We start from the raw sequence: 72,089 nt of genomic DNA, 5'->3' as shown, positions 1-72,089 counted from the left end.
ATGAAGACATGGATCAAATGGCTGCCCTACTGGTTAAAAGCTTCAAGAATATGGTCTACAAGAACTTCAAAAAAAGGAGAAGATTTTCCAGAAAAGGTTCCAGTTCCTCAAACTCTGATAAGAGGAACAACAGAAAAAATACTGATGGGAAGGAGTCTAGATCTGGAAAACTTGACAAGTCAAAAGAGAGATGTTACAGTTGTGATGGAATTGGACACTTTGTAGCTGGCTGCAGAAAACCCAGAGCTGAGAAGAAACAAGCCTTGATCTCAAGGAAGAGAAACTAGGATGATTCATCAAATTCAGATGATGGAGTCAATTATGCTCTCATGGAAAAAGCTGACGCTGAAGCTGATAATGCTGAAATAAAGGTACCTCGGACTACTCTTGCTTTTGATATTGATGATATCTATGAGTTAAGATTATTTCTTAACTCTCTACATGTTAGTTTTAGGGATCAAACCTTAGAGAATAATAGAATCAAGAGTGAAAACTCTGTGCTAAAAAACGGAATGATCACCTAGAAATTAAGTTGCTTTCAATGCTAGAAATTCAAAAAGAAAGAGATAATGTTGTTTATGTTAAGGAAAAATTGTTAGAAAAACATGCTTATCTAGAAAAGGAGCTAGCTAAAGAAAAAAGTCATTAAACTTTGGACTAACACGGGAAAGTCAACTCAGGAGATTTTAGAGAATCGCTGTTAAGGATCAGAATTAGGATATTCAGTTAGATCTAATTTTGATAAGAAAAGTGGAAAAGAAACTGAGAGAACAGAACCAATAAAAACTGATAGCAAGGTCAAACTGAACAAGGTTCAGATAAAGACCATTAAGTTTAATACAAATGCTAATACTATTAAGTCAATCTATGAGGAAGGTACAACCTCAGCACCTAGATCAAACTTAATTACTGATAAGAGTGAGCAGGTTCACACAAAGTCAATAAATATTGGTTCAATGACTCATAAATAGCTTAACCAAAAGCTGAAGGATCTTCACATGAAAGACAAGAGGAAAAGGTCTAGAAAAAATTGGAATGACGAGGTAGGTGTTAATAAGAATGGAAATTATGTAACCCCGTCTAATGTACCTAAAAAGACCTGTTCAAACTGTAGTAGCACTAATCATCTTGCTAATTCATGCAAGAAGAATAAAAAGATAAATGTTGTTCCTTCCAAATCAGAGTGTAAGAATAGAACAGTTAGATATAAACCATAGAGTCCTTGTTTTCATTGTGGTAGTGTTTGGCATTCTATTTCTACATGTAAAGAGTATCACAGTTTGTATTATGATTATTATAAAATGAAACCCTCCTTAATTAAAACAAAATATGTTTCTTCATGTATAAGTACTGATATTAAGGATGTTAACATAAACTCTGATAAAAAGTCTTCTACTGTATACGTTAACAAACTCAAAAAAGCCAAAGGATCCAAGAAAGTATGGGTCCTTAAAAACACTAATTGATTCAAATTACTGATTACAGGGTGACAGGAGGAGTGCTCTAGTCTTTGACAGTGGATGCTCAGGATATATGACTGGTTATAAATCCTTTATATCATAATTTGAGGAGAAGGCTGGCCCAAGCGTTTCTTATGGAGATGGCAACTTAGAAAAAATCCTGGGATATGGAAAAATCAAAATTAGAAATGTCATTATTGAAAATGTAGCTTTAGTTGCAGGACTCAAGCATAATATGATCAGTGTGAGTCAAATCTGTGACAGAGGTTATAATGTCAACTTCTATGAGGAGCATTGTGAAATTGTCAGTCGGTATGATGGTAAGATTGTATTGACTGGTATAAAACATGGTAGTTTATATGAAGCCAGGGTCTCTACAAGAACTGATGTATCAGAAGTTTGTCTACTGAGTAGAGCATATGTGGAATACAACTGGAACTGGCATAAAAGACTTTCTCACCTCAATTTCAACAATATAAGTGAACTTGTTAGGAAAGATCTTATGAGAGGATTTCCCAATACAGTTTTTACTCCTGATGGCTTATGTAACTCATGCCAGAAATCCAAGCAAAGGAAAATTTCTTTCAAGAGTAAAAATGAATCCTCCATTCTTGAACCATATCATCTACTTCATATTGATCTCTTTGGTCCAGTAAATGTTATATCAATTTCCAAGAAGAGGTATGTACTCGTAATTGTTGATGAATATACAAGATACACATGGGTGTATTTTCTGCACACCAAGGATAAATCTCCATCCATTATTCTTGATCATGTGAGGGAGCTGGAAAAAGGGTCAACATACAAAGTGAAGATCATTAGATGATAATGGAACTGAATTCAAGAATAGCTCTATGGAAGGGTTCTACAAACTCAAGGTGATAAAACAAGAGTTTCCTGCTCCTGTAACTCCAACACAAAATAGAGTTGTTGAAAAAAATAATAGAACTCTAATAGAAGCTGCAAGAACCATGCTAGAGGAAGCAAGATTGTCGACCTACTTCTGGGCTGAGGCTGTGCAAATTGCTTGCTTTATACAAAATACAACATTGATCAACAATCATAAAAAAAACCATTTGAGATGGTGAAGGGAAAGAAGACAAATTTGAAGTTCTTTCATATTTTTGGTTGTAAGTGTTCTGTTCTCAAAACTCATCCGGAGTAGCTGACCAAGTTTGATCTGAAAGCTGATGAAAGAATTTTTGTGGGTTATCCGTTGAACACAAAAGCCTTCAGAGTTTACAATCTGAGAACAAGAACAGTCATGGAATCTATACATGTATCTTTTCATGACAAGAAGATAACAGGTGTAAAAGATGTAGATGACCATGATAAATAGAGATTTGAAAATGAAGTACCTTATGTTGAACTTTTAAATCCTGACTCTGATACAGTAAGTCCTGATATCACTCAAAGCTCTGAGGCTCTAAAATTTTGTGGAAATACTTATAACATTGAAGTATATGTTGAGGGGGAGCAACATGACTCAAATCCAGAGAATATTACATGTGATTCAACTCAAGGGACATCTATAGAAAGATCATCAGACTCATCTTCCTCAAACTTTGATGAGTCAAATACTGATAACAATAGGAAAACTGATTTAGGGGGAGCATCAGAAAACAATAGTGGTACTAATCAAAGAAATAAAAGAGAGTTCATGGATCAAGGTGGAGGTTCTTCTTCAAGGAGTCAACTTCCATCTGCAAGAAAATGGTCCAAGTCACACACACCTGACTTAATCATTGGAAACCCTGACAGTGGTGTAAGAACAAGAAAAGCCACTCAGAATGAATGTCTCTACCCTTCTTTTCAATATCAAACTAAACCTAAGAAGGTTGAAGAAGCTCTGCAAGATGCTGACTGGGTCACAATAATGCAAGAAGAGGTTAATGAATTTGAAAGGAACAAAGTCTGGAATCTTCTGCCAAGACCAAACAACAAATATGTAGTTGGCACAAAGTGGGTGTTCAGAAACAAAACTGATAGTGAGGGCATTGGTACAAGGAATAAAGCAAGATTGGTTGCAAAGGGTTACTCACAACAAGAAGGAATTGATTATGATGAGACATTTTCTCCAGTTGCAAGGCTTGAGGCAATTAGAATCTTTCTTGCCTATGCTGCTCATAAGAAGTTTAAGGTGTTCCAAATGGATGTGAAGAGTGCATTCTTAAATAGAGAACTTAAAGAGGAAGTTTATGTTGAACATCCTCCAGGGTTCACTGATCCAAAGTATCCAGATCATGTCTATTTACTGGATAAAGCACTCTATCGACTGAAGCAAGATCCAAGGGTTATAAAACACTTGCTCTATTTCTTCCATAGAGTGGTTTCACAAGAGGTACAATTGATAAAACTCTCTTGTATAAATACCATGGTAAGAACTTGTTATTAGTACATATATATGTTGATGATATCATTTTGGATCTACTAATAATAAACTCTGTGAGAGATTTTCCAAGCTAATGCAATCCAGATATCAAATGAGTATGATGGGAGAACTGGGTTACTTTCTGGGGTTACAAGTTAAACAGACTGATAAATGAATCTTCATAAATGAATCCAAATATACTACGAATCTACTGAAAAGATTTGGAATGCAAGACTGCTCAACTACATCAACTCACATGGCCACTGCAACAAAGTTAGATATAAATACTGGTTCTTCAGTATATATAACTAACTATAGAGGTATAATTGGCTTACTCCTATATCTGACTGCTAGTAGACCTGATATCATGTATGCTATCTGTCTCTGTGCAAGGTTCCAAGCTGATCCTAAAGAACCTCATATGTTAGCTGTGAAAAGAATTTTTAAGTATCTCAAAGGCACTATGAATCTCGGATTATGGTATCTTAGAGATTCAGACTTTAAGCTAATTGGATATTCATATGCTGATTTTGTAGGAAGCAAAATAGACAGGAAAAAGCATCTCTGAAAGCTGCCAATTTCTTGGTGGCAGATTGGTTTCTAGGTATAGTAAGAAACAAAAGTCAATTTCCACATCAACTGCAGGAGCATAATACATTGCTGCAGAAAGCTGTTGTGCTCAGATTCTATGGATGAAAAATCAGCTGATGGATTATGGGTTAGACTATTCTTCTATTCCTATATATTATGATAATCAAAGTGCTATTGCAATGACAGGAAATCCAGTGCAGCATTCAATGACTAAGCACATGAGTATCAGATACCATTTCATAAGGGAACATGTGGAAGCTGGTATAGTGGAATTGGTCTTTGTTCCAAAAGATCAGCAAGTGGCATATATATTCACCAAGCCTCTCTTTGAAGCCACTTTCATAAGATTGGTGAATAAATTGGGAATGATATCAGGACAATTCTCAAACTCTGATAATTAAGACTGCTGATATTTTTGAATCATGGTATCTTATTATGTGTCAGTACTTGTTAGATACCAATTTTTGTGTTAAATGTTGATGCCATGATAACATGCAAATTGTGCTAAATGATCTTATATGAAAATTTCATGCTGAACTACTGATTATGCGTAGATGCTCTGTTATTAGTTAAACTTGCTTTGACTAATAGGTTCTATCCGTAGTTGATAAATTCTGATATTGGTCAACCCAGTTTTGACTGATAAATCCTGATAGTCGTAATTAAAATACTGATAATAGTCAAACCATGATTGACTATTATGCTTCATTGATTATTTTGAATTTATTCAAAATAAATTGTTACGCGGTATTTTTAATTAATCTATAAGTTAGTGGAATATCTTTTAACTGCTTAAATGGGTTAGCTACTGATGCAAGTATGTAGTAATACTTGAGTATTTATATTAGAAATAGGAATCTGAAGAGAGAGATTACTTTTTGTTTGCCTAGTACACGTAATTGTGTATTTGTATTATGGTTAATTATTACATGGTTAATCAAAGAGTCCCTTCAGCTTCTAAACCTCTCTGCTATAATTATAACCCCCCACTCTCAAAATTACTCACTGTCTTTCTCATACTTAACTCATCATTTTCTCAATATTTCATTCACAACTTCACTCAACAAAAAAGGTTCAAACCCATTTTTTAACACGAAGGGTGAATGCTATCTACCGACCTTTAATCCTAGTGATGAAAAGATGTACGTTGATCCATACCGACTAAAGGTTCGTATTGGTGGTGAAGTCTACCACCTAACTAAAGTTCCAAATTCAGTCTATGATCATCTCTCTTGGGATGATCAGTTGGAACTACATTTATTCACCGGAGAAGTTCTTCTTAAAGAAGAACTCTGTGCTGAATTAGCGGAACATGCTCGTCAGGCAGCTTTTGAGCTGCAAGAGAATATTATCTTCAGATACAATGAGTAGGATTTATCATCACAGGACGATGAAGAAATTGGAAGCAGCAAAAAGGCAGAAGAAGTCCGAGTAGTTAGATTGTATTAGGATTTTATGTTTAAAATTCTATGAAATCTTGTACTTTACTTCTTCATGATTAATGAAAATATTTAAGCTTCTTTGATTCTTTAAGTGAATGATTATTTGTTTACTTTCTTATGTGTCCTTGAATGATTTTAACAGTTAATATCTAAATCAGTACTGCATGCTTCACTTCAGATGTTTTTAATAGTGCATATGAATAAACTAATCTATGTTTAAGTTCATGTGATCACTTCAGTACAAGTTGAGTATACTATAGGAGTGATAGGGAGTAAAATCAATCTTGATTGCGTAATTAATATCACATTAATTATACCCGAATTAGGCTGACAATAAAGCCCATTATAAAGGGCCCAAAACCCTGAATATTAATTAATTTCATAATTAATTAATACGGGATAAATCAGCTGATAATTAAAGTCCAACTAAGGACACAATTCCTTGGAGATTGGCCTCCAAGAAATCTCATAGTATAAGGAATCAATTTCCTGTATTATAGGACTCCAGTGTCCACTCTAATTCTGAGACTTTTCCACCAAGTATCCTAACCCTAAAATAATTCAAAGGCATCCCATGCCTATATAAGGGGTCTCACCCCACAAATCAGAACTACATTTTTTGACTTGATCTTTGGCAAACAGCACGGTACGTAGGCATCTTATTAAGGCAGATTGAGTCATGAAACATAAGAGCATTTGAATCGAGCCCCGAAGCTCATGAACCCTAGCATTAAATACACCCTAAGTTTTTATCCATAACATTTGGCACTGTCTGTGGGAAAGTATAACAACAACCATGGTGAGAACACGGAGCGGAAACAGCGCCCCCTGAATGAACACCGGCTGGGACAAACCAACCAATTTCGTCAGTGCTAGAGATACCCCCGCATTCAACCTATGCCTCCACCCAAGGAGGAACTATGGTGGGAGCAACGGAGGCACAACCTCAAGGGACAAATACTCCTACTCTTCAAGGGACGAATTCCAAATTTCAGCAGCTACAAGCACCTGTGAATCCTCAACCCATTAGGTATGAGTATTCAACAACTGTGACCACTAACCCCCCTTACGGGATGCCATTATACCCAGAGATTGGAGGGAGTGGGCACTCCAATCGGAGTGAAGCACAAGGATAGATGCCCTATTACATACGTGGTTTGGCTCCTATTCCGGAGGATCAAGAATTCTCTGGGCCTTATACTGAGAGAGACTCAAAATCTTCGGATGATGATGTGGCTCCAAGAAGGAGGCGTGCTGGTAAAGAACCAATGTCTGATGTTAATCAGCGTCCGAGGAGCACCCGGGAGACGAATCCCCAAGAAGTACAGGAGAGGATCAGGGCTCACGAAGCTGAGATCCAAAGGCTGAAGCGGGATTTGGAGGCGCACCTGACCCTAAGACCCCCACTTCCTCCGAGGCAGAGAGATCCTCCTCCAATCATAGACCTGGATGGTCCAATACAAAGAAGGGTTGATCCAAGTGATCTTCTGCCCCTAGGAGATCCTGATGATCCAACTCCGCCATTCACTAAAGAGATAATGAATGCCCATATATCAAGGAAGTTTAATATGCCCACCATCAAAGCTTTTAATGGCACCGAAGATCTCGCTAATCTTGTCAGAATATTCTCCAATGCACTGTTGCTACAGCCTGTGAACGATGTTATTAAGTGTCGAGCCTTTCCTCAAACCCTGCCGGGAATGGCTCAAAGGTGGTACAACCGTTTGCCTCCAAATTTTATTGGGTCCTTCATTGATCTAAGTCAAGCTTTTATCAAGCAATTCATCAGTGGGAGGGTGCATGAGAAAAGTTTAGAATCCCTCATGAGCATTGTGCAGGGAGCAAACGAGTCCTTAAGAGACTATCTGTACCGTTTCACTACAGAAGCTTTGAGGGTCTCAGACCTTGACGACTAGGTAGCTATGATAGCACCGCAACAGGGAACTAGGGATGAATTCTTCAAGATGACATTAGCCAAGCACCCCATGAAAGCATGTTACAGCTCCAAGATAGGGTTGGGAAGTATATCAAGGTGGAGGAAAGCATATGGAAGACGGTGGTGACTAACGAGCCCACTGGTGGCAAGAAGCGAAAGACTAATCTAGAATATAATGCCAAGGAAAAGTATCCTAGAACTGAGAAAAATGCTGATTTAACCCCAAAGAAGGGATGACCCGGACAAAAGTTCACCGAATATGCTAAACTGAATGCTCCTAGAAGTCAAATCTTAATGGAAATCGAAAAAGATAGGGATGTTCATTGGCCTAAGCCCCTGAAGACTGATCCTACTAAACTAGATAAGAGCAAATATTGTCGATTTCATAAGGATGCTGGGCATGACACCGATGAGTATAGATAACTGTAGGATGAAATTGAGTTCCTCATTCGAAAAGGAAGGCTGAGCAAGTATACTGGAGATGAAGGAGATAGGAATAATAATGGAAGAACGAACTTCGATGATCGTAAAAGGGTCAGGATGATCAGGGGCGAAATCCCCAACCCAGGGGACCGGTGATAAACACAATCTTTGGGGGACCTCAGCCCCAAGGGCCAGTGATAAATACGATCTTTGGAGGACCGACTGCTACTTGTTCATCTAAAAACTCAAGGAAAGCATATACTAGAGAAGTTATGCATATTATCGGAGAAGCCCTGAAGAAGGCCAGGACGGGAGTAATAATGAAATTCGATGATTTTGATTTAGAGGGTGTCAAATTTCCTCATGACGATCCTCTGGTCATGACACTGATAATAGGGAACAACCCGGTAAAGAGAGTTCTCGTAGATAATGGAGCTTCGGTAGACATCTTACTCCATGATACATTTATAAGGATGGGTTATAATGATTCTCAATTAACCCTTACTGATATACCAGTATATGGTTTTGCTGGAGTCAAGTGCCCCGTGGAGGGAATAATTAAGTTGCCTCTGACTATAGGTCAGGAACCAAGATAAACAACACATATGTTGGACTTTGTAGTGGTAAAGGCTGGATCAACTTACAATGCAATCATGGGAAGAACATGAATACATGCTTTCAAGGAAGTTCCCTCTTCTTACCATTCGGTGATGAAGTTTCCCACCCAGAATGGGATTGGAGAAGAGAAAGGAGATCAAAAGATGGTAAGGAGTTGCTATGTAGCCTCCCTTAGGGATGATGGAGTTGGGGGCAGGTTTTGCCTATTGAAGACCTAGATCTCCACGAGAATGATGAGGAAAGAGGGAGGCCAGCAGAAGGCTTGATTCCGATCCCTTTGGCTCCCGAGGATCCTGAGAAAGTAGCTTTCATTAGAGCGTCACTAGAATAGCCCCTTAGAGGGAAGTTGGCGATGTTTTTACAAGAAAATAGTGATGTATTTGCATGGTCAGCAGCTAATATGCCTGATATAGACCCGGAACTAATCACTCACAAATTGAATGTGGATCCGAATCAAAAGATCGTGAAGCAAAAGAAAAGGAGTTTTGCCCCTGAGAGGTAGGATGCAATCAAGCAAGAAGTAGAAAAGCTCCTGGACGCTGGTTTCATTGAAGAGATACAATTTCTGGAATGGTTAGCAAACCCTGTAATGGTAAATAAGGCTAATGGAAAATGGAGAATGTGTTTGGATTTTACTGATCTGAACGATGCATGCCCAAAGGATTGTTTCCCGCTGCCAAGGAGAGATACATTGATAGATGTGACCGCTGATCATGAGATGCTGAATTTTATGGATAGATTCAGTGGATATAATCAGATCAAGATGCATAAGGATGACATCCCAAAGGTATCATTCATCATTGACTTTGGTGTTTTTTGTTATCTTGTTATGATATTTAGTCTCAAGAATGCATGAGCTACCTATCAAAGGTTGGTGAATAAAATTTTTAAAGATCTTATTGGGAAAATAATTGAGGTATATGTAGATGATATGTTAGTCAAGAGTCTTGTGAAGACTGGCCATATAACCCATTTGAGGGAAGCCTTTGAGGTCTTGAGATACCACAAAATGATGTTAAATTCTGCAAAGTGTGCTTTCGAAGTAGGATCGGGAAAGTTCTTGAGATTGATGGTCTCCAAGAGAGGAATCGAGGCCAATCCTGATAAAATAAAAGTTATCCTGGATATGGAACCACCACTTTCCATAAAGGACGTTCAGAAACTCACTGGAAGAGTTGCGGCTCTAAGACGATTCATCTCTGAATCCGGAGACAAGTGCTTGCCATTCTTCAAATCCTTGAAGAAAGTAAAATATTTCATATGGACTGAGGAAAGTCAAGAGGCATTTGAAGGATTGAAGAAATATATGGTTTAAGCACCGTTGTTGGCTAAACTAGCTCTGAATGAAACTTTGTACTTGTATTTGGCCGTTTCAGAAAATGCCTTGAGCGCTGTATTGGTTAAGGAGGAACTTAAAGTCCAGAAACCCATATATTATGTCAGTAAGATTCTACACGAAGCTAAGTTAAATTATTCGACTATTGAAAAGTTTATTTTAGCCCTAGTGATGGCTTCAAGAAAGTTGCGTCCTTACTTTCAAGCTCATAATATTGAAGTGCTAACAAACCAACCTTTGAGAAACATCATTCACAGTCCTAAAGCTAGTGGGAGACTGATTAAATGGACAATAGAATTGGGAGAATTCGACATCAAGTACAAGCTGTGAACAGCAATAAAAGCCCAGGCATTGGCTGACTTCATGGTGGAGTGTACCATACCCAACCAAGAAGTCGGGGGGAAGGAAGATACTGTACCCCAACACACGGAAGGTAGTAAAGGAGATAAAGAAGAGGTGCTAAAGAGAAGGAATACTAGGTTCTCTATTTTGATGGAGTATAAAAAACAAATTCCGGTGGAGCAGGGCTTATTTTGTAAAGCCCGGATGGGTTATTAATTGAATATTCTATGAAGTTAGACTTCCCAACCACAAATAATGAAGTTAAGTATGAAGCTCTGATAGCTGGCCTCGTCCTAGCAGGAACATTGAGGGTCAGGAACTTGAACGTTTGTGGAGATTCAAAGCTTGTCATATCCCAGGTCAAGGGAGAGTTTGAGGAAAAAGATGAAACAATGGCCAAGTATGTCCGCCTAATGAGGGTCGTGATGACTCAGTTCAATGAATGTCATGTTGAGCACATTCCAAGAGAGGAAAATACTAAAGCAAATGCATTATCTAAGTTCGCCTCATCAGAAACAATGGCCAAGTATATCCACCTAATGAGGGCCATGATGACTCAGTTCTGCGTTTTGAAAACACAAAGCAATGATGTTAAGCTTATAGCCCCTATAGGGTTGGGGACATCATGTATAGATCCCATTAAGGCATATTCAAACTGGTTGGCTCCCGAATGATGTGATCGAAGCACGAAAATTGGTTGTGCAAGCACTGAGATATTTCTTGATCGATGGGATTTTATATAAAAGATCTTATGTGGTTCTTTACTAAAGATGTCTTATACCTGATGAGGCGCATTTGGCTCTTGAAGAAGTACACGAAGGTATTTGTGGGCAACACTTGGGGGGTAGAGCACTGGCACATAAGATACCCCGTTTAGGCTTTTATTGGCCAAAAATGATGGTCGATGCCAAAGACTATGTGACGAAGTGTGATCGTTGTTAGAAACATGCACCAGTTATTCGATAACCTCCTGAGATGCTGACTTCCATCAATTCTCCCATTCCTTTTGCTATGTGGGGAATGGATATACTTGGGCCTTTTCTTATGGCCACTACACAAAGGAATTTCCTGATTGTAGCAATAGATTATTTTACTAAGTGGATTGAAGCTAAACCTTTGTCCAAGATCACAGCCAAGTAGGTTGCATAATTCATGTGGGAAAATATCATGTGCAGATATGGAATCCCCCATATCCTGGTCAGCGATAATGGAACACGGTTAAAAAATGAAGAGCTCGGGAAGTATTACGAGGAGAATGAGATCGAGTTGTGATTTACCTCCGTAGCTCATCCACAAGCCAACGGGCAAAAGGATGTGGCAAATCGTATAATTCTAGATGGGCTAAAGAAGAGGATTGAAAAATCTAGGAATAATTGGGTGGATGAAATACTCCCAATACTTTGGGCTTATCGGACTACTTGTAGACTCACTACCGGAGCAACACCCTTTATGTTGGCATATGGAACGGAGGTAGTAGTTCCTGTGGAAATATTGCACTCATCTCCCAGAATTCAAGCTTACATTGCTGAAGAAAATGAGGAAGGGAAAAGGCTAGCCCTAGACCTAATTGATGAAATACGAGATGAGGCACACGTTAAAATAGTGGAATATCAGAAAAAGGCTTCTTTCTACTACAACCTAATGGTGAAAGAAAGGTTCTTCAAGCAAGGTGACTTGGTTCTAAGGAAGCTGAAAGCTTCTGGTGTTGGGCAGAAGGGAAAACTCGCCCTAAATTGGGAAGGGCCATACAAGATCAAAAGTGTTCAAGGAAGAGGATCCTACAAGTTGGAGACTATGGATGGTTTTGAAGTCCTAAGAATTTGGCACACTCAAAACTTGAAAGTCTATTATGTATAAGTCTGATCCGAAAGATGTTCATTTGTCAAAATGGCAAATAGGTTAAAAAGCACCTAGAAGCTTCGCTTGCTTAGGATTTTATGTTTTATAAGACTATTATTTTCAAGTTTTAGTTTTACCAAGACTTGTGTAAGGGATGAATCCCAAGAGTTTATGAAATTTATAAAATTTCCAAAATATGGTATTAAGTTCCTACAACACACAATGTTATAATAAATAAACTAAGTGCATAAATTTGAATAAAAATGCATAAAGTTTGATAAATAAAAGAGGTTGATATAAGTTCTGAACATAAATAACAAAGCCATGCAGGGCTAATGAAAACTCTAAGGAGCAGAAGTTCCATCGACATTCATGTCGTCATCCCCTCTGCTCTCACTCGACGTCTCAGCAGTGCCGGTCTCCGAAGAAGAAGAGCTAAGATCCGCTGCAGCAGGACTGGAAGACAACTCTGGAGGAGGGAGAAGCTGATCCTGATGAATATCGTCCGAGATGATAACACGGGTACAAAACCTCTGTAATATGGTCTCATCATCGGGGCACACGTAGTCCACCAGGTTAATGTATAGAAAAGCCTCATTCACGGTCCCAAGGGTCGTGTCCCAACCAGTCCTGAAAAACCCAGGAAAAACTGAATCATCCCTAACCCTCATAGACTGAGAAAACTCTTCCGTATCTAAGTAAGCATCAATGACTATGTCCTTCTCATTTCTTAGAGTAACTAACTCAGCGTTAGCTTCCCCTAGCTCCTCCTCCTTGTGCTTCATCTTCTTCTCCAGTGCATCATACTTCCTCTGTTGCCTCCTGAGGGCGTTATTTACGTTATCCGATGCTTTCTTCCACGACCCGGCTTGCCTCACAGCCGCTTGAAAATAAGTATTAGACTGAAAAGAAGAAGAAGAATAAAAGGACGTAAGGCAAGAGAATAATGTAGTCGTAGGAACAAAAGAATGTTATAAATATATAAAAGAAAAAGGGGAAGACCCTTACCGAGGCTAGAGATTGGGCACCCATAAGCTTTATCCTCTCTAAGTCTTGACCAACCACAATATCAGTGAAGTTCTTAGGGGTCACAGAATGATAGGACCAATCTCATTCGTGCTTCGTGGAACCAACCATGGTGTCCCCTCGACGGAACCCCCAGAGAGGCTAGAAAGCACCAATAGCAACAGAAACAATAGTAGCTGAAGTTTCAGTCCCCCCAGAAGAATCCTCCACCGTAGCCTCCTTATACTTCTTCAGAAATCTAGGCTCCAGTGCCTTACCATGGGGATCCAACCCCGCAAGCTGGGCCTTTTTCATTCTTGATGTTTCCTAAATAATAGGCAAGTTCTCACTGTTGATTTCCTTAGCAGCTGCAAAAACAAAGGAAAAACCAAGATAAGTGGTGTCAATAGCGCATGAAAAAGAAGAAAATATGGGAAGGGAAGAAAAGAAGTACCCTGCGGAGAGACTAAGGAAAGTCCCACTTGAATCAAAGAAAATTCCTCTAATAAAGTCCAGATGGGAGTTTGGCCATTATCCTTTATAAGCTCATTATATATGATAGTTTCCTCGAGAGATAGGTGGATGGTTTTAGGGCTGCCATCAGTGACCTTCCCGAAGGAGGATCTGAAGAGTGTGCCCCAGTCACCATTCTCCCATTTGAGCCCAATAAAACTATCCCTCCAGTGATGGTTATTATTAGGGATTGAAGCACTGTTGAAGATTTGTGGAGACTTGGGTCTTTGTCTAATATAAACTCAACTGGGTTTGGCACTATTATAGCATTGAAATTTTTTCCTAAACACGGCTACATAAAGAGGAATACCACTCCTAAGCCATAAAACCATGAAACAAAGGATATTTCTCCAGGCATTTGGGGGAAGTTGGCAAGGATTGATTTGTAAATCAGCTAATAATCTAGGAATAAACTCATGGAAAGGAAACCTTAGCCCCGCGGTAAGGGCGTCAACATAAACAAATAAAGTGCCAGGCTTTCAGTGGCATGTACGATCACCACCTTCAGCAAAAACTATCCTAAGGGGAGGGAAAATGTTATAAGTCGTGTTAAGTTTGTTAATAACATCTGCCTTAGACCATTTGTTACAATAATCGAAAGAATCTAACTGAGCATTAGACGGGTATTTGTCTCCCCTAGTATTAATCATATCTATCAACGACATATAAGAAGAGCGAATTTTGATGTCGTTACCTCTCTTAGATGTTGAAGCAATCTTCGCTGCCCTTTCTGAACCTTCTTAAGCCATTAATGGAGGTTGGAGTAAAGCTTGAGGCGGAGGAAGGAGGAAGAAGGTGGCCGGAAAAGGCTGTTTTCTACCAGAAAACTCTTGGAGGTTGGGAGAGAGGATGAGTTTTTTGAAGTGAGAAATGAGAAAGTGAGTTGTAAAATCTCACTTAACCCTCCTCTCTTATATAACCCCCCCTAGCCGGTTAATGGGCGGTAAAAAAGGAATTTTAACCATTTATAGCAGGTTAAAAGCCCAGCCCAAAAGCTTGGGCCCAAAATCAGGAAAGTTCCAGAAGTTTCCTAGATAAAACAAAAATAAAATAAAAATGATATAAAGAGAATTCCGGAACAATCCAGAATTGGGTAAATAAGGAGCCCAAGAAATTTTTTGGGCCAAAACGAAAAACCCAGATAAAATATGGGCCAAAAAAAGCCCAGGTAAAGAGTGGGCTAAAAGAATGCCAAAATTAAATCAAAAAAACTGACCTAAATTAGATCAGGATTTCTGATCAAATGATCCTAGTCAAAATTACCTTCGATCGGGAATTATGGACCCTTAATTCGGTCAGAAAACCCTAAAGTCAACATTAAATCTTGACCGAATTCGGTCAGAATTCCTGGTCGAATGTTCCTGATCAAAAATTCTACTAGCAGAAAATAAGGGGCCTTAATTCGGTCAAAATCTGACTTTACAATAGATCCTGACCGAAATTCGATCAGGATTCTGCTCGAATCATCCTAGTCGAAACTATGTGCGATAAAAAAAACATGTGAGCTTAATTCGATCAAGATTATGATCGAATCATCCTAACCGAAAGGAGCTGCAACTAGGAGTTCTGGGACCATAATTCGACCAGGATCCTGGTCCAATGGATTCCTGGTCGAAATTATATTTAAAAAAAAGAGAGGGAAAGAGAAGAAAAAAGAAGAAATTTCAGGGAAATACAGAAAAATAATAAATTATGAAATAATTTCCTGAAAAATTAAGGAAAATTCCTTATAATTAAGGAAAATTCTAGAAATTAAGGGAAAATTCTAGAAAATGAAGGAAAAATTCCTTAGAATTAAGGAAAATTCCATAAATTAAGGAAAAATTCCATAAATTAAGGAAAATTTCCTTAGAATTAAGGAAAATTCCAGAAATTAAGAGAAAATTCCTGGAAATTAAGGAAAAATATCAAGAAATTCCTAAAAAATGGGAATAAAGTAAGGAAAGTAGTAGGGAGGTTCCAAAAACTCCTGAATCCATGTGCAATACAAATCATTGTAATTATGTAGGTCGCTCCACACATTATTCACACAAACCTTTCGATGACTTATCGGCTGCCTTGCTTGAGGAACGGGTTCTGAGAAGAGCTGGTCACCTTCCTTAAACTTTACGCAAAAAACGATACCATGTAAGGGATTAAATGAACTTAACTTCCTCAAAATCTTTTACGATTTCCCGGAAGTTTGGGGGAAAATGATAGGGAGTAAAATAAATCATGATTGCGTAATTAATATCGCATTAATTATACCCGAATTGGACTGATAATAAAGCCCATTATAAAGGGCCCAAAATCCTGAATATTAATTAATTTCATAATTAATTAATATGGGATAAATCAGCTGATAATTAAAGTCCAAATAAGGAAAAAATTCCTTGGAGATTGGCCTCCAAGAAATCTCATAGGATAAGGAATCAATTTCCTGCATTATAGGACTCCAAAGTCCACTCTAATTCTGAGACTTGTCCACAAAGTCTCCCAACCCTAACATAATTCAAAGGCATCCCATGCCTATATAAGGGGTCTCACCCCACAAATCAGAACTACAGTTTTTTGACTTGATCATTGGCAAACAACAAGGTACGTAGGCTTCTTGTTAAGGCGGATTGAGTCACGAAACACAAGAGCAAGTCAAATCAAGCCTCGAAGCTCACTAACATAATTCAAAGGCATCTCATGCCTATATAAGGGGTCTCACCCCACAAATCAGAACTACGTTTTTTAACTTGATCATTGGCAAACAACAAGGTACGTAGGCTTCTTGTTAAGGCGGATTGAGTCACGAAATACAAGAGTAGTCAAATCAAGCCTCGAAGCTCACAAACCCTAGCATTAAATACACCCTAAGTTTCTATCTATAATAAGGAGGTAACTATTGTGAAAGAAGAAATTTATGAAAGATTTAATTCTTAGTCAATAAGAATTATTATCTTTGAGTGTTACATTCTATCCAAATTCTTTGAAGCTTTCTTTTTCTCATGAACAAATTGTTCACGCTCATTTCTTAACATTACACATCTTATATCTTAAATTTCTTCTCACAATTGAAACAGTTGAATTCTTTTCTCAAATGTTGCCAAAAATCAAGTGACATAATTCTCGAATTGTGCTCACCACTCACAAACAACATTTAGTTGGTTAAAGACTACTTGATGAGGTAAATCTTAATGATACTAACAGAGACACAGAGGTTTCATCAGTTTTTACTGAAGACTCTGTGATAGCTTTCAATAAACACATTCATGTGTTAGTTCTTTGGAAGAAGAATAAGGTTTGAGATCATGGTACATGACAGTAACCTGATCAAGTCCTCTCCAATTTAAATGGAGTTTCTCTTTATTGATGAACAACAACTATCATAACCACAGTATCAATTGTGAGCTTAATTATGTATTCAAAAGGTATAAATACTGTTATTAATTTATCATCATTTATTCTAAAAACTGATTCAGTCCTTTTAGCATTTATTTTTCATGATATAAATCATGTTGGTATTATTACATCTAGACCTTATTTAAGGAATACCTCTAGTTGTATGATCACAGATCACCTTTCTTTAGCCACCTCTTATTTCTGTAGGACAATCTTTCTGAGCCTTTTTTTTGTGAGATATATGAAAAGATTGAGAGAAAAACAAGAATTTAAGAGAGACATGATCCTTCCTGGAAAAACGAGAGGTACATGAGAGATAGGATTTAGTAATCCTTGTGAGGAAGCTCTGACTATTAAAAGTCATGAGATGTGTGGTGTGAGGAGTAGTAAGACTACTTTAAAAGAATAGAGAGATTAATTTTTAACTCCTATATGTTTGCAGGTGCTCAGAGTACTAAAGAAACAGATGCTAAACAATAATCTGTTGAATCTCAAGAAAACTATGATGTACCAAGGGCTATTAATCTCCCTGCAAGTCTAAGTACTGATACTTTCTGGAAGTCCATACCTTTTACTATTTCACCACATGAGACAATCCATGTTTTTGTTGAAAAACAGTCCATTTACTCTACTTCACCATCACCTGAGAAAATCCCTGTTGTTGCTGAAGATATAGTAGCACAACAGTCCATTCATAAAGTTTCATCCATTTCAGAATCACCACAGTATGTTACAGGAGCTGAGGTTTTGGAAGTTAATCTCAAAGCTCCAATTCATTTATCTATAATACTTGAAGATGTGGACTTAACTATTGAAGGTGTGGAAGCTTCTGAAGCTACTGGATCATATATTGCCCCAATTTTTAATTCTATTCTACATGTTGAAGCTGGTGATGAAGTTCAGCAAATAGTGTAAAATCCAGTTGTTGAAGAATCTAAAGATGGTGAAGAATCTAATGTTTCTGATACTATTATAGATCCTGAGGATGATCTTTTCTTCCATGAAGATATACATGTGCATGTGAAAGATCTTTTCTTTCTCTACTGCTTGGTGATGATGCCAAAAAGGGGGAGAAAATTTTTAAATCTAAATGCAAACAGCTGACATTGACGGATACTGATGATGAAAATCTTAATGGAGGTAATAAGGAGGGACCAAAGGAACGTGAAAGGAGAAGATGTGAAGAGCTAGTTGGAGTTAGTGGTTCATCAAAAGCAATCACTAGATTTCAATATAGACAAGGTGGAGAAAGTAAGAGGAATAAAATAAGAGTAGAAGATTTGACTGTGACTACAAAAATGCAAAAATCTTCACAAGTCACAACTGCTGCTGATGAAGACCAAGGTATTATGGAGATAGAAGTCGGTGCTGAAGCAAATCAACATCTTCAAACTCTGAAAGTTAAAGGAAGAAATACAACTCTGTTCTACAAGGATCCAAAGATTCAATTATTTGACTCTGAGGTGAGTAGAAGAATATTTGCAAAAGAAAATCCTGGAGTTGATCTTGAACAACTAAGAAATATGGAGGAAGACTTCAAGAATTCCATGAAGACAAATGCTGATATTGCTGTTATTTCTCAAGTACTTTATGAAGATGATCCTTCTAACAGACCAACCAGATGTATAGTTATAAGGGAAATCAGTCAGGCAGAAGATCTCGGATCACAAGTTACTGTAACTGTTGACAAGAAGCTTAAAGGAAAAGAGAAGATAGGAGAGAAGTCAAAGTTATCAAAGCCTAAAGCCAAAGCTGTTGTAAAAAAGAAAACAATATCTAAAGAAACAAAATCTCAAATGCTGATAGATCCAATATATACAGTAGTTCGGGCTTATGATACTGAAGAAAAATGTGAAGAAGAAGAAATCAGCCAAGCTTACCAAAGTAGGAAGATTTATAGAGCTTTCTAAGCTGAGGAACTGGAATTAACCTCTGACATTGCTCAAGTTAAAGAAGCATTTCAGGAAGAAGAGTAAAGTATGATATTCACTGAAACAAGATTTAATATGCATACTTGATTCCTACATTTAGATAGTTTTGACATCATCAATTGGAACTTGTCCATATTTTCATAATGAACAAGTTGGGGGAGATTATTAGGAGCAATTGATGATATCAAGCAGAAACTATCAAAAGTTCAAATCAGAACTTATATCAACGGATGATGATAACATCAATAAATGATGATACCGACGGATTATGATATCGACAGATGATGATATTGATGGATAACTGATGATGCAATCATTATTTGTCATATCAGTTGATATTCGGGAAGGAAAAGGAAACATGAATTCAAGGCGGTGAAGGACTTTATCTTAGAAGTATTGTATAGGTATCCTTGTTGTTAATAGAATATGATTCCTTATACATTATGTAGTTGTGCTCTATATAAAGCACAAATTAGGTTCATAATATATGCATTGCGACATTGTTATATCTTTTGCATAACATAGCAGCTCTCAAGGATATTTGTTCATCCTTTCGAGAGAATACGTTTGTAATCAGTTTTTATCTGTTAATATAATAACTATTAATTCTGTTGAAGCTTTGTCGAATTTATTGTATTAACTGTATTCACCCCACTCTACAGTTGATTAATGGCCTAACATATGTGGACCCATGAATATCCAAGCAAGAGGTGGTTATGAGTATTTCGTCACATTCATTGATGATTATTCTAGATATGGGTACGTTTATTTATTGCGCCATAAGTCTGAGTGCCTTGAGAAGTTCAACAGTGTAAAAAGCTAAAACGGACAAGCGACTTAATAAAAGTTTCAAGTCACTATTATCAGATCGTGATGGCGAATACTTGCTTGGAGAATTTAGGTAATATTTATCATAAAATAGGATAGAATCCCAGTTAACTGCACCAGGCATACCCCAGCAAAATGGTGTAGCAGAGAGAAAGAACCGGACTATTTTAGAAAGTGTTAGATCGATGATGAGTTATTTGGATTTACCCAAGTCATTTTGAGGACATGCCTTAGAAACAACAAGTTATCTTCTGAACCTAGTACCTTCTAAATCGGTTCCTAAAACCCCCTTAGAATTGTGGACCAGTGACAAATCAAGTCTAAGACACATTCGGATATGGGGTTGTCCAGCATATGTGCTGAACAAGAACACGACTAAGTTAGAATCTCCTAAAGAAGTAAGGTTGTTTGTAGGCTACCCCATGGGAATGAAAGGTTATTTATTTTATAGTCCGAAGAATCGGGATGTCATTGTTAGCACCAATGCTAGATTCTTAGAGGAAGACTATATAATGAATCACAAACCTATGAATAATGTCATTTTAGAGGAACTAGTGGGAGGGACAGATAATACCCAGAAACCTATAGTACAAGAACAACCATAACAAAATGCACAACCTGTCACTAATACCACACCAGTGCCTCGTCATAGTGGGAGGTTGTTCAACAACCTGATAGGTTCATGTTTTTGGGAGAGTCTTCGGACTTGGTCTCTGGTGAACATGATGATGATCCTAGGACATACGAAGATGCACTGCCAGACAAAGACGCAGATTTTTGGCAAAAGGCAATGGAATCCGAGTTGGAATCAATGTATTCTAATTAGGTCTAGAAGCTCGTGGAACCACCCAAAGGTATAAAACCTATTGATGTAAGTGGATCTATAAGAAAAAGTGGGGATCAAATAAAAAGATGAAAGCCTGGAAAGCAAGATTTGTTACGAAAGGGTATACTCAGAAAGAAGGTATCGATTATGAGGAAACCTTTTCGCCACTGGTCATGCTTAAGTCAATCCGTATTCTTTTGTCTAAAGCAGCTCATCTCGATTATGAGATTTTTCAAATGGATGTCAAGACAGCTTTCCTTAATGGAAGTCTTGAAGAAACCATCTATATGTAGCAACTAGATGGATTCATTAAGGAAGGCCAATAGCATCTTGCATGTAAGCTTAAAAGGTCTATTTATGGACTTAAACAAGCTTCTAGGTATTGGAACATTCATTTTGATCAGGAAGTCTAGTCGTATGGATTTGATCAAAGTCCAAAAGAAGCATTCGTGTATAAGAGATATGAGGGAAATGTAGTGGTTTTTCTAGTGCTATATGTTGATGACATTTAACTCATTGGAAACAATTTTAAGATGTTGTCTTCAATAAAGGCATGGTTGTTCAAACAATTTGAAATGAAGGACTTAGGTGAAGCAGCATACATCCTTGGTATCAAAGTTATAAGGGATCGCAAGAAAAGGATGTTGGCTTGTATTAGCTCGTTTAAACATGCAAGACTCCAAGAAGGGTAACTTATCTTTCAGACATGGAGTTTCTCTATCAAAGAGTCAGTGCCCTTCGACACCTAAGAAGATAGAGAATATGATGGTAGTCCTTATGCTTCGGCATGTGGAAGCCTAATGTATGATATGTTATGTACGAGGCCTGATATCTGTTTTTCCGTAGGCATGATTAGCCGATACCAGCAAAACCCTGGACAAGAACATTGGAGTGCAGTAAAAACAATTTTCAAGTACATGCGTAGGACTAAGAGTATATGTTAGTTTACAAGTCCTCAGATTTGTTGCCTCTGGGATATATAGATTCAGATTTCTAGACAGATAAGGATAAGAGAAAGTCCACCTCGGGATGTGATTTTACTTTGGGAAGTGGAGCCGTAATAAGGAGGAGTGTGAAACAGGAATTGCATTGCAGACTCAACCATGGAAGCTGAGTATGTGGAAGCCTCTGAGGCAGCCAAAGAGGCTATATAGTTCCGAAACTTCTTGCTCGATTTGGATGTAGTTCCTAATTTGCCACGGCAAATCACAATTTATTTTGATAATACTGGTGGTATGGCGAATACCAAGGAGCCACGGGCCTGTAAGGCAGCAAAACATATAGATCGTAAGTATCACCCAATACGGCAGTTCGTTAAGCGATGAGATATTATCGTGGCTGATATAGCATCAAAGGATAACCGGGAAGATCCTTTCAGGAAGAGCTTACCAGTTAAAGATTTTCAGGAGCACGTGGAAGAGATAGGAGTCAAATACTTGGTCACATAGTTATATAGTTGGTAGTGGATTGCTTGTAATAAACACTAATACTCAAAGAATAACTTGAGTATAAGTGGGAGATTTTAGGGTTTATACTGAACTATTCGTTTAAAGTATATACTATTATAATAATCATTTGAGAATCTTGAATGCATGTTTTCACATTGTTTGTATATTATATATTATAGACAATCTAATATCAAATTGGATAGCAGAAGATTAGATTGTTAAACTCCTTATATAATATAATAAAGGTTCACAGTCTAAGTGGTGGTAGACAAACCACTAGAACGATTGTAGTATTATTTATATTAGTTTGTATTGACTATTAAATAATACTAATATAGTCTGTGTATATTGAGCATGACCAAATTTAGAATTATTCACTTATATTGATTAACAAAGTGAATTAAGATTCTATGTTATTATTATTACTTAGGTTCTTAATCCGGATATAGTGATTGACATGTGTCTCATGTTTACATGCTTTGATTTATATATGAGATAATTCTTTTGAATTAAATCATTGTATTGTGGGTAATGGAATAATATACATGGTGAATATTGATTGTTGAATGAATCCATGTCCTGATATTATTCGGGTTAATGATGTCCCCTTGAAAGCTAAAAAAGATTTAATTATGTGAAATCATGTAGGTGGATTTATTTCAACATAATTAAATAAAGGTTGAGTGAATGATCAAGGATAAAAGAAATTAATTAAATAAATTATCAGTGATTCATTTAATTAATGGACATGCGCTATTTTAAACATGGGGAATTTAATAAGCAAATAATAAAGGAGCCAGATTAATTAAATAAAATAAATTACCAGAATTAGGTGGGTAATGCAATATTAATTATTTAGTGGAATTGATTAATATTAATGATATTGGGCTTGACCATGATATCATTAGAAGGCCCAACCTAATTTTCTCCTTGATCCCTATTGTAGCCTATAAATACTCATTATGCCTCCATGGAGAAGGATTCTGAAAATTCTAGGGTTCATGGAGGCTCAACCTTGAAGGATCGAAGGTCACACTTCGTTCAAGGGAGTATAGGAATACAATTGAAGATTTCACTGTAACGATTAAGGTTAATTCACTTTTCAAACTCGAATATTTTCATATCATATAACGCCCAGCATGATTCGATTGTCGCAACATGCAGAACAACCTTTGTATAAGGGTAGTGAATGTACGAAGTTAGAGTTAATATTAAAGCTACATAATTGGAAAGCTAGGTTTGGTATTAGAGATAGCGCCTTCACTGATCTTCTCACTTCTATTGGATCTTTTGTCGTTATGTGTTCCCTTATAAATGTAGGGTACACAAAAATGTGAGCTGGTTGTGGAAAATATCGAGAACAAGGTTGTATTTGCATGGTTTTAGAAGACTCGGATATGAACAAATCAATACATAGAGTGCCTATGTGTAATAACTCAAATTTTTGAGACTTTGTAAAATGCTTGATGAATAGTAACCTTGAAAATCGAGGAAAATAGGAAACCTAGGAAGATATGGCAAGATTTGACAATCCTAGGAGATATATACAAGATTAAATAGCATTACTTTCATAAGAAGCATCCAAGCGACCAACAAAAACTCTGTGTTCTCCCTTTGAAAAGCTCCATTCGGCAATTTGTAAAAAAAAAAGAGAAATCAAATTCTAAACATCAACTTCTAGCCATAGAAAAATTCTACAATTAAATCCTTAGCTTCCTACATCCTAAACTAAGGTAAGATAAATTTTTAAGAGCATTTCATTAAGGTGTGATTGGTGAAATAAATTCATGAAAGTGATGATGAATAGTGAGGAATAGTAACTTTTCTTGATTTCTTGATTTTCATGGATTGATTTAGGGTTCTTAAGCACAACCAAGCATCCCCAAGATTCCACCATCAAGAAGAAAAAATACCAAGCTTTCAAAAAATGTATAAATCATTTACCAAACTTTGTTTAAGGTTTAAGTTTTAAGAAACTTTAAGATCTTAGTTATAAACCTAGTTTTGGTAGTTGTTTTATGATTTTCTTGATGTTTAGTTAGTTAGCTATTAAGGTTGTTATTGTTGCATCAAGAACATGATGTTCTTGAGAGGAGTTAGTGTTGATATTATGTATGGTGATTGTTGATGGTTGGTTGGTGATTTAGAGCATAAGCGAAACTCGAATCATAATTATAACGCCGTTAAAATGAACGACACATAACTATAAGTTTTCTGCAGAGCTATAGAAATTATAAAGTGTAGTTTCTTAAAACTAATAATTTATTATGATAGACAATGTTATGAGGATCGTTTAGGTGCTTGAATCGCTTAATTTCAATTTACGGATCAAAAGTTACGACCGTTTTAGTAAAAACAATTTACGCGATAAAAACTACTACAAATTACGAACTTTAGAAATAGAAATGATCAACTTAAGAATATTCAAAATCGTGAAATTTTTACAAAGAGTAAAAAATAGAGTTTATTAACTGACATAAAAGTTTCAAGTTAAAATATGTATTTTCAATTTTATAAAAATGTCGGAGCCGAGACCGCGTGAATAAAAACCCTTAAGAATCGCGAGCGGAGCGAGAGTCAAAACGAAAAAGACATTAACGGACATAAAGGATTTAGAAAAGAAAGCGAATATGATGAGTACTTGTACTTAGTGTAATAATAAGAGTAAAGTGAGTTGCGTGAATGATTAGTAAGTATCGCGTATGTACAAATAACGATAAATATGAACGATATCTAAAAAAATGATAATTGTTTATAATTATAGATTTCCGGGCAGACCCTAGAGCACCCTCCACTTCAAAATACTCAGGAAAGTTTATGAACCCGACTCCATATACTGTTGTGTTGTGAAAAGTTGATTTACTGCATTTCCTACAAATGCCATGTTTGCCATGATAATAACATTATGAGTTGTTACGCATCAATAACGATTGAGATACGATGTATATATTATAAATTATTTTAACGCTACCCTAAAATGTGATGTATAAATCATAAGAACGAGAGTCCATATTTATTTTATTCCAAGGGACTCGATGTCCACTTGCGAAGTACTAAATACCTCGAATTTATTTAAAATGATTTCCAAAGATCGTATTCCCTCAACTATATTTAATCACTCGAAATATGGATATTATTTCGGATATTCATTTTAAATGGGAGAAGTATACTCCAATAATTATTTATTTCAAACTCGATTACTTATATCTATTAAAGATTACTTTAATTATTTAAACATAAATTATTTGAGGAATATTAATTCAAATATTCTTTTAAAATATAATTCTTCAAGGTTTATTTTTAATAATTATTATTACTTAATTATTAAATATTTATTGAATGATTTAATATGATTACAAATTCATAAAACCTATTTTAAAATATTTTCTAAAGATTCACAAAATCATTCTAATTATTTCGGATCGTCGAAAATATTATTTCGATGTATTTTAAATATTTTGAATATAATTTCAAAAGAAACCCCCCCCCCCTTATTTATTTATCTGTTGACAACAGTCAACTCACATTATCTTAATACTTCCTCCGAAAATTCTCGGAAGTATATATATAGACATATATGAGATGAGCTGTGCCTATCAACAAGCAAAACGCTTGGGGAACTTCGATATAGTTCGATGTTCCAAGTCTATGATAGGATTCTTAAAAGGACAAGGGAGGCGGTAGAGATCCAGTACTTCATGAACTGGGGACCCTGCTATTTTAATTTCTGTATGGGAAGGTACCATGTGTACTAAAGGACATACGAAGTATGCAAAACATACCTGGGAGAAAGGGGAAGCATATAAAGCCCGAATGCGGCAAGGGTGACAACCAGGATTAAGGAAGTCATCCTTCTACAAGTAGAGAATAATAAATATTTACCATTACATGACTGATCATCGTATCTCGGGGGCTCCGATAAATGTCCTATTCTTTCAATTGGAATTGAGATGCAATACTGTAACCCAATCCTAGGTGCTGGGTTTACCATTAAGGTATTTGCAGACTAATAAGTCAATAAATTTCTCATACAGTCTTTTCATACTATACATTATTACGCTGAGCATTATAGCTCACACTTGTTTTCTTAAATTGACACAACACAATAGTGAATTAAGATGCCTATCAAAAAACTCAAAGCAAGGAAATGGGTAGGAAACAGCCAGCTGTTCCATAGGATGTTTAGTGCAGTACCCCAGTTAGATTGAAAAATATGGATTAGTTTTCAGTTATTTTTAGTTCGGCTGATTTATAATTATGACTTATGTAAGATAATAATGAAGAAACGTATATTTGGTCGTCGGTCTAACCTTAAATAAAGGTTACACCTATGGTAAGACTTAATAACTTTTGGGACTGTAATAATAATCACTTGTGGATTAATACATTCTAGTAATGATTTGTTTATTTTTAAGACAATAACCTGTAAGTGTGTGTGTGTTGATACTAGGGTCATAATGGTGTGGGTATTCATATATTGTTGTATGAGATAAGTGTTATACAGGATTCAAGATGGTGTGGCCTCCTATATCCCTGACCCCGGATTTTGTGGTGCCACACTATGCCAGCTGGATGTGTTCGTGTTTTAGTGGACGACAACATCCAAGAAGAAGCCTTGGTTCCCGTACCCGTACATGGTGAAATAGAGAAGGTCCGCTAAGCTATTGGCTCACATTTAGCATGACGATGGGACATGGTAATCTTCCCGACTGTGATAAAAAGGTATGTTGACGCCAATAATTTCTCACATTATGTTCATAAAAGGGGTTTATATGTAATAAATGATTGATTAATTAATTTCAAAAAAAGGTTAAGGAAACACCTTTGTTAAAATAAAAAAGTGAGTTGCTATCCCTGCAAGAATTTGACAGTGCAAAGCCACATTAGAACGTGTCGAGTTGCTTCAGTTTGTTATACAAACATGCGAAAACATTCATGAAAGCTACTGGGGCCTCGATACCGATTCCTTGCAATGCAGAGGTCTTTGGAGTAGAGAAAACAATATTTGTTTCGCATGAAAATATAATTTCCTTGTTAGAGTATAATATGATCGGACAATCTATAATAGCGGCATACATGGCGTAAGCATAGTTTTATTTTGATTCCTTTTATTCTACACAAATGTATACGCTGATGAGCCTATTTTCTAGATAATTGCATATTGTGGTCACTGAGAATGATGATTTAGATCTGTTTGCCTTCTGCGATCCCGGAGTTATATTTTCCCTCAACAAAGGTTTTGAATCTTACATTGTCAATCGGTTGAAAGAGGGGAATGTCGATCATGTATTCTTCCTGCCACGTAACGAGAGGTAATTTTTTACTTTGTTACAATTAATTTTTAGGTAATTTTTGCCGCACATTCTAACTTTATTATATTTGTTTTGAAAAAACATTAAACATTGGATTTTAGTCATAATATGGGAGGGTGACATCTATATTTGCAATCCTTTGTCTAAACCGCATCATTTTCCTAAGTTAGAAAAAGCACTGTCAAGGTAATCTGTACGTACATGTTTTAGTTTTGATATATATGCTTATAGATTATTTTTAGTTATTTTTTGACATTGTGTCATTCTATCATGTAGCACAATAAAATCTTTTAATGACGAAAATGGATGGGGAAACAAGCTTGCAAAAATAAAGAATCTTGTTGTAAGTTTTGCACTTTAGTCTGTTTCTCCAGATTGGTGAAGTCCCTTTTTTTCGCTTCTGACTTTGGTTTTTGTTGTTATTGGAAAAATGATCGCCCAAACAGCCTGGTGGTTATGAATGCGGCTATGTCGTCATGCGCTATATGAAAGAAATCATTTCAGATGGAGAAATGACATTTACTACCAAGGTATATCACATTCACGTGTTAACTATTAAAATAAATAGTTGTACATATATATTTGGCGGTTTTTCTAATTCCTTGTCACATTTATTAAAAATTAGTGGGCGACCAAGACTCGTTTATCTTATATGATGGACGCGCTTGACGATGTGTGAATGGAGGCTGCAGAATATATATCCAAGAGTTGATATGAAGTTTTTAAAGCCTTACTTTTTTTTGCAAACTAGTAAAAGGGAACAATATGCTTTTGCAAACTTTTGTGTTCGCTTATTTGGTATGTCTAAATATGTAGGAGGAAGTGCTACTTGTTTTGGTTCCGCTATATTAGTAAATTTTAGACTTAAGTTGTATAAATTTTAGTTTGGAATATGGAGATGCTTATGGATGGGTGGAGTTGGTATAGGGGTTGGATTTTGGTTTTATATATGTATGGAAGTTGGTATGTTTGGATATTGGATGTCGAAATGGTTGGATTTTGGTTGTACGTATACATGGATGTTGAATTAGTTTTTTTTTTGCTTTTGTCTGGGTTTATGCACAAATTAGCAGGTTTATTTTCTCTAAAAAAAGAACTCAAACATCGGTTCTTGTAATAAAACTGATGTCAAGCAACTAAAAACACATCACCTGGTTATACTAAAAATGATGTCCTAACTAAAAAACAAATAATATTTTATGAATAAAAACGTTGTCTAAAATGTTAAAATAGATCAACTTGTGCAAGTTTATATAAAATTAATTGAATTAAATAGTTGTATTTCAGTATAATGTACATCGGTTTTACTTAGTTTAGCGATATGAAAGTTCCTATTAACATCATTACTCTAAAGAAAACTGATATCTTTCAGAACAATGTACATCAGTTGTTTTGAAAGAAATGATGTTAAATAGAAACTTTCACATCGCATACATAATGAAACCGATGTGATATGCAATATTTAACATTGGTTCCGTGTATCAACCAATGTAGTATATAAAGTAAGACATCATTTTTCTTAGGAATCTGATTTCTATCAACTTAATGTTCTTCCTTGTTATATGTTTATAGTCCTCTTTAACCTCCTAATTACCAGTTTTTATGATTCAGTTTTAATATGTTATTGAAAATAAGGGTTAAATATACATCAGTTTATTAAGAAAACAAATGTCTTATTTTGTCTTTAACATCGGCTAAAAATCAATGTTAAAGACCCTGATCTTTCTCTACACATGTGAAGACATCGGTTTGAAGAAAAAAAAAGACATCAGTTTATAACCGATGTCTAAGGGCATATTTCTAGTAGTGAAAGTTAGAACAAGTCCCCATCCCGTCTACTGAAGCTGAACAGGTCATCCCTATTCAGCTAGGAGAATCATCTCTAACTCAATGGCAAATGAATGGGTACACTCATCTTCATTTTGGAGCAGTTTGAATGGCATTAACACTCCATGGAAGAAAATGCTTACCTGTAGTGGCAAGAATGGCACTTCTGGACACTCATTTTCAGCAGTATGCCTATACATGTATTGCAACTGTTTAAACAACACTCGATGATGGTAGCGTGTTCGTGACGCTATTTCCAAACTTTAACATGAGACTTGACGACCCTCTCATCTATAACAATCTCAAAGTTCAATTGCAGATTGTTGGAGCACCTCAAGTGGCAGGAACTTATATAGCCACTCTTCACTATCATATGGTCTATCGGGTCCAAAATCATTCATTCGATCTCGGTCTTCCTAGAGACACAAACGAGGGTTTATTTCTAAAAATAGATGCTCAGTCCAGCTCATCTTGTATTCACGTGCCAAATAAAAAATTTAAAGATGAACTTGGAAAACTTGTTCCTGAGTCATGGGTAACACATTATGAAAAAATCCAAAGAGACAATCAGCCCATTCATTCAATAAAATCATCATTCTTCAGGAAAAAAGATGATGCATTAGAGATCATTTTCAAAAAAGATGATTCTTCATCTTCAGCTGATACATCCATTTTCTCTTCGGAGATAAACATGATTGAAGAAACTCCTTTAAACGTTCTTATCCATTCTTTTGACTCTAATGGAAAACCCATATACGCCTTTAGCCAAGATGGTCATATCTTTTGGGGAATATGCAATTGCGAAGCATGCCTTAAAGAACAATGGGAAGATGAAGACGATTATCCACCCAGAAGGAGTAAAAGAAGTCTAAACAAAAGAGTCTACATGAACACTATGAAGAGGGACATCTAGAAGTTGGACTATTAGGGGAAGCATCCGGAAAATTTGATTACTACATTCTTTATTCCAAGGAACCAGAAGAATGCTATATGATGTAAGCAACCTCTTATGATGAAGAATTTCCTCCTCTAGAGTTTGATTATGACAAGGCTTCTCATGCATGGAAAATAAAAAGTCCAACAACCAAGAATCCATATGGGTAAAGCAAGCAAATCCCTCCCGCAGAGGCAACTTTAAGTTGGCAATCTGAGAATGTTGTGGATCAAAATAAGGTTTTGAAACAGATAATGATGACTCAACAAACGATAGCCAAGAAACTTGAACATGGCTTGTCATCAATCTCAAGCATCACTGGGAAAATATAAATCAAGATTGATGCCCTTCATTATGAGCTTATTCAGTTAGCCACAACTGTTTTTCTTTAACTCACCTATGCTAAATTAAAAGGAGGCAGAATTAAAAGATTTGAAAGCCCAACTTCATTCGATTTAAACTTAAAAGTCATACATTGGCTATTATGACACACCATCATTTTTATCATATTTACCACATTTGCCAAATTATTCACAACCTCTTTCTACCTTTTCACCCTATTATCACAATCTATTCAATAGTGCAGCTTTTATACCTATAAAGCAACATGAAGCACCACAGTCATCAAAGAGAAGATCACAAGAATCTCCTCCAAAAGAACAACCTCAATCATCTTCCCAGTTAATGGTGGAAAATCCAATTTCATCCTTTCTAATTAAGATGGCTACTCAATCCTAATCACGAGAAAACAAGCTTCTCTGTGGCAAATATGTGAAGAAGATTCAGATAGTGATAGCATGTTAGTAGAAATTCTCATGGCAGATTCACCAACAGGTGAGTATACGGTAGAAGATGAAGATACTTATACATAAGGACGCCATAATCCTAAACAGCCAAGTCCTTTTCAGAATGAACCAGCAAAAGGATTTTCATTTAACAACGTCTCACCTTCAAAGTGGAGAGATATAATTTATGAAATGCATGCTTGGTGTACATTCGAATTATTACATCCTGGAGCCACTACGCCATTAGTTGTTGATAAATTTGTGGCCAAATTTCATGGAAGGCATAGGTAATGGTGGACTGCTCTTGGAATTTACAGACGGCGGATAATCAAACAAAGTCCAAATGTAGATGCTTTGATTATGCATGTATATAATGAGTTTTTTGGAGCATGGTTATAGAAATCAGGCCCGTGAGGAATACTTAAGCATGATATGCTACTCTTATAAAAGAAAGGATCTGGAAACCCACTATAAAATGATGTCCAAGAGGTTCTATGCTAACATGGAATCGATGACGTTAATCTAAAATAGACATTCCTAAATTCCCTTCCCGGACCTTTAGAGAATGAAACATTCAGGCTCATACAGATTAAGAACCTTCTTATCCAATACTTCACTTGGAGAATTGTATTAGAATGATTTGTTAGCTCTGGGAAAGTTATGTAACCAGAAGAAATTTCTCAAACAAATTGAAGAATATGGTAAAAATGTTGGTTCAGCTTGTCATTGAAATGAACTCTAGATCAAATGTGGCAAAAGTAGATCATGTGGATGTCAAAAGAAAAGAAACAAGGTTTTGAAGTATAAGAAGAAGGAAGGAAAAAATTATTTTTCCAAAAAGAAGAAATGGAAATTTTTAAGGAAGAAAAAAGGAAACACAAAGTCATCCAGATGTTATGTATGCAGAAAGAAAGGACACTTTGCGAAGGAATGCCCAAACAAAGAGAAGAGCACCAAATTTATCAAAAAGATTTCTTAAGTGAAAAACATTGAAGATGATGATTTGGAATCCCTATTTTCTCTAGATGAAGAACCAGGACCAGATACCATTCTGGCTCTAGGAGCAGATCTTTCTGACTCAACGAAAGAATTTGATAATGATGTGGTCTTATTTGATGATATATACACTCTCACACCTGAAAAGGGTTTCTTATACCAACCATATCCATCATCCAGGATACATATCTTCCCAGGAGAATGGGATAAGTCAATTCCAGTTATAGTACTTTTCAAAACAGGGGCTACCTCCACCATTATGAAGCCAGACATTTTGCCAAAAGAATATTTGAATAAGTGCTACAGATCTTTTCGTGCAGCTTGGAGATAACTTTGCAATTACCCTGATAAGCAAACCTATTAGCATCCAACTTTTTCCAGGATATATCATAAAATGTCAAGTTTATGGTTCAGAATTACCTGGAAAAGATCTACTAATGAGTTCAACATCCTGCATAATTTGAAGAGGATATCATGGAGAAAAGAAGGCCTAAAACACAAGAATCATTTCTTTCCCAGGACAAAAACTCTACACCTATATCCTATAGGGATCTTAATTCATGTGCAGAAACTCATACAGAATTCCTCCAAAAATGTTCTCACCCACTTTGGAAAAATCCGGAATTCTTTGTTCATATGCCATTCAAAAAGAATGTAGACATCAATCCGAGTAAAGCAAGCCATAAAGGCATGAATCCGGATCACTATACTCTTGTAATAAAAGAGCAATTAGAGCAAAAAGGCTTGATCAAAAACACAAAGTTTCAATGGGCTTGCGAGGCTTTATATGTGAATAAAAGATCTAAACAAGCCAGAGAAAAATTAAGATTGGTAATTAATGATCAGCCTCTAAATCATTTTCTTGAAAATGACAAGTTCCCCTTACCAAAAATAGAGGTACTATTTTAGAAACTCCCATAGGCCAAAATAATTTCAAAATTTGATCTCAAGTCAGGATTTTGGCAACTCGAAATTCATTCAGATGAAAGGCCAAAAACTGGTTTCTGCATACCATAGATAACTATCACTGGACAGTGGTACCGTTTGGCTTAAAACCAGCTCCGTCACTATTTTATAATGCTATGTCAAAGATTTTCCAGCCGATCATTGATAGTACTCTAATTTATATTGATGATATTTTGTTACTTTCACCAGATATCAACTCTCATCATGCTTTATTAACAAAGTTTCACGATTTAGTTAAAAGGTATGGAATCATGCTGGCAGAAAAGAACATGCTTATCGGTGAAACAAACATTGAATTTTTGGGGATGCGTACATCTAAAGGATAATATTAACTCCAACCTCACATCGCAACTCAGCTAGATAACTTCGTTGATGATAATTTGACGTTCAAACAAGTTCAACAGATATGTGGATTGTCAATTACATGGATGAATTCATCCATGATTTGGTCAAGTTCGGAACTCCTCTCACCAATCAGCTAAAGAAAAATGCTCCATCATGAAATCAAGCATATACAGATGTAGTTGGAAAACTAAAGTCTTTAACAAAAAATCTTCATGCACTAAAGGTTCCTTCTACTGGAAAAAGAGTCATTCAGACTAATGCAAGTGATAAGTCCCGAGGAGTAGTCCTTCTCAAAGAATCTAACGAAAAGAGACAAATATCTAATTATAAAAGTGGAGCATTTAAAAGTATAGAGCTTCATTATCACTCCACTTACAAAGAGATTCTTGCGGTCAAAATGGAAATTGAAAAATTCCAATTTCACTTGATAGGGCAGTACTTTCTCATCGAAATGGATATGTCTGTATTTTCAAAAATATTGCAGTTTAAGCAAAACTTGTTGCCTCAAGCCCAACTTCTGAGATGGGAAAACTGGTTCTCACAGTGGAAGTTTGATGCCAATCACATAAAAGGAAAGAATAATTCTCCTCCAAATATTTGTCAAGAACTCAGAGAACAATAGCTCCGATATTCCCACTAATATATTCCATTCAGACAGAGAATCTTACGCTCAATATAAAAGACAATGTACTTTACTTTGTCATGAAGAAAACATCCCTAGAACAACTACTTTCTTATCAAAAAATATACATCAGGAGAAATGGCTTGTCTGAGGGGCCACTTACAAGTCTTCCTTTGCACCCCACTTTTTCTTTCTTAACAATCCTCATACTTAATGGAAAGTTTAAATTTTACTTTTTTAAAGAAGCATACATGTTTTTGTGGTACTTTTTGGAAATGTGTCCATTTGGCATAATATTCGATAAGACATCTATTCCAATATCTCTCAGTGGCGGCCATGAGACCCTGCAAGAAGAAGTACAAACGGTTTTACAAATGGTTGACTCTCTTTGGCAACACCATTTTTTGGCGTGAAAACTTGAGGCCATAAGGAAATAGCTCAAATGGAATAAGAGACCAACAGTATATTCTTATTGTGTTTAAGTGTCAGAGAAGCATCAATATTTAGGAAGACAGATTAGTAATTCAGAAAGAATATTCATGTACATTCTTCCATGATTCCGTATATGAAACTAATGGTCCAACAGAACAACTCAAGACACTAATATGCGCAGTTAAAAATGTTGAAGTAACAGCAGTCTCTCCTGGCCTACCACATACATATTGGAAGAAGCCAAATATTCTCCTTCAGCACTATGTGACAATAATTCAAGACTATCGGTTCAAGTTAAACCTGGAATAAGTAACTACAGAACTAGATGACCCTGACCATCCTGATTTCAGGCTCCACAAAAGAGAACGTCCCCGGTTTTATAAATATCTTCCTGGCCCTAAGTACTCGGTTCCTGTTTCGTCCGACGGAGAGAAGGAAGATGAGGAAGAGAACGTGGAGCATGACCTTTTTTCACCAGGGGAAGAAGATAATATAAACTAATTATTATGCTTATAAAATAAAGTGTGTGGTATGTATTAAATTAAAGTGTGTGGTGTGTATTAAATTAAAGTGTATGATCTATTTGTAAATAAAAGGTGTGGTGTGTATTAAGTGGAAAGAGATATTATTATCTTTTGAAGATAAAATATCCTTACACGTGTTTAAACCTGATTGGCTTGTAAGATTTCATCCTATCAAGTTGTCCCCTCAAGGACTACTATAAATAGGATCCCTTTGTATTGGTTTAAAACATCCAAGTCTTACACAAAGCAATAAACTTGAGTGTGTTCTTATATATCTTCTATCTTTCTGATAATCTTGTTATTTCTTATATTTCTTGTAACCTCCTTAGTAGTTGTACCTTTCTTAGTGAATTATAATCTATACAAACTGAGCATCTCTATGCTCATTATATTATCACATCATAACAATTTCAGGCCATGATACATAAAATGACGAGATAGGAAGAGGGACAAAAGAATGGTTGGGTACGAAGACGTTGGTCGTTGGTGGATAAAGCTTTATAAATTGTAAAACTTACATGTATATTTATGTTTGGGTTACGGGTATGCTTTATGGACTGGACTTGACGAACCCCGGGACGGGTTATTAAAGGTACCTCCCGGGACGGGGCCGTCACAATAGTTATGTTATACGCTCTTCATCTTTGTTGTGTGTTTCCTTTTCTTTCTCTCCAAGTTTAACTTAAGGTTTGACACTTGTCCATGGACCATCTCCATGTGAATATATTTTGTGAATTATGTTTATTCATTTCTGAAAATTGTATCTTCATTTGTCTTATTGTGAAATGGCTAAGTAAAGATATCATGAACTCTGTTTTCCTTGACTTCACGATATAGTTCATTTTAAATTTCATGATATAGTACAATTCTGGAATTCACGATATAGTGTAACTCTGGACTTTACGATATGGCATCTTTTTTGATTTCACGATATAGCACAGAGTTAGACTATACGATATAGTTCAGAATTGGACTTCACGATCTAGAACAAATTTGGACTTTACGATATAGACCAAATTTGAATTTCAAGATATGGCATTGAGCTAGACTTCACAATATGTCTTTAATGGACTTCACGACATAACTCTTCTAGACTTTACGATATTGGACTTGAAGAAATTTTTGTAACTTATTGACTTCAAAAGTCTTCTTTCTTGAATTTGCTACTTGAACAATCTTCATTGAATCTCTGCCAAATTGATTTATTATATGACTATTATATACAAACTTGTTGCATGTGAATCATTATAGTATTTTGAGCTGTCTAGAAAAGTGAACAAGACAAGCTATCACTAGTTCAAATGGTAGAATTTATTTGGTCATGTAAAATGACATTGTCACTTGAGTGGACTTATTATGATTGTATAAAAATTTCTTTAGTAACCGGATCATATAAAATCTCAACTTAATCGTCTGTTAGCATAACCTTAATACCATTATAGAAAAAGGCTCGAACGAATCTTTATACTATATTGAAACAAAGTCAAGAATGGTTATGCTCCTTAAAATTTCATAAATACATGTCCAATTTAATAACAAAAGAGACATTATTTCTATATATAACGTCAATTATAAAATATATTCCTCTAGTTGGGACTGTTTGCATGTGAATCATTATAGTATTTTGAGCTGTCTAGAAAAGTGAACAAGACAAGCTATCACTAGTTCAAATGGTAGAATTTATTTGGTCATGTAAAATGACATTGTCACTTGAGTGGACTTATTATGATTGTATAAAAATTTCTTTAGTAACCGGATCATATAAAATCTCAACTTAATCGTCCTGTTAGCATAACCTTAATACCATTATAGAAAAAGGCTCGAACGAATCTTTATACTATATTGAAACAAAGTCAAGAATGGTTATGCTCCTTAAAATTTCATAAATATATGTCCAATTTAATAACAAAAGAGACATTATTTCTATAATATAACATCAATTATAAAATATATTCCTCTAGTTGGGACTGTCAAACGGATAATTTTAATACAGATACTTATGTATTCGTATATGAGATTGTCGGGTTCAGATATAAATAATATTCATTTTATTTCGAATACAGGATAATATCCGCTTTTTTGAATACGAATATTTCGGGCGGATAACAAATTTTTTGAATTTTTTGACAGCCCTAGCATTTTGACGACTATTTTAAAACAATATATTTTCCGTATGGATGAATAAAACTGCGAATGCCATGTAAACTATATATATCTTTCAATCTAATTTTGTTATCTTTATAATATTAAACTCAAATAATATATATATATATATATTATTTGAGTTTAATATTATAAAGATAACAAAATTAGATTGAAAGACAAACATAGTTACCCAAATATTATAAGGCTAATAACAATAATTTTAAATTCAATATAATTTTATATATACACAATATTTAAATATTATATATATATGTATACTTATATTTAATTTTGAATTTCAAATATTCTGGATTCAGATATGGAGACGGATAATATCCGATTTATTTCCGATAAATTTCGGATTTTCGGACTTTTGTGACAGCCAGCCCTACATCCAATCCATCTTCAAATTATGGTTTTAAATTGAAAAAATACATACAATACAAGATTATCTATTTACGACCAATCAAATATAGGTGTTGTTATAATTGCCTCAAGCATATAAGCAACAAAATGAAGATAAATGATTAAATGAGATAAATGATTAAATGGGTAATAGTGACCATTATATATGTGCATTCAAAGGTGAGTTCGTTGAAATCCGGAAAAAAGCCCGAACAGCCCGGTTCGAAAATCCGAGGCCGGCCCGAAATCTGGAAAGTCCGGATAAAATTCCGGATCTAAAATTTTTTGGATAAAAGCCCTAATATAAAAAAGTCCGGATAAATTCCGGTTTGGTCCTGATAAAAATCCGGACTTTTTGAAAAATCCGATTAAAAACCAGAATTTTTTATATAAAATTTGCAAATATACAATATTTTTTTTATGATTTTTATAAAATTATATTATAATATTAGAAGCAATTAAGGTATATATGATTATTTATATATTATATTAAAAAAATAATTAATTATTTCGGTCTCTAAACGTTTGAGATATTATTTTCTACGGTATTTAAACTGCTCATAGTTCAATTCAAAAAATATTAAAATATTTTTTAATATATAAATAAAAAGAATGGATAAAGTCCGATGCGGCCCGAACCGGCCGTCCCGCGCGCCTAAATTGGGCATTAAATTTCTCAGGAAGCCCGACCCGATTTTTAAAAAGGTCCGGTCCGATCCGTTTTAAAAAAAACCGGGTTTTTTAAAATCCGAATAAAATCCGGTCCAATGAATTTCTTGTGCATCTCTAAGTGAAACGTTGCTCAAATTGAAAGTATTTTATATCATTTTAAAATCAAATAGAGAACAATAAATTATATCCCAATTTACTTTCCAGTTTTAACATTAATATTGGACATGCTCTGAACCTGCATCAGTTGCTTCTCATCAATTAAACAGGAAGCCAAGTCAGCTGAAGAAATAAGCCCTCCAAAAGTGAACATTGTGATTCGATCTTATGATCATTTGATCACCCATTTTCTAAAAATCCTTTTCGGGTACTTCCAGCTTACCCACGGAAGATTGGAGCATGTGTTATCACTTGCGATCACCGCATATTGATTTACAGTCTTTAGTGAAGTCTAATGAGCTCGTATTAGCCGCTTATATTGTTAAATACACTTCCAATATTTGTACCCTGTCTAGAAAAATATTTGGAAAGCCCATTTTAATTTAGAAAATGCTAGAGCTTCAGAATTTATTTCAAATTTTAATTAAATACTTAATTCTCATGTACTAATTGGTACAATATGAAACCCCAAATAGACATAAAAATGCATCCACAAATTAAATTTTAAGTCTTTATTTTAAGCTCGATAATCCAAATAGTGTTCATAATAGAATCTAAACTTTTGATTGTAGTTTCCAAAATCTCGTTTTGCACTCTAACATTTCAAACGTTAATAATTTCATTATTGTACTACAAAAAATCTTATTTTTAGAAGTTCGTTTTATTTTAAACTAATTATAACATTCTAAGACAAACAATTTATTCAGTACCGAACTAGTTGGGCTTTAATAGAATGGTAAAATTGTACAAATTGACTAAAATTTTTAAAATGCTGCACAATCGAGCCGAGCCGAGACGAGACTGAACACTCTCAGGCTTGGCTCAAATTCGATTAAAAATAATTCGGCTCAATTACAAGTAGGTCAAAAACAATTTGATTTATTTACACCTCACAGGACCACTCTCGATAAGCAAAGACCGTTCTCTTACCGAGCAAAGAGCAGAAAAAGATAAATGCTCCGCACAGAAAAAACAGGATGAGGTATTATAATACAATCCATAACCGTTTAAACACCACCACACACTCAGATTCTGAACAAAAATATCCACATAAAATATGCCCCCATTTCATTATGATTTTAAATATCTTTATTTTATAAACATTCCTAAAAGACCAATAAAGAAGTTGATTCTAACTCAATCTCAGCTCCATAACATTTTTGGTTAATAAATAAATTGGTATGATGGTTGCTCTTAGTTTAGCCAGTCCACACTCAACTTATACCTTTTCCCAAATCCATACTAAATCTCAGGCAGCACCTCTGCAGTTGTATCCAAGCCCTGCTAATGAAACTATTACCTGCAAACCAGTTAAATCTTTTAGCCGCAGATTTGTGACACACTCCATTCCTTCCGGACTTGGTATCCGCAGTGCAGCAACAAAACCTGCAAAATCACCAGGTACTCATCATCTTTCTGCTCTTACCTTAAACTACTAATTTCGATGATTGTGTTCTTTGTGCATCCAAGAAAGACTAGTAGTAACTTCATTTTACTACAAGTTTTGATTATTTTGCTTTCCCTTGCGGAGAATATAGTTGAAGAAGAATGGAAGACAAAGAGAGAGTTACTTCTCGAGAAAAGGGTAAAGTTCCCTCCCTCTCTCTCTCTCTCTCTCACACACACACACACACACAACTTATCCTCCCTCCTTCATAATCTAGACAAATCAGTTTAATAAATTGCAAGTAGATATTTATGGAATATATTAAACCATACAAAGTAAAATTATAGCTTCATTTGGACTTTCTTCCAGAGTAGCAAGTACAAATGTCAAAGTCTCTAATTATAATCATATCAATATAGTGCAGGTTCGGAGCGTTGATGTGAAGGAAGCTTTAAGACTACAGAATGAAAACAACTTCGTAATACTTGATGTAAGACCAGAAGCAGAATTTAAAGAGGTTAGCCATTTTAGCAATACTTTTTAAATAATTATGGCATGTATGTGAACTATGATTGCATGCCGGTTACATAAGTAATTTCTGGGGATCTTTGTGTTGTGTAGGCTCATCCACCAGGTGCTGTAAATGTACAAATATTTAGGCTAATAAAGGAGTGGACAGCATGGGACATCGCTAGGAGGGCAGCATTTGCCTTTTTTGGCATATTTGCTGGGACCGAAGAAAATCCTGAATTTATTCAAAGTACAAAACATTTCAGATATATATTTCATTTTAAGAATTCATTTGAATAGAGGAGAGGATCTAAACAAGTGACAGCCTCATGAGCCTAAACGCTTAGTGTTTCATGAACAGGTGTTACGTCAAAACTAGACAAGAGCTCCAAAATTATAGTAGCTTGCTCAACAGGGGGAACCATGAAACCGTCGATGAATCTTCCTGAAGGCCAACAATCAAGGTTACTTTCCAAGTCCTAATCCCTCCACACACTTTTAAGCTTCTTTTAATTTGTACAAGAGAATTTAATTAAACAGATTTCACAGAATAACCACATCAAACTTGACAAAAGTAAAGATCACACCATCACAACAACTTAAGGAACCAACCTATTCTATTCGTATAAACAGGAGGGTGCATCAATTTCATTTTATCAATGCATTCTCATTGACCCTGAACACATCCCTACCATATTTACAGCAGGCCATCCATTTTCATCAGTGTGGTCTGTCAACAAACTTACTCCACAAGGTTCCCTCCAATCACAATAGCAAGCCTGTCAACTAATATGCCATCTTTTGCTAATCTGTTGACACCCCTCCATAACCTAATGCATCTTATTGTCATTGATATCGTGTATAAAATTTTAAATCATTTAGATGCTACAGATTAAAAAAAAGGTAAAACTAAATCACAATGAAATATTAAATAATGCAACTCTAAAGTCCAAAGCATCTTGTTTCCTCAATAACTTGGATGGACTATGGAAACATATAGTAGGAAGATCACAAAAATGATAATCCATCCGAAAAACAAAACATAAACATGCATAAAAATATAAATAACACCTTCTAGTACTTACCAATGTTATAATCCTTATAACTTTCTGCAGGTCACTTATAGCCGCTTACTTGTTAGTCCTTAATGGTTATACTAATGTTTACCACCTAGAAGGAGGGCTTTACACCTTGGTTTAAACAAGACCTGCCAGCAGTTACTGAAAATGAAGAGTAAACCAGAAAATGTTGATTCAAACAAAAAAAAATTATTGCTACCAGCAGGGAGAGTGATATTCCAATTCATAAGCAAGTAGTCTTGATAATAAATGCTATTATCTCATACTCATGCAGCAAAATCATTCCCCTGGAATCACTGTTTTCTGATAGAATCTTGTATAAAGTTGAGCTTTGGTTGTCCTTGAATATCCGAACGAAAGTGTGAGCATTTAGAAAGGTGTATCATATTTTGCAAATTCTAATTATCAGTAGTCACAATCTTTCAACCCAGTCAATATTTGGAATCAAAACAGACTTCATAAGTATTTCAATGCGAACTGGGAACTATTACAGGTTCTGGTTGTATTTAACACCGTTTAACATCCTTAGTACCATTTTTCACTGTGTGCGATTCAATCCAATGATCAACTTTTGTTTTCACGACATCTAAAAGAAATTAATATTAAATTGATTATAATTATAGTAATGTAGTGTTGTCCTGTCCCGTGACATAATTTAGGCATTTATACCTCAAAAATAGTGTATGCACCACATCTACGAGCAAGTCTAATTATTTACGATTGACGGTCAAAACTTGCCTCGGAAAAAATATATATTACATTTAAAAGAACTCAGCCACAGGAAAAGTTTCTGCAACATCAAACGAGAAGCTTAGAAAATCTATTGTAGATCACTAGGATCCAAAGAGAATCTATACAATTCAATAATGTTGTAACAATGATGTAAATAAGCATCAAACAATATGCGGTTGTAGCGCTTAACAGTAGTTTTGACTTCCCTTAATAAAAAACATAAACCTTGAATAAATTAATAATTTTCTGCTTCTAGAAGACGGTATATTTGTAATTTCCTGCTGCTTAAGTTAAAGTATCGACGGTCCTCTTCATGAACAAGGACAAGGTTTAAATAATACTTTACACTAAATTTGTTGTTAAAATTACGGTGGGATGGTGTCAATTCATGGGGACTAGAAACCAGTCTGATGGGAATTGATTCACCTGAAAAAGAAACAAAATCGGTAAACTACGTCTTTTCATCAATATATTCAAGAATTGGCAATGAAGAATGGCAACCTGACAGGAAAATATGATTCTTAGGAATTGGCAGGCTGGTAGCTATATAAATATGGAGCTTTAAAATTACACAACTGTTTCATAAATTTCCTATTTCCTGTTGCATTTGATCCACAGTAGACGAATGAAACAGAAACAGAAACAGAAAGTAGGTAGGTATCTCTAATCCATCAGCTCAAATTTTGCAAGTGTCTCTGTCTCAACATGAGTGTTAGCTCCCGAACCTGTTGCTTCTCGGCGTCTGATCTTAAGATCCATATTTTTAATCTTAATTCTGACCAAAAGAAAGTATATCTTGCCAATAATGACGTCTTTTAGATGCTACCTGATATTTATATTCCCTTTTAGCAAAATAATCATCACCGGAATATACAAGTGAGTGGAACCATGCAAGGGATATACGCTTAACCATACTTAGATTACTAAAAGTAGACACATAGACAGAACACCATAGTACCATACATGCCTTCCATCCATATTGCTGTATAATAAAAACCTAAGTACTTTAGTATTTAATAGCTAGGATTGGTGAGTTTCGAGTTTTAATGACTGCTTTTGCGTTCAGGACTATTGGTCCTTACAAAATGCCTACGTATCTCTGTCTTGTAAAGAATCAAGCCAAAAACGTAGTTCTAGGTTGAGGGGTAGAGCCCTTTATATAGAGGTGAGTCTAGGGTTAGACTTCTGTTGGGAGACTTGTCGACTTGGCGACTTGGCGGACAAGTCTCCAATTTAGATGGTGATTATGAGTCCTATTGAGGAAGGAGTTCCAGAACCTTTTGTGTAGGACTTTGAGTCCGTTTAGAACACATATCTCTGCTCTTCCAACCGTATTGGGCCTAAGTCCGTGTACAACTTGTGTTCGTGGACCCGGACGATCTCAGCTAGTGGGCCTCGTTTACATTGGCCGTCTCGAGTCTGATATGAGTTCGGACCAGACAGACCTGTACTGGACTTTTAGACAAGAAGCCCAAGTGTAATTAATGCGATATTTAATGTGTCTTTAGGATGTATTTTCCATCCATATCATTTGCCCCCAACTTCCGTGAACACTGCTCGAGTTTTCGTGGAAGTTATAATGGTCTATTCGCTACTCGGGGTACTTTTGGCCCTTCTCGGGTATCGGCCCTTCATGGGTATCGACCCTTCATGGGTATCAGCCCTTCATGGGTATCGGCCCTTCATGGGTATCGGCCCTTCATGGGTATTGCCGCGTTATCGTAAAGTGTGGAGTGACATACACGTTTACAACGGCTTAGGCTTATTAGTGTGAGCATACACACTTAAGGCCCTCGTAAGGGCTATTTGAATGGTGTTCAACACTAAACGGTCCTAATCGGGACTATAAAGCGAGCGTTTATCACCCCTTAACCTTCGTCAAGGTTAATTATAGGATGAAAGCTGCTAATTGGCTCTAATCGGGGCTAATCGACCCTAATCGGGGCTAGTTTTCATGTACAAGTTGCTAATTAGGCTTAAAAGAGCCTAATTTTAAGCTATAATGCACTAATTGGCCTTAATCGAGGCTAATCTGCCCTAATCGGTGCTAATTAAGACAATATGTATAAGACAATAATTATCCTTAATTCACACTAATTGTAAGAGTGAATGGGTTAAACGGCCCTAATCTGGGCTAATTTCATCATACAAATCACTAATTATCCCTAATTTGGGTTAATTACGCTTAATATACACTAATCGGCTCTAATATCGGCTTAATTTCACTAATCGACCCTAATCTGGGCTTAATCTTAAAATCCTGATTTTTTTTTAAAAAAAATATTTTTCTGATTTTTTTTTCATTTTTTTGAATTTTTTCCAAAATTTTCGAAGGGGGGCATCGGGGTTGAGCAGAACCTCCTGGGGTAGGAGGCTCTGCTCGGCCTCATGTCCCCAATTGTGGGCTACTCGGCCACTTTGGAGGAGACTCTCCTGGTCGGCCACCTCCTGGTCGGCCACTTCTTGGTTGGCCTGGAGGTGGTTGCCCAGGGGTTCCTTCCCCTCACTTTTTTTGAACTTCTTACTGAGATTTCTAGGTTTCTACGCACCTTACCATGCTCTTGTTGTCCTTGATTTTCCACGGAATTAATTTCAAGGTTGCCTATGAGTTCCTCAGGGCTCTGCTATGGCTGTTCCAGCGAACGTTCTGTACTCATCCTGGTGGACGTTCTGTACTCTTTCTTGCTGAACGCTCTGTGTTCCACTGAACTTTCCCTTATAGGAAGTCTTGTACTCCATTAAATTTGTCTAAACTTTCCTTGTAGGACGTAACGCACTCCAACCAACTCGTTCTCGTAGACGTTTTAGTCTTCACGAAACATGGTTTTGTTGGGAGTTATCCTTTTCAAGAAATCTCCAAAGGACATCTCAAGGAGGCCTCTGAAGCAACTTTTGAAGGCCTCAAGTGTAACACCCCCAAATCCAGGGTCAGGATTGGGTGTCACTACACAACTTTAATTAATAAAAACCTGTATATTAAAATAAATATACAGATAACCCCTCATTATTCAGGATCGCTTACATGTTATAGTATGAAACAAGAATCTAACCTTCTAAAATTTACATTGTCTAAATACAATTTCATTACCTCATTACTAATTTCCTTGTATTGATCACTCCGACATCTCCAAATTTCTTCAGCTGGAATCTCACCACTTTTGCTGTCTATTAAAAGCTATTCACTTTGCCCTCATTTGATACTGAAAGAAATAAGAGTTCACAAAGCAAGAGTGGGCCAAAAATGCCCAGCAAGTATCATAAATGGTTTCCAGGTATCGGATTAGAAAAACTCCTGGAAACGATTGTTGAATGATTTTAAAAATGTCTTTACATATTTAAATAGTTGAGCGAACAAAACATCGTCCTTCATTGGCCTTTAATCATAAATCACATTTTTCTGTAAAAGAACAGTGATCGTTTCAATATTTCGTCCTTTTGAATCAAATCTTGGTTTGATTTGTAATTATGAACTATTCGCGAAGGAATGTCGTTAATGGCGATCAACAATAAATTAGACTGGACACTAGAAACCAACATATGCACTATAACCTGCTGATCAGTCAGGAGATAGTGCGGATCTATACCCAACTGCATAGACCCAACCAACATATGGGGTACCCAGGCAACTATGGCCTAAGGTTCCTGTCCATCCCCGGCCCATAGGATCCAGCTCATCACTGGTCCTCATAATAATCGTCCAGCCCGTAGAGTATTTTGATATCAAATCATTTTGATTTCAAAACATCCCAAATCGGGGTTCGTAAATAACCCGAACGAATGGGTAATTGCTCAAGAGATCAATCGATAATCAAGGAACAAGATCAAAAAGGCACTTGCATAAATAAGAGTAATTGCAGCGAAATATAAAACAGTTAACTATTCTGAACTTAGAATAAGAGCGAATAAATATTTGCAGTATTTTAGGAGAAAGGTTAGGAATACTTTCCTCAATTGATAATCTACTGATCTTTAACTAGCTGCCATATCACTCAGTCCTGTTGCATCTGTATTTCCCTTGACAGGCTATTTGACCTTTCTTATCGTTTACTCTCTTAGGTTTATCTTTATTCTGAATCTACTCGTTTCATTATTACACACAATCAGGCTTTACTTCTACAATCCCTGTCTGGCTTCGAATGCCTCGCACTATGTGTATCTATTATAAAAGACACTATTCAATGAACTGACAACATATAATTGTCTAGTCTATACATTTATTCCTATCGTCTACCCGCCCGATAATAATAGACAAGGATCACATCATAATCAGATAATGTTTAAAAGACATGCTGACTCATTATCCACATAACACGTACATATAGGGCATGTAATCATATAACACATAATTACGTAATTCATGTAGCACATAAGTTGAATCGACAAAAGATAGGTCTTAATACGTTTAGAATTGAAATCGGGTCAAAAAGAATATTTTATCGATCAAGAACCGACTCAAAATGACTCGTAAAATAAACGATCTTTTGATAGAGAAGAACTTTAGTCTCGAAAGTATTTTTAATGAAAGCAGAATATTTTTCTGATTCTAGACGCGTTTGTTTCGTATTAAACGGACGAACGGTTGATTTATTATGATTTTTTTGAACATTTTTCGAAATTAAAACGGGTCTCTGAATCATTTTATAATTAAATAATCGGGTTCGAACACCCGAATCTGACTTTAAAATAACTTTATAATAATTATCAAGCCTTGAAGATAATTTAAAATAATATTTTAAAGCTCGAAACTATTTTTCGGAATTTCTAAATCAAAAATAAATAATTAAATCCAATTATTAAATCAATTAAGATTAATTAATAATTAATTAAATCAATTAATCAATTAATACGTAAATTAATTAATTAATTAAATAATTAATTATCACTTAAAATTAATTAATTGAATAATTATGATTTAATTTCGAATTAAAAATAGCTTTTAGAATTAAAACTATTGATTTTTGGGAATTTAAAATGTATAAAAACATTTTCTGAAAATAATTATAAAATCATATAACACTCCAAAAATTACCAGAAAAATACCTTAATTATCTATATTTTATTCTCGACATATTAAATTAACATACTCACATTTTATTATATACAAACATCCAAATATTATTATCAAGAATCAGATAATTCACCAAAAATTCATATAATATTCACATAATAATCATATATTGATACAAATAATTACACGATATTTCCCGGATGTTACATCAAGGCTCTCCTACAAGAGCTTTTAGTGAGTAAAAAGACCTTAATTTGTTGGCTGGTAGGCCAATGCCACTACGGAGGTAAGTTGTGGCTGTTATGGCTATGATACAGAGTCTCCTGGTAGGCCAAAAGGCCTCAACATGTTGGCTGGTAGGCCGGGGCTTCCCCGCACGTAAGTTGTGGCCGTCATGGCTCTGATACGGAGGCTCCTGGTAGGCCAAAAGGCCTCAATATGTTGGCTGGTCGGCCAGGGCTTCCCCGCACATAAGTTGTGGTCGTCACGGCTCTAATACAGAGGCTCCTGGTAGGCCAAAAGGCCTCAACATATTTCCAGGTCGGCCAGAGCTTCCCCGCATGGAAGTTATGGCCATCATGGCTCTGATACGAACGCTCCTAGTAGGCAAAAAGGCCTCCATTTATTGCATGGTCAGCCGGAAGCTTCCCCCATAGAAGTTGTGGCCGTCATGGCTCATGATACAGGAGGCTCCTGGTAGGCCTAAAGGCCTCCATTTATTGCCTGGTCGGCCGGACTTCCCCGCATGGAAGTTGTGGCCGTCATAGCTCTGATATGGAGGCTCCTTGTAGGCCAAAAGGCCTTCATTTGTTGCCTGGTTGGCCGGAGCTTCCCCACATGGAAGTTGTGGTCGTCATGGCTCTGAATACAGAGGCTCTTGGTAGGCCAAAGGGCCTCCATTTATTGCCTAGTCGGCTAGAGCTTCCCCGTAAGGAAGTTGTGGCCGTCATGGCTCTAGTATGGCCGACCGGGAGTGGTCTTAATCTTTATCAGTTTTTCTAATCATAGTAATCAACATAATCGTTCCTTAATAAAGGCTAATGACTTGTATTTAGTTTCAGCCAGGCTTTTTTCGGAAGACTGATACGATAAGCGGTGTCCTGCATCATTTTTCTCATTTATTATGTCATCTTTTATTGCCTTTTGATCGTTCTTACTCACCATTTTCAGTGTTCTTTCAACGAGGTACCTGCTAGCGCGAGCCATACAGACTTACGACCTGATGTAGCAGGTTACCTTTTCCTAAAAAAGAAGATGAAAAGTGCTTATTTTCATTCACACCTTCATTTCTCAACTTCTCAAATTCTCTCAAGCTCTTAACTTTCTTCAAGCTCTCCAAGAATGTCAGGTGGACAAGGCCCTGTCAAGTCCTCTTTCTCTGAGAAGGAAGCTATGCATAAGAGGGCTACTCTTCGCTCACTCCAAGGTATAGCTCTTGTCTCCCCCTTCTCAGTTAATCATCGTTCGAACTAGTTTGAAGAGTATGTTGGATAAGAGGGCGGACGAGTACCCTAGTACCGTCCATTTCGATGCATTCCATGACCGAAGTATGCTTTGTGAGAAGGACGTCAAGATGATTAAGTCGACTTACTCCTGGCCCGACTGCTTGAGGGTTCGTAGAGCTAAGCCAATTGAGAGGGCTTGTAACCTTTTCCACCAAAGGCTGTTTGTGTTCAAGCGGCCCTTAATTCCGAGCTAAGATTTCCCCCTATACCCCTTCATTCCGAGGCTTCTAGCCGAACTCAAGATCCATCCATGCCAGCTCTACCCTAACGGGTGGTCTTTCATTATTCTATTCATAGTGAGATGCCATGACTTAGGCATCCCCTTAAGTCTGACAATGTTCCGTAGTATCTTCATGATGAAGGCTTCTCCTATGACTCGGCCTGGTTGGGTAGTGATTCAACACCGAGCCCACGTTCCTTAAATGGTGAACACCAGTTCCCTCAATGATTCAAACCACAATTGGAACAAAAAGTTTGTAGTCGTTGAGGGGAAGGATGGAGACTGGGGGGCATACTTCAGACGTGACTTTAGTAGCCTAGTTGATAGTTCCCACTTCATTCTCAACCTTTCTGATGCCGAACTTCATGCCTCAGACCTTCTTATTGACGACGTCCGGAGGACCCCTTATTGGGAGTTCGTGACAGATTCAAGCTTGTCGAGGCTAGCCTTAGCTGCCTCTCTATAGAGGCTATTTATCCTTGTTTTCCCTTAGTTTATGCAAGTTTATTCTTTCATCTGTTTCTTTTCTTCTTATTTCAGCCGCTAAGGCTCTTGACGCCAAAGCCAAGCCGAGCGATGCTGTTACAAGCAGGATGGCTAGAGATGCCATCAAGAAGGCCAACCATATTCCAAAGGTCCCTGCCTTCCTCGAGGCGTCAGGATCTGGCCTTAAGAGGACCAAGGATTTTGACGGGAGTGCCAGGACCCCTTTCGAGCCTGGAATGGGGTATTTCTTCCAATGACTCTGTTTTCGGCAACCCGGCTCTTGCTCTCGAGTGGTCGAAAAACTGGATTATTCCTCCCGACCTCTTATCCGTCTCTTCCGGTAAGAAACTCCTCGAGGATGAGATGTTGGGATCTCAAGCTCGCTATCAGGTATGTTTCTCCTTGTTTAAATTTTCACTTAAGTTCTCTTTTTCTTAGAACTTGGAAAATATTATAGGGATCACTCCTTGGGGGCTCGGCCCTTTATATTCAAACTCATATTTTCCTTGTTAGGACAATGCTTATTTCGCGGCGTCTTCTACTCAAGCTATCAAAATGAGAAGTGACTATAATGCTATGAAAGGATTCCATGAAGCAGATGACTATTTCCTCGGGGGAGTGGGAGTCTAGGGCTCATGAGGTGGAGGGCAAGCTCGCTATCATGGAGAAGAAATATGCTAGCTCGGTTGAGAAGAGGAAGAAGGAATGGAAAGACCTCACGGATGCTTATCAGATATCCACTAGGTTCACCACAATGATGGATGAGCACGTTTACGAGATGCGCCCTGTTAACCTGGAAATGGACGCTCAAGGCATATGGCCGGATGTGGTTGATCCAAGCCTTCTATCTTGCCCCTGGCAGCTACCTGTTATGGACCTATCTGGGTAACCTTCCGCATCTGTGCCCTCGACTCCTCGCATGAGGCCCCAGTCGAGCTCTAGTCACTCGGGTTCCGGTTCCGGATCTAAAGGCAAAGCCCTCTCGGGTAGCCCCAAGTCCAGGGCAGCCCTTTGAGGGAAGATGAGGGAGCCTATTCTAGGGAGCAGTGGTTCTTCTTCTGAGGAAGGGTCGGACGGAGAGGGGGAGGATTCCTCTGATGAGTGAATGATGTGGCCTTGCATGGCTTTGAGTTCCGTATGTGGCTTTGATTTTTAGATCTTGTTTATTTGAACGTTATTGGTTTGTAACCTATCGCTCCTTCGGGACTTTAACTTATGATCCTTCGGGATATTTATTTATGCACTTTGTTTGATTTCATTTCATGCTTGTCTTTTATTTTCGGTATTTGGTCCTTCGGGACTTGCATTCTTTAGATGCTAGTACTTAAATAAATTGGTAGACAAGATGATAGAAATAAACTTGCATAAATAGACAATATCTCTAAGAAACGGGTTCAACCCTTACATAAGATGGTTTCGTCGACCTTATTTAAAAATTTAATACTAAGTAATAGGAACATGTAGTGAATGTCCTAAACATAATAAGCCTTCAGGTTTGAAGCATGCCAAGTACGAGGTACTTCATCACCATTCAGGGTCTCTAAGTTGTAGGATCCTCGTCCCAGTGTCTTTTGGACCTTATAAGGCTCTTCCCTGTTAGAGGCTAGCTTTCCTCTCTCCCCTACGCCTGATGCCTCAATCTTCCTCAGAACCAAATCTCCCTGTTGAAAGAACCTTTCTTTAACCCGTCTATTGTAGTAGAGGGAGGCTCTTCATTGATGCTCTGTATTGCGGGCGTTGGCCTCATCCCTGACCTCGTCAATGAGATCGAGGGCGAGCCTCAGGCCTTCTTCGTTGGTCTCTGGCTCGTAAACTTCGATCCTATGGGATCCATGAGTGATCTCAAGGGGCACCACTACCTCGGCTCTGTAAGCCAACATGAATGGGGTAGCTTCAATTGTCACTTTGCAGGTGGTACGATATGCCCATAGTATAGGCAACAACTCATACACCCAAGTATTTCTCGAGCATTCCGCCCACTTCTTAAGTCCATCAAGGATGATTCTGTTAGCAACTTCCGCTTTCCAGTTTGCATGAGGATGTGCAACCGAGGTGAAGCGAAGTTCTATGCTGTTATCATTACAGTACTCTCTGAACTCTGCATTATCAAATTGTTTCCTATTATTCGTGACAAGGATGCGTGGGATTTCATACCGGCATATCACATTCTCCCAGAAGAATTGGGCAATTTTCTTGGTGGTTATCTTGGCTAGTGCCTTAGCCTCAATCCACTTTGTAAAGTAGTCTATTGCTACCACAATGGACTTCCTCTGTCCCGATGCTACAGGAAATGGTCCAAGTATGTCCATTCCCCACATTGCAAAAGGGATGAGTGTGCTTATCGATGTAAGCCTCTCCGGGGGCTGTCATACTATTGGAGCGTGCTTTTGGCATCTGTCACATTTTTTACATAAGCCTTTGCATCGGTTGTCACATAGTTGGCCAGTAGAACCCCAACCGAGTTAACTTGTGAGCGAGGGCCCTGCCCCCAAGTGCTGTCCACAAATCCCTTCATGGGCTTCTTTAAGTGCCTCCTCTGTTTTAAGAGGTCTTAAGCATTTTAAGTACGGAATAACAAAAGACCTTTTGTAAAAAAGGCCTTCAATAAATGAGTATCTCAATGCTCTAACCGACAGCTTACGTGCCTCCTGGGCATCGTCGGGGAGCCACCCAGTTTCTAAGTAGGATTTGATCGGGTCTATCTAACAGCTTGCCACACCAACTGGTGCTATCAGATTTATGACATGAATATTAAGGGTCTTCATGACCTGGAAGTAAATACTTCTTGGATGGTTCTCGATTTCAGACGAGATGAACTGAGATAATGCATGCACAATATGTTCTCCTCTCTCAGAACATGTTCTGCATACCATTCATCGAACTGAGTCAGTATTCCCTTTACGACTCTTATGTACTTGGTCATAGTATCATCCTTGGCCTCAAACTCCCCATTAACTTGAGCAACTACAAGTCTCGAGTCTCCACAGACCATCAGGTTTTTGGCCCTCACGGCTCTAGCAAAGCCTAAGCCAGCTATCAATGCTTCATATTCTGCTTCATTGTTCATAGTTGGAAAATCCAACTTCAAAGCATACTCAATCATAAACCATCAGGGCTTTGGAATACTAGGCCTGCGCCACTAGATTTTGTTTTGGACGCTCCATCAAGATGGAGAACCCAATATTCTTTCAGAGTTGTTTCTTTATCCTTCTCTCCTTCTTTTGGGGTTACTATCTCTTGCCCCCTGACTTCTTGGTCGTTAATAGTACATTCGACCACGAAGTCTGCTAAGGCCTGAGCCTTGATAACCATTTGAGGCTTATACTTGATATTAAATTCTCCTAACTCAATTGCCCACTTGATGAGCCTTCCACTGGCCTTCGAGCTATGAAGAATGTTCATCAAGGGTTGGTCCGCCAGGACTTCAATCTTGTGAGCCTGGAAGTATGGTCTCAACTTCCTCGAGGCTGTGATGAGAGCAAGCGTGAACTTCTCCGTGGTGGAGTAATTCAACTCTGCTCCATGGAGCACCTTGCTTACATAGTATACAGGCTTTTGGTGCTTCTTCTCTTCCTTCATGAGGACCGCACTCACGGCTTGTTCAGACACCGCGAGGTATAAATAGAGAGTGTCCTCCGGACTTGGTTTAGCCAACAATGGGGCTTCAGTCATGTACTTCTTCAGCTGTTCAAAGGCCTCTTGGATCTTTGTTGTCCATTCAAAATCCTTCACCTTCTTAAGGGTTTTGAAAAAGAGCAGACATTTGTCTCTAGACTTGGAGATGAACCTCCCTAGAGCTGAAATTCTTCCTGTCAACTTCTGAACGTCCTTGATGGAACGTGGTGGCTCCATGTCTAGGATGGCTTTGATCTTGTCGGGGTTGGCCTCTATCCCCCTCTTAGAGACCATATGACCCAAAAAATTTCATACCCAATGCCAAAAGCACACTTGGCTGGGTTTAACATCATCTTGTGGTGTTTCAACACTTCAAATGCCTCTCCGAGGTGGCTAATATGATCGGCCTTTCTTAGGATTTTGACTAATATGTCATCAACATAGACCTCCATGGTCTTCCCAATTAGATTGGCAAATATCTTGGTTACCAGTCTTTGGTAAGTAGCTCCTACATTCTTAAGTCCAAAAGCCATAACAAGATAATAAAATACACCAAAGTTAGTTATGAAAGATACCTTGAGGGTGTCATCCTTATGTATTCTAATCTAATTATAACCACTGAAGCCATCCATAAAGCTTAGCATCTCGTGTCCATAAGTGGCATCTATCAAGGTATCAGTTCATGGTAGGGGGTAGCAGTCCTTGGGACAAGCATCATTCAAGTCAGTGAAGTCAATGCACATCCTCCACTTCCCATTGGCTTCTTAACCATTACGGGGTTGGCCAACCATTCAGGTAATTGCACTTCCTCAATATATCCAGCTTCTAAAAGCTTCTTGACCTCCTGCTTAATGGCTTCCAGCCTTTCAGGGGCATAAGTTATCTTCTTTTGCTTTATAGCCTTCCGAGTTGGATCAACATTCAACCTATGAGTTATAAGGTTTGGGTCAATCCCAGGCATATCAGCTGCTGTCCAGGAAAATACATCATTGTTTTCTTGGACGAAAGTTGTCATTCGGCCCTTCAAGGGCTTGTCCGAAGATGCCCCAATGTACGTGACCTTCTCTGGGTCTAAGGGATCTAAAGGATCTAAAGGAATTGGGACCAAGTCCTCGGCTGGCTTCCCTCGTAGTTCTTCATTCTCTCGGACATCCATGTCTTCTATGGGGAGGACCTGCCCCCCAGTTCCATCGGGCCTAAGTGCTGCAACATAACAACTGTGGGCCATTTTCTGATCTCCTCTTACTTCTACAACTCCATTCCTAGTTGAGAATTTCAGTACCATATGGTAAGTTGAGGGCACAACCTTAAAAGCATGGATCCCTGTTCTACCCATGATAGCATTGTAGGTAGAGGCTTCCTTGACAACCTGGACATTCAACATCTCCGTGGCCTCCCTGGGCTCCTCCCCGATAGTTACGGGAAGTTGTATTGCTCCTTCGACTTTGCATTCCACATGGTTAATCCCGTAGATGGGTGCGTCGGATGGAGTTAGCTGAGAATCATTGTAGCCCATCCTTATGAATGTGTCATGGAACAGAATGTCCACGAAAGCTCCATTGTCCACTAGGACCCTCATAACAGGATAATTTCCAATTATCAGAGTGATAACCAGAGGATCATCCTGAGGGAATTTCAAACCTTCAAAGTCTGGGTCACCAAATTTATGCAGTCATCTATGACTTAGAACGCTTAGATGGCTCTCTAACTATGCTCATTACTTCTCTTGCATAAGATTTTCGTGAGTTCCTTGTAGTACCAGCTGTTGTAGGTCCTCCTGAGATCATATTGATTACTGGCCCTCGGGGCTGTGGGTTGCGATCTCTGTCGTTACCCCTCCGATCATCATCTCTTCGATCATTATCTCTCTTTTGGCCTCCAGCCTCTTCACCCTTGGTGAAGCGTCCAAACTGTCCCCTTCAGATTAGATACTCAATCTCATCCTTGAGTTGCCTACAATCGTCAGTATCATGACCAACATCTTTATGAAACCTGCAGTACCGACTTTTGTCTCTTTTTTCGGGGTCTCCCCTTAGTGGCTTCGGCCATTTAAAGTCCTTATCATTTTCAATTTTCATAAGGATTTGGCTCCTTGGGGCATTCAACCTCGCATACTCAGCAAACCTTGGCTATTGATTCTTCTTAGAAGAGGAGGAGTCAGAGCTTTTACCAGTTCCAGGATACTTGTCCTTAGCGTTATACTCCTGATCCATTTTCCTCTTCTTGTTTCCAGTAGGTTTGTTATTCACAGCTATCTTCTTCATACTCTCCTCCACCTTGATATACTTTCCGGCTCTATTCTGGAGCTGTAGCATACTTTCGGGAGGGTGCTTAGCCAGGGACATCTTAAAGAACTCGTCTCTAGTCCCTTGCTGTAGAGATATCATAGCTACCTTATCATCAAGATCAGGGACCTTCAAAGCCTCCTTCGTAAATCGATTCAGATACTCTCTCAGGGACTCTTTTGCCCCTTAGATTATGGCCATGAGAGAAGCTGAACTCTTCTCTTGCACCCTGCCACTTATGAATTGCTTGATTAAAGCTTGGCTCAAGTCCTTAAAGGATCCAATAGAATTTGGGGGCAGACAACTGTACCACCTTTGGGCCATACCCGATAGGGTTTGAGGGAAGGCCCGACATCTAATAGCGTCATTCACGGGCTGCAACAACAGGGCATTGGAGAACATCCTAACATGATTAGCAGGGTCTCCAGTACCATCGTATGCTTTGATGGTGGGCATCTTGAACTTTCTTGAGATGTGAGCATTTATTATCTCATCAGTGAATGGTGGATTTGGATCATCAAGATCTCCTAGGGGCATAAGATCACTTGGATCGGCCCTTGGGGCAACTGCCCTTCTTGGTATTGGACCATCCAGGCACTACAAGAATAATGTCAATAGACATCACACATTAGACATCGGTTAACTTTGTCACTGATGTTAAAAGAAGTATTGACATCACCCCGTATTTTTGTGATGTCTTTATTCTTTGTAGACATCGGTTATAATTAAACTGATGTCTAAAATTCACCAAAAATAAAATAATTTTGCGCCCACCTTTTCTTTCCCCCTTAGTCAAATTTTCATTTAGTTTTAGTTCTAAATTCCCCCCAATCCCAAAATTCTCCCCCCTTAACCAAATTTTGGTTCCCCCCAAATCAATCTTCATACACAAAATCAAAACAAAAAACAAAAAACTAAAAAACAGAAAACTGTTCTCTCTCTCTCTCTCTCTCTCTCTCTCTCTCGAAACCCTCTCTCTCTCACGAACCTCTCTCTCTCTCGAGCCTCTCTCTCTCGATCGAACCTCTCTCCCCTCATAATCTCTCTGAACTCCGGCCATCATCTCACCATCACAATCTCTCGAACCTCTCTCTCTCTCGAACCTCTCTCTGGAACCTCTCTCTCTCTGAACCTCTCTCCGCTCTCACTCCATCTGTTAAGCCTCTTTCAGTTAACCTCTCTATTTCGGTAAGTGTTGTATCTACTTGAATCGAACTGGTCTTCTCTGCATCAAGACCAATTTTAAAAGTTGAGGATTTTTGAATTCAAAACCCTAATTCTGGAAATTGGGGTATTTTCTAATTTGAAACCCTTATTTTTTTTATTAATTTAGTGTCTAAACTTGTTGCTAATACTTTTCTTCTTGTTGTATACATGACCTAATCTGAGAAAAGATTTAAAGCTTTAGGTAATTTGGGTGTTTTTGGTTGTACATTTGTATTTTTGTTTATTTTTTTATTTTTGTAAATTAGGTTTTCATTTTTTGTAATTTTGTGATTTATTTTTGCAGGACATTAGTGTTGTTTGATTTTTCGATCTTCGGTGAGTTTTCTTTTCCAACTCTGTTTTGTACGCTTATACATTTGATTTGTTTTGTTAGTTTTGATAATGTTTTTTTGTCTATGTGCTATGTAGTTGGTTCTTATGTTGATCTATATGCTATGTACAATATGCATTATTTATAATATGAAATCTCAGTTTTGTTTTGTTTGCAATTGTGTTCAGGAGAATTCATTTTGGTATTAGTATGTTATATTTAAATGTAGTCGTGTTCTGAATTTTGTATGCAAGTGTGTGGTGTGAAATCTCAGTTTTGTGTTCTTAATTTAGTCATTGTGTATGCAAGTGTTTAGTTGAAACTAGTACATTTATAATTTGATAATCTGCATCCTGTGATCTGACTATTATACTATGATTAATTATAGTTAATTATATAGTGATTATACATTAAGTATTGAATGACTAGTTAATATATAGTACTAGTACTATAATTAAATGTATAATATGAATTACGTAATGCATTACAAATCGATTCATATTATAATAAAATGTATAACATTAAAATGTATAATATGCATTATGTATAATATGAATTCTCAGTTTTCTTATGTCATTTATAGTATGCCCTATGTGTGGTTGTCATACTTAAAATCAAGTTAGACTTATAAAATAAATATTAGACTTATAAAATAAATATAAGCCTTATACTGAATTTTTTAGTGACATACCAGGTGGTTTTAAATGGATAAGTCTTGGATAAAAGCCGATAGGGATTCTCTACAGTATGAAATTGGTGTTGAGAACTTCTTGATATTTTATTGAGGGAAATGCTAAAACCCCCAAGAAAGTTCCTTGTCCTTGTGCGCACTGCTCTAACTTCGAAAAGTTTTCTGTGAATATAATCAGAGGTCATCTTTATGAATCAGAGTTTAGTTTAGGATATTCTGATTGGATTTGGCATGGAGAAAACCATGTTAATAGTACTAGGTCATCTGTTGGTAGTACCTTTCCTCCCTCGAAGCCCATACCAATTTCCGAAACATTTAACGTGTGTGAAGCAGCCTATAGTAGGGAAGATTGCGATAAAGAGTTAGATAACTTTAAGAGGTTTGTTGCCGATGCGGAACAACCTCTATTTGATGGAAGTGAGTGCACTAAACTAGAGTCGGTCTTAAAATTACATAACTAGAGTCGGTTTTAACATTATAAACATCACTTTTAACCAAACAAAATTGATGTCAAAAAATACATACATCAGTTTTAGACAAACAACTGATGTCAAAGACTAACATGTTCAAGTCTAAATGATACATAGACATCACTTCATTCTAGAAAACACTGATGTCTATACGCTAAATTAGACATCACCTTTCATTAAAGAAATAGATGTTTAATATGTCATTTTACATCATCTCTACCAAAATTATCGATGTTTTTGTGACAAAAAACATAGCTCAATATATGTTTAATATGTTTTAATAGGTGTAATTTAGTTATTAAATAATTTTGTTATAGCATTTTTTGTAAAAAATCATGACATAGACATCAGTGTTTTTCACTAAAATCGATGTTTTTGTAACAAAAACATAGCTCATGATATGTTTAACATGTTTAATTAGGTGTAATTTAGTTATTAAATAATTTATTTATAGCATTTTATGAAACTAATCAATACATAGACATCTGCTTTTTAACTAAAATCGATGTCTAATCAAGTACAGACATCGGGTATTCACCGATGTCTAGAATAGACATCACCGACATCAACATCGGTTGGGAAACAATATAGACATCGGCCAAAAAGCGATGTCTATGGACTTTTTCTTGTAGTGAGTTCTATGATTGGGGGAGGACCTCTCTGTCTTGGAGCAAGTGGGGGTCCTAAAGTCCGTTGTGTCTCCAGGTCACGCTTCAGCCTTTGGATCTCAGCTTCATGAGCCCTGATCCTCTCTTGAACATCTTGGGGATTCGTCCCTTGAGTGCTCGTGGAGCGTTGTTCAGTATCAGCCATCGGCTCTTTTCCAGCACACCTCCTTCTTGGAGTGACATCATCATCCGATGATTCAGAGTCTCTTTCAGTATAAGGTCCAGAGAATTCTTGATCCTCCGGAATAGGAGCCAAGCCACGTATGTATTGGGGGTGTCCGCCCTTGTGCTTCACTCCTATTAGAGTGTCCACTCCCTCCAACTTCGGGGTATAGAGGCATCCCGTAAGGGGGGTTAGTAGTCACAATTATCGAGTACTCATACCCAAGGGATTGAGAGTTCACGGGTGCATGCAGCTGCTGAAGTTGGGGATTCGTTCCTTGAGGAGTCAGGGGATTCGTCCCTTGTGGCTGAGCCTCAATTGCCCCTACCAAGGTTCCTCCTTGGGTGGAGGCATAAGTTGAGTGTGGTGGTACTTCCACCACTGATGCAATTGCTCGCGATGGGACAGGAGTGTCTGTCTCACTAGTGTTTCTGCTCCGTGTGTTCACCATGGTTGTTGTAATCTTCCCACAGACGGACACCAAATATTGTGGAATAAAAACCTGAGTACTTTAGTATTTAATGCTAGGGTTGGTGAGCTTCGAGCATTTATGGCTGCTCTTGCGTTCGGGACTATCGGTCCTTACAAGATGCCTACGTATCTCCTGTGTTGTAGAGAATCAAGCCAAAAACGTTATTCTAGGTTGAGGGGTAGAGCCCTTTATATAGTGGTGAGTTTATGGTTAGATATCTATTGGGAGACTTGATGGACAAGTCTCCATCTTAGATGGTGATTATGAGTCCTATTGAGGAAGCAATTCCAGAACCTTCTGTGTAGGACTTTGAGTCCATTTAGAACACATGTCTCTACTCTTCCAGCCGTATTGGGCCTAGTCCGTGAATAGTTTATGTTCGTGGACCCTGACCTCAGCTAGTGGGCCTCATTTACATGGGCCATCTTGAGTCTGCTATGAGTTCGGACCAGACAGGCCCGTACTGGACTTTTAGACAAGAAGCCCAAATGTAATTAATGCAACATTTAATGTGTCTTTAGGATTTATTTTCAATCCATATCACATCTATTTTAAAAATCGTCTACACTGAGAATCCATCATTCACCCTCTACTGGGCTATTTTAGAAACTTAACAAATATATACAGTAATACATTTGTCAAACCATATACTAGATTTGTTATTAATTTATACATCTTATTTCCAAGTTCACACCAACTATATAACCTCTATTCAATTTCAGTCTTATATCCTACTATGATGTTTGAACTTTTCTCCAGACTTAGAGATTATATTATGTACAGTATGATTCTCCAAAATAAAAAGCTTTATTCTTCTTTTTAGTCCACTACAAACCAAAAAATATTACTCTCCTTTAAGCACAGAGCATGTATACAAAGAGAAATTCCCTAATTTATTCAAAAATTGTACTCACTTGCTTTTATTGTACTCAAACTCAATATGAAGACAATCTTCAATCCCAACTTCCATCTGCATTTAGTAAAAACCAGACACTAAGCTATTGTATTAAATATGGTTACATATTCATTAACAAGCCTGCCCGGTTCTGACGGTGGTTTACAGGGGAAACCGCCTAGGGGCCGACTTAAAAAGGGGCTCATTTTTTAGATTTTTTCATTGTTGAAATGGAAAGAAAATTTATTTTACTCAATTACGCATTTAACAATTTTAACTTTAACAATTTTTTTTTGCTTCTCACTATTTTATTTTAAAATCTAAAGTCTTTTCATTCTCAATATTATTTCCACTTTTTATTGAACACATCAAAAGATTTGACATTTCCCAAGAAATTAAGCAATGACGAATATTAAACCTCCTTCAAATTTTGAACACCACTTAAATACAAAAACTTGGTATTTTCTACAATTAAATAAAGATAATTACGTGTAAATAGTCCATCCCTACTAATTTTGAAACTTTGAAAACGTGTACAACCCATATTTTATATATTTTAATATTATGCATCAAATTGTAGAAAATTTAGGAACTTTTTTTGTAATTTCATTGTCTAAATATTAAATTATTCTAAATAAAATGCTTGCATTTTTTAAAAAAGGGCCCTGATTATTTCGCGAAGGCCACCCAAAAGGTAGGGGTGTGTATTCGTTTAACCCGAAACCGAATTTTTTTTGGTTAACTGAAACCGAATTTGTTTTGTTAATCGAAACCAAAATTGTGGAAAAATCGCTACCGAAAACCGAACCGAATTGTATTTGGTTTTAAACCGACACTGAACTGAATAATTTGGTTATAACCAGAAACCGGATTTTAAAATTGAACCTAATAAAAACAATTTAGAAAATCGAAAATTGCAAAAAAGAAACATAAATAAAGTTGAGTTCACTCGGTCAGCAAATTCAAACGTCAAGGACTAACATATTTAAGTAAGTTTACATGCCAACATTCTAAGTTCACAGGCCAACACTTGCTAATATGAATGACAAACTGAGTTTAAAATTAAAATTTGCACGAAATGTTTGGCGGTAAGTGCTCTCCTGCTCTCTAGAGCTGCAAATGAACAGAGGCATTCGTTAACAAAACTCGGGATCGACTCGTTTAAGTGAACTCGGCTCGGCTCATTTTCTTAAATGAGCCGATTGCGAACAAAAAAACAAGCTCGGATAATTAAACGAGCCAAGCCGAGTTTTTGGTATGTTCGGCTTAGACTCAGCTCGTTTAGCTCGGACTCGGCTCAGACTCGGCTCGGACTTGGCTCGAACTCGGTAACTCGGCTCGACTCAGATAAATTTTTTATATATAACATATAATAAATATTTACTAATCACTTGTATAAAGATTTTAAATTTTTTATTAAAGTTTAATACTAATTTTAGAATAAATGATTAATTTAATAGAAATTTAATACATATGTAAAACTAAATAATTTAATTAATTTCATACATATCGCTAGAGCTTGATTACTATAACAAACAATTCAAATTAAACTTAATCCTAAATTTTACCTCACACTTTTATTAGAGGAGTCTATGATAAAATCGACCAATATTACAATTTCGAATAAATTAAAATAGTGAGTTGTTAAAATAAATTATAACATTATGATATTTAAAAAAACATAAAATACTTTTTAATAATTATATTTTTCAACCACTTAAAGGAGCTTGCTTGCTTTATTTTATTTTATATGTCTTTTCTAATCTAAACCAATTTAATTCAAATATCGAATATTACTAAATCTTTGACAATCGACAGCAACAATTTAAAAGTATTGTACGATTTCTAAGGTTATGAATGTTTCAATAATTAAAAATAAAAATGATTTTGTTCTTAAACTCGACTTGTGAAATAAATTGATAAAATTATATGAATTAAGAAACAAGTGTAGAGTGTGAGTGTGAGTGTGCGTATATAATTATAAGATGAAATTTATATTTGATCTCCATATAACTTATAAAACTATAAATTATACCTTAAGCGTGGTTGATTAAAAAATATATGCAAACTATTAGTGGACAACTCGACTCGGCTCGAGTTCGACTTGGCTCAGTTGTTCGTGAGCAAACTCGTGTTCGATTCGACTCGACTCAATTTAAACGAGCCGGTCGTGAACATTTTTTCGGCTTTTTTAAACTTGGCTCGGCTCGTTTTAAAAACAAATTATGCTCGGCTCAGCTCAGACAAAACTTAGCTCGGTTCTGTTCGTTTGCAGCTCTACTGCTCTCTGTTCATGCTGCTGAGTGCTGAGTCTGCTGACTGCTATTGCTATTGTTGGGTTTCGAGCACATAAATACAACGGAAATAGTAATTATAACCGTAAAAAATCAAAATTTTCGAAACCCAACACAGGATCCAAGCGAAAAACATATATTTAATTCGTAGATCAGATTGTTTACCTTAAGAAACTTTACCAATTGGTTGACTAATGGAGATCCAAAGCTTGTTCAATCACCACGCATCCCGCTCTCGCGATCTACTCTCTATCGGTATCCACACGAATGTTTGAACTCATGGATTGAATGTGTACTAGAACAAACCCGTTTCTTCTTGCTCTCTCCATCTTCTCTCTTGGTGGCTAGGGTTTTAGTAAAAGTCTTGAACCCCAAAAATCAGCCATACAAGAGATATTATATAAAGAGTAGAAAAACGAATTATAACTCTTAACGAATTAGGAGTTATTATTAATTCAAAATTCCTATTTGTATTATAATTAAGTCTCACTTAATTATTTAACAAATAAATTTCATATTTAATATTAGTAAATTTGAATATCAATATTTATCTAATTAATTAAGTCATACTTAATTAATATTATAAATAATTTGAATTACTTTAATATAATTTAAATCCAATTTAAATTAAATAATCCTTCAAGCATTCTTAGTGTGTGACCCTATAGGTTATTATTACGTAGGCAACGATTTTTAAATCTAATTTAAAATCGTAAACAAAGAGCGGCATCTAGTAATACATCATTGCTACCCAAGTAATAATATTTGAATCAGTGATCGATTAAACCTTTTGTGAATAATGTACAATGTAATATAATCCCTTTAACCATATATTATAGATTAAACTAGAGGCATGTAATGTGTCATCCTCATCATAGTTTAATCCAAGTTTCCTTGATGAATGAAGTAGACTATCATAACAAATCAACATTTGAGCGTGGCCACACATTTCATAGTCTAGCTCACACAATAGGCCAATAATATCACTCCTAAAATAGGAGGGTTAAATCCCATCTAGATCATTCATATTTCTCATACGATTCATAATATACCCAATGTGCACTGTTATCATTACCCGGTTAAGGATAACTTTTAATGGAATCAATATATATTAATTCTCGTATTTATATGACTTCAGGTCTAAGGACCATTACATCATTATCACTGTGAGAATTACTTATGACACAATATACATGTAGAATCTCACATTGGGTCTGTCCAGCACCATGTACATATACATCTTCCTGTGTTTTTGACTTTAGTATCATCATACCTATGATCAATGAGATGTGATCATCAGTCAACAAACACACCAGTCTTAATGCATTATTATTGTCCCTTAATAATAATAATACTCGACTAGAGACCTTTAGGAATATTGATACTATTCTCATAATCTCATTTCTAAGTCACGTACTTAGAGATATAGAATTGCATATCATATTCCAAGGACATTTATTAATCTAACATTTATATCACAATAAATTAAGAATTAATAAATTATAAAGGGAATAATCGACTAAAACACAAAAATTAATAATCCTAATGTCTTAAACTAAAACATCATAGCTGTTGTCTCTAGGGCACAAACACTAACAATCTCCCACTTGCACTAGAGCCAATCACCCATTTATCTAATACTTTGGAACTAGTATGACCATCGTGCTTCTGTTGTGACAAAGCCTTAGTCAGTGGGTCTGCAACACTATCATTACTATGCACTTTACATTTATATCTCCTTGATCATTAATATCATTATTAAAGTGATATCGCTTAGGGACATGCCTAAACAGTCTCCTTAGCTTTTTCAAAAATATCAATATATTCGGCTTTCCATTATAGAATCATCAATGTTCTTGCTGTGAACTATTCCAGCTAACATCACTTATATTTAGACAAAATACAAACCAGACATAGACACATAATCATCCTTTTCTATCCAAAAATTAGGTTAAGAAACCGGTACCAGTGTAACCCTTTACCACTAGTTCCCTATCTTTTCCATACACCAAAAATAAATCTTTAGTCCTCTTTAAGTACTTAAGAATATTCTTGACAACTATCCAGTGACCCTCACCTGGATTAGACTGGTATTTGTTCGTCATGCTCAAAGCATACGAAGTATCAGGATACGTACATATCATTGCATACATTATAGTTCCTATTTGCTGAAGCATATGAAGCTTTTCTAATACGACCCTTATCATCTAATGATTTAGGGCAGTTATCCTATGAGATCACTATCCCATGAGACATCCGGATATATCCTCTCTTTGCCTCCTGCATCCTAAAATGATGCAATACTTTATCAATGTATGTACTGCGAATAGATCGATAAATCTCCTCAATCTATCTCTATAGATCTTAGTGGCTAATATATAGGTAGCATCGCCTAAGTCTGTCATTTAGAAACTATTTTTCAACCAAGTCTTAACATCCTGTAGAGAAGGTATGCCATTCCTTATCTGTTATATGTCATCTACATGTAATACTAGTAATGTCACATGGCTCCCACTAACCTTCTTGTAAACACATGGTTCATCTCCATTTTGAATAAAACCAAACTCTTTGACCGTTTCATCAAAATGAATATTCATTCTCCTCGAGGCTTGCTTCAATCTATAAATAGATAGAAGTAACTTATAAACTATCTTAGTACACTTTCGATCGACAAAACCCTCAAGTTGTATCATATATACATCATCTTCAAGGCTCCCATATAAGAAAGCAGTTTTGACATCCATTTTCCAAATCTCATAGTCAAAGTAAACAACTATTACTAACAAAATCCTGATGGACTTGACCATAGTAACCGGTGAAAAAGTCTATCATAGTCTATACCATGAATTTGTTTGAAACTATTTTCCACTAGTCACGTGTTATAGCTCTGTACTCTACCATTCATGTTAGTTTTCTTCTTGAAAACCCACTTGCACCCTCTAGGTTTTACCCCTTCGAGTGGATCAACTAAAGTCAATACTTTATTTTGATACATGGATTACATCTCGGATTTCATGGCCTCTAGCCATCTCTCGGAGTCTGAAACTGTTTATAGCATCTTGGTAGGTGAGAGGCTTATCCTTATCCGTAAGCATCACATCACCATCTTGAGTCAAAAGAAATCCATAATTTCTCCCAGACTCATGGTGAATCCTACTAGATCTACGAATAACCTATGTTTCCTAAACATGATTACTTTCAACATTTTGATGTTCATCCTGATCTTATTCCAACTCTGGTTCAATGTTATCATGTGGTTCTCGATCTTCATCGAGATGTATTATCCTCCCACTGATTTTCTTATAAAGTAGTTCTCCCTCAAAAAATACAGCGGCCCGAGTAACAAACACTTTGTTCTTGAAACTGATTATAAAATTATACCCTAGTCTCACTTGGATATCCCATAAAATAGCATCTATCTAATTTGGTCCAAGCATGTCAGAAGCTAAACGTTTTACAAACGCTTCACATCCCTAAATATTCATAAATGACATGCTATGCCATTCATTACTCTACATCTCATAGGGAGTATTTTGAACCGCTTTAGTCGGAACTTGGTTAAGTGTATATGCAGCCGTTTCTAGAGCATAACCCTAGAAACTGAATGGAAGATCCGCTTGACTCATCATCGATCGTACTATGTCAAACAAGGTACGATTTCTCCTCTCAGAATCTCTATTCCATTGAGGTGTTCCAGAAGGAGTATGTTATGATACATTATCACACTCTTTCAAGAAATTATTGAAATTGAGGTTTAAGTATTCTCCTCCACGATCTGATCATAAAACTTTTATACTTTTCCCCTGTTTTCTTTTCTACTTCAGTCTTATATTCTTTGAACATTTCAAAAGAATCGGATTTATTCTTCATAAGAACCACATATCCATATCTACTGAAATCATCAGTAAATGTTATGAAGTAGTAGAAGCCCCCACTTGCCATCATACGTATTCGATCACATACATCATTATGTATAAGTCATAATCGTTCGATGGCCCTTTCACCTGATCAGGTAAAAGAAACTTTAGTCATTTTTCCAATAAGACAAAGTTCACATCTTCCATATTATTCAAAATCAAACTTATCCAAGTATCCATCTATATGTAACTCAGAAATGCGTTTCTCATTAATATGGCTTAACGACAATAGTAGAGGTAATGTTTGATTTGAGTCATCTTAGAATATATAAATTGTTAACTAATTGTGCAACATTATAGGCCTTATCATTAAAATAGAATAAACAACTATTGTTTATTTAATTAAAATGAAAACCTTTCTTGTCCTGACAAGAAATTGACTTAATGTATCCGCTAAAGGCAGGAACGGGAAGCAGGCAGTTTTTAAATCTTGGGGAACAATTTATCAAGTTCTCAATCTCGCCTTCTGGGCAAAATTAGGTATTGAGTTCCTTCAACCAGAGCAACAACTTTTGCTCCAATTCTAACCCTATACCTGAAGCTTGACCATTGCTAGTCTTCTTCTTTAGATCTTTCAAATAAGCTCGATAATTTAACTTCCATTCATCCAGTTATTTCCATATAAATGACAATCATCTCCTTTAGCAACACCAATATTTGGCTTCAAAAGCCCTCTGGGATTAGACTTTAGTTTGGCACCGAATAAGATCAAATCTTCACCTTGCCTATCCACTTTCCTTTCCCATTTGCATTCCATGTGTCCATCATCAATATGGACATAATTCATGCCTTTACCGTGTTATTTTCAGCAGTTCTAAACATGCTTAACAACTCAGTGAGTGTTTTATCTATCTCATTCCTTTTGTTCTTAACAAACTGTGAATAGAAGTTGTTCAAAGATCGTTTGATCAAATCAAGCTGAGTCTCTAGTGTAATATTCCGTATTTTTAGAATTATTATAATTATTATTTGAATATATATATATATGTGCTTTTATGATTTAGAAGGAATAAAATGGTGGATATTTTATTCCAGTTTGACAAGTTGGTGTTATTAAATGAGAATGTGCTAATTGTTAAGTGTTATATCGATCCTTATTAATTCTTGAAAATATTTACTTAAATGTATTATTTTCAAAAGTTTATTTGAAAACCGATCATTTTATTGATATCGGTAAATTGAGTTCGTTTTGTAGTATTATGGATTGAGTAGATATTTTTTCAGCTATGTGTTGTATGTAATATTAATTGTGTGGGACTCAGTTGTGATTGAGGATTATTTGTATTATTAATTACTGAGTCGTATCGTTTTGTTTTTGTCTTTAAAAGGGATTTTATTGAAAATTTAATTTCATAAATATTTAAATTATCTTTAAAATTATTTTTATGACTTAAATTTTAAATAATTATATTTGGGATTTTATAAAATTTAGAAATCAATATTTCATCAATTATTTAGCCCTATATGATTTTCTTATTTCATTTATTTGTAAAATCCATATTTAATTCCAAAATTCTTCAAAAATTACGAAACTCATATTTATCAAAGTTTGGAATATTCTAAGAATTTTAAAATTATTTTGGGATTAATTTTACCCGCGCGTTGAATCGTTTAATTGTTAAAAGCGGGTATAAATTGTGTTTCAAAAATTGTTTTAAAATTACGAAATTTATGTTTTTATAAACTTTGGGATATTTTTAACATTTTAAGACTATTTTCGTGATTTTCTGAATTTGTTTCAAGTGCAGCTCGATTCGTTAATTGTAAAATGCGGGTATAGCGAGCAAGTCAAAAATACTTTAAAAATTATGAAAATTTTATTTTTATTATTTTAATTATTCCAAGAATTTTAGAATTATTTTGATGTTTTTCGGGTTAGTTTTAACTGTAAATTGGTTCGATATAATGCAAATGCGGGACGGAACTGGGCTGTGAGGGGAGTACGTGTCCAAAATTCAATACTTGGCAATCTTTTCAGAACTAAATTGAAACGTGTTTGTGTTGCTGTTGCTATGCTCTGTTTAAAGAAAAAAACATAAAAAAAACATAAACACCCCCAGTAGTCCAAACCCCCCCGCGCCGCGCACCACCCCACCCCTCACCCCCAATCCCCCCGCCTCTGCTCCCTTGTTAACCCCCTGCCCTTTCCTTTATTTATGTCTCTCCCTCTCTCTTCTCTCTGTCTCTCTCTCTCTCTGTCTCTCTATCCCTCTCAGTTTATATACTTTTCAATTTTCACAAATTCATCTCTCTCAAACCGTACATCCAAATTTCAATTGGTATATATATAAACGATCAACGCTTCGATACCTACGCATAGGTGTATATATTGCAAGGTTTTGAGAAGAAAATTTGCGGAGCATATTTTTCGTTTTAATTTATTTTCGGGGCATAGAAAAAGAGTTTGACGGTGTTGATTACTCCACATGGCATCTCAGCGTGTATAAATCTATCGCTATTAATCTCAGATTTTTCTGGAGATATTTTCCGGACATCAGATATTCTCTTCGGGGTGATCAAAATTTATTTTGGGTAACGATTCTGAAATTCCGCCTTCGTACTTGTGTATATTATAGCATGTTAGTGTTTATATATTTATTTCATAGTTTTTAGAAATTGTTGGAGAAGTCACTTTTTGTCCGAGTTTTGGTTCAGGTGGCCGTGTTATTCATTTCTGGAGTGTTTATACGCGTAAATATAAATTATTGTGTTGATTGTTGTTGGTTGTGTCGATACGATATCGATTGGCAGTCCGAGAAATAGAGGAGGTGATGTCCGATTTCCAAGAAAATATTATTTTTAGTTCTGAATATTATTATTTTTATTATTATTCGAAAATAAATCCAAATTATTTAGTTAATGAATTTTAATTGATTATTTAATTCGAGTTAATTATTTCTTATGATTTAAAAATTCCGAAAAATTGTTCGAGCTTTAAAATATTATTTTAAATTATTTTCCAGGCTCGATAATTCTTATAAAATTATTTTTCGGTATTCAAGCCCTATTATTTAGTTATAAAATGATTCGGACACCCGTTTTAATTCCGAAAAATGTTCAAAAATTCATAATAAATAAACCGTTCATCTGTTTAATACGAAACGAACGCCTCCAGACTCAGAAAAATATTCCGCTTTCATTAAAAATACTTTCGAGACCCAAATTCTTTTGTTTCGAAAGGTCACTTGTTTTACGAATCATTCCGAGTCAATTTTTGATCGATAAATTATATTTTTTACCCGATTTCCATTTTAAACGTACCGAGTCGAACCGTTTGACGAACTAAGTCATATATGATATGAATTATGTGATATGTGAGTTATGTGTTTACGTGTTATGCGAATTACGTGTGTATATGGATCAAGAGTCAAGTGTTTGTCTGTTATATTTATGTGTGGGCTATCGTATGGGTAGACGATAGGCTTTTGACGTGTAGTTCGTCGAGTGATTATAGATGCGGATCGTTCGAATGATCAGGACAAGGTGTTGGATAAAGAATGAAATGGAATGGTATTGGATATTTGGCTTCTAGCAATCGCAGGAGCAGCATATCGGTGGAAGTGTTGAAAAGAAAGACGGTGATGTTTTGAGACAGAATGTCAGAATAGATGCGTCATTGCGAGTGTGACTAACTGCTAAATCTCAAAGGCAAGTATCCCTATCATCACTTATCATTCAAGTGATATTTATTTTAAATATTCTTATGCAAGTATTGCTTTCCCTATTTAGTTCAAGATAAATAAATGTTTTACATATCGCTGAATTAAATAATTCTGTTATACAAGTATTCTTCTGCTGTTCTATGTTCAGATTAGCTAAGTGATTTTACTTATCAAATTACTGGATTTATAAATGTTTTAGATTTTGAGAAAGATGATTTTGTTGCGAGTATTCCTGCCCAAGTGAATGGGGGAATAAAAATTATTTAGGATGTCGAAGGATTCAGGCTCCTTTCTCAATAAAAAGGTTTTTAAGATTGGAATGGTTACTGGTTACAAGCGTAGGTGATCGAGATATCAGTCCAGCTATAATATCTTTCAAGGCTAGTTATGCCTTTTCTGGCGCCCTATAGGTACCGTATGTCTTCGGGATACGGGTAGTACCTATATGTTAGGAATATGTGTATTAGTTTGATGATAAGTTAAACAAAACACTTAAGTAGAAATCTAGTGTTTGTAGCCTCAACGGATAAGACCATCTTGGCTATCCGTTGAAGGAGTAGCTTTACTTAGCAATAAGTTTAGTATTGTAGCACATTTCATTCTCTGGATTCAAGTTGTAATTCTTAGATGTTGTAGGAAAGTATCAGTCATGTTGACTACTAGTGGATATGCAAATAGGAGAGCTAATTATAAATATTTCATGCCTTGTAATTTTGTATAAGTGAAGAAGTATCAACTGATATTGAAGACCTTCAACGGATAAGAAACAAAGCTTCAACAGATGTCTCTAATGCTTTAACGGATAATATCCATCAACGGATAAGTGCTTCAATGGATAAAGACTTCAACTGATAATGCATCAACGGATAAAGCTTCAACAGATAAAGCCTCAACGGATAAGGCATCAACGGATGAAAGCTTCAACGAATGCTTAGTTCATTAGCAGTTGATAGTGACAATTCACAAGCTGACAGAGGCACATGGGTTGACAGAGACAAACTGGAATGTGGAAGCCTCTAGGAGGAATCAAGAAAATGCAGCATTTCCATTCTGATGCAAACAAGGAAGTATTCAAAGATCTACAACCAAGCCTAAATTGCATTTGATAGAGAAATGAAGAAGAAACATGTGAAGAATCTTTTTAATTGTATTTTACAGTTTTGTCTTCACTTGTAAACTTGGTGATATATAAACCAAGTAGCAGCTAGTAATTAGATAAGAATTTTCCTGAGCTATTTAGAAATATCCAGAGAGAAAATCATCTAGTTTGTACTAGGAAGCAGCTGTGATTTAATTCTTTGAATCACAGATTTTCTGAAATAACACATCTCTGGTGGAACAACAAATCTACCAGAAAAGTTTTTAAGTTCTTTGTGTTCTTTACATTTGTGTTTGAATATATATCTGTCTGTATTAGCTTCAAGCAATTCACACACTTGTTCTCAAAAACACTTAGCCTTAGAAACTGCTCAAAACTTGAAAAACTTTTGAGATTTACATTCAACCCCCCTTCTGTAAATCTCATTGTTAGTCCACTGGGAATAACAATTGGTATCAGAGCTTGCTCTTAACATACAAAGAGTTTAAAGATCTATTCTGCTAATATCATGAGTAAGAAGGATATTGGTGTAAAGATTCCAATCCTGGAAAGAGATAACTATCATCACTGGAAGGTGAAGATGCATTTACATCTTCTCTCTCAAGATGAAAGCTACATCAACTGCATTGAAAATGGTCCTCACATCCCACACAAGGTGGCCACAGCTGCTACTGCAACAGTTGCTGTTGGACAGTCTATTCCCAAGCTAAAGGCAGGATGGACTGTTGAAGATATTGAAGAGGTCCACAAGGACAAGAAAGCCATGAACATTCTGTTTAATGGCTTGGATCAAGATATATTTGACAATGTCATCAACAGCCAAACTGCTAAGGAAATTTGGGATACTGTGCATCTTATCTGTGAAGGCACTGAGCAAGTTAGAGAAAACAAAATGCAGCTTCTCATTCAACAGTATGAATATTTTCACTTTGAAGAAGGAGAATCATTGAATGATACCTTCAACAGATTTCAGAAACTGTTGAATGGATTGAAGC

At 36.3% G+C, this 72,089-nt stretch overlaps 2 protein-coding genes across 2 annotated transcripts; one reads left to right on the top strand and one right to left on the bottom strand.

Moving 5' to 3' along the window:
- Positions 1 to 39,481: 39,481 nt before the first annotated feature.
- LOC141713288 (rhodanese-like domain-containing protein 14, chloroplastic) lies at positions 39,482 to 41,825 on the top strand. Its single transcript, XM_074516635.1, is given in 7 exon segments — positions 39,482 to 39,800; positions 39,938 to 39,984; positions 40,211 to 40,303; positions 40,408 to 40,546; positions 40,658 to 40,760; positions 41,412 to 41,487; positions 41,489 to 41,825. Coding segments are annotated over 7 exon segments (723 nt in total). The 5' UTR covers positions 39,482 to 39,580; the 3' UTR covers positions 41,534 to 41,825.
- An 8,973-nt stretch (positions 41,826 to 50,798) lies between these two features.
- LOC141714992 (uncharacterized) lies at positions 50,799 to 51,644 on the bottom strand. Its single transcript, XM_074518482.1, has 2 exons — positions 51,081 to 51,644; positions 50,799 to 50,987 (listed from the first exon to the last, which is right to left on the bottom strand). Exons 1-2 carry the CDS (start codon positions 51,642 to 51,644, stop codon positions 50,799 to 50,801), a joined length of 753 nt encoding a protein of 250 aa, XP_074374583.1.
- Positions 51,645 to 72,089: the final 20,445 nt, after the last annotated feature.

The sequence above is a fragment of the Apium graveolens genome, chromosome 3, assembly GCF_009905375.1.
Source record: "Apium graveolens cultivar Ventura chromosome 3, ASM990537v1, whole genome shotgun sequence".
NCBI classification, from domain to species: Eukaryota; Viridiplantae; Streptophyta; class Magnoliopsida; order Apiales; family Apiaceae; genus Apium; species Apium graveolens.
This window is presented reverse-complemented; position numbering and strand designations above follow the sequence as displayed.

Coding starts and splice junctions, on each gene's coding strand:
- LOC141714992 (XM_074518482.1), bottom strand. CDS start 51,644: ATGTGGGGAATGGACATACTTGGACCATTTCCTGTAGCATCGGGACAG. Junction 50,988..51,080: donor CCCTCGATCTCATTGACGAG/GTCAGGGATGAG, acceptor TTCTTTCAACAG/GGAGATTTGGTTCTGAGGAA.